The 50,925-nt window shown below is 39.0% G+C and overlaps 3 protein-coding genes across 10 annotated transcripts; 2 read left to right on the top strand and 1 right to left on the bottom strand.

Annotated features, from left to right (window-relative positions):
- On the top strand, positions 11,107–27,137 carry LOC109713557 (pentatricopeptide repeat-containing protein At1g77360, mitochondrial-like). 7 transcript variants are annotated; one of them, XR_002217116.1, is made up of 4 exons: positions 11,107–11,183; positions 11,268–12,790; positions 23,824–24,017; positions 24,522–25,010. XR_002217116.1 is itself a non-coding variant. In XM_020237670.1 (2 exons), the coding sequence occupies exon 1, from the start codon at positions 11,316–11,318 to the stop codon at positions 12,774–12,776; it is 1,461 nt and encodes a 486-aa protein (XP_020093259.1). In that variant the 5' UTR covers positions 11,116–11,315; the 3' UTR covers positions 12,777–12,790; positions 27,002–27,137. The 7 variants fall into 7 exon arrangements, 3 of the variants coding, with proteins under 3 accessions (XP_020093259.1, XP_020093257.1, XP_020093258.1); XR_002217115.1 differs by having other exon boundaries at positions 11,108–11,183; positions 11,264–12,790; XR_002217117.1 differs by having other exon boundaries at positions 11,152–11,169; positions 11,264–12,790.
- Positions 25,868–28,293, top strand: LOC109713558. The gene is made up of 3 exons (XM_020237671.1): positions 25,868–26,299; positions 27,009–27,188; positions 27,506–28,293. Exons 1-3 carry the CDS (start codon positions 26,096–26,098, stop codon positions 28,130–28,132), a joined length of 1,011 nt encoding a protein of 336 aa, XP_020093260.1. The 5' UTR covers positions 25,868–26,095; the 3' UTR covers positions 28,133–28,293.
- Positions 42,790–46,693, bottom strand: LOC109713551 (benzyl alcohol O-benzoyltransferase-like). 2 transcript variants are annotated; one of them, XM_020237659.1, is made up of 3 exons: positions 46,599–46,693; positions 45,911–46,384; positions 42,790–44,051 (listed from the first exon to the last, which is right to left on the bottom strand). In XM_020237659.1, the coding sequence occupies exons 2-3, from the start codon at positions 46,340–46,342 to the stop codon at positions 43,107–43,109; spliced, it is 1,377 nt and encodes a 458-aa protein (XP_020093248.1). In that variant the 5' UTR covers positions 46,343–46,384; positions 46,599–46,693; the 3' UTR covers positions 42,790–43,106. The 2 variants fall into 2 exon arrangements, with proteins under 2 accessions (XP_020093248.1, XP_020093249.1); XM_020237660.1 differs by having other exon boundaries at positions 45,911–46,680.

Genomic DNA, 50,925 nt, shown 5'->3' with positions numbered 1-50,925 from the left:
ACTACAGGAACAGGACTATATATACCATCCATCTATCAGAAAGCGACATCTATCCACTGAAAGGAAAAGAGAAAGCGAAGGAAAGAGAAAGGTGCGCCCCATAATCCTTTTGGTTCGGCAGGTACGATAATACTTACACAGTTGCAAACTTGCAACTCGGAAATGGATTCTTTCTTTATATCCAAACATAAATTTCTTATTCAAAAATAGTAATTTTTAAATATCTGAAATATATCGATATAATTCGATATAAATTTAAAATTGCTATCCCATCTCTATTCTTAAAATAAACNGTGTTATCGACAATATAGCAGCCGGACTATATATATATATATATATATATATATAGAGTGCGGCTAGGATGCTTATGGAAGCACGGAGGGCTCCGTGCTTTCACTTTGTTTTCGATGTTCGGACTTTCGAATCGACGATCGGCTCCATTAGACTTGATCTAGAGTATTTGAAGTATATAGAAAATAAATTTAGCGATTTTCCGATATCATTTGCCTAGTGATCGAAGTGGCTCAAAATCAACGGCTAAAAATAAAAATCTTATAAAATATGATGATATGACATTAAAATTTTAGATCAAAGTTATTGATCATGTTTTATATGGTATAAAGAATTTTCTATCAAAATTTCATGTGATTTGGATATTTCTATACCGTTAAACTTGCAACCGGCTCACTACGGCCATTAAAATTATTGATTTTGAGCCCCTTTGATCACTAGGCAAATGATATCGTAAAATCACAAAATTTATTTTGTAGATACTTCAAATACTCTAGATCAACTCTAACGGAGCCGATCGTCGATTCGAAAGTCCGAGCATCGAAAACAATTTGGAAGTACGGAGGGCTCCGTGCTTCCATAAGCATACCAGCCCACTATATATATATATATATATATATATATATATATATATATATATATATAGAGTTTGACTGGGCTACTATCGGTAGTAAATTGCTCGGTTTACTACCGATTTATTTTTCATGATCGAGCTTCCAAATCGACGATCGGTGTCGTTGAACATAATTTAGACCATTTAAATTATCTAGAAATCAAATTTCATGATTTTTTTGACATCACTAACTGAACGATCAAAGGTCACAAAATCTATAATTTTAATGGCCGATATGGTGCGTTTGCAAGTTTAACGGTATAGAAGAGTTCAAATCAACTAAATTTTTGTTAGACAATTCTTTAAACTATTTAAAATAAGATTTAGACTCTAGATCTCAAATATAAAAATTATATCATCGCTTTTTAAAGGATATTTATTTCCAGCCATTCATTTTTCTGTTCACTTGATGGACAAGAGAACAATATCGAAAATGTGTGAAATTTGATTTCTAGATAGTTTAAATAGTTTAGATCATGTTTAACGGTGCTGTTCATCAATTTGGAAGCTCTATCATCGGAAACAAATCGGTAGTAAACCAAGCCGTTTACTACTGATAGCATTCTAGCAAAACTCTCTCTCTCTCTCTCTCTCTCTCTATATATATATTTTTATGAGTATTGGNATGCTATTAATAGTACCAAGTTATTGGTGTTACTAAATTTTTGACTATTGGATTAAGAGATGTGCGGTTAGGATGATGTGGGCCCCATAAGGTTGAGTGGGTGGTTGGTTGAATAGTATGATCTAACGGGTGAAAATGATTAAAGGGGTAGATCTAACGGCGAAAAACTTGATAGCACCAAGTGCTTCGTACTATTAATAGCATAGTAGCCGGACTCTATATATATATATATATAGAGTTGGACTGGGCTACTATTAGTAGCAAAATTTCATTGTTGCTATCAATTTTTTAGCCTTTGAATCAACTTTTTTCATTATTTCTAACCATTGGATTTAAATACTATAACCCGGTGAGGACCACTTAACCCTAGGAGGACCACTCAACTCTAACCGACTAATATCATCCTGACCCTACAATTTTTGATCCAAGGGTTAAAAACTTAATAGCAAAAAGAGCGTTTTACTATTAATAGTATTCCAGTAGAAAGAGAGAGAGAGAGAGAGAACTAGGCTACAATACTATCAGTAGCACAGACCGCTCCGTTTACTACAAAGTTGTTTCCGATGATAGAGCTTCCAAATCGACGAACAGCACCATTAAACATGATCTAAACTATTGAAACTATCTAGAAACCAAATTTCACAAATTTTCGATATCATTCACCTATCAAACAAGTGAACAGAAAAATGAACGGCTGAAAATAAAAATCCTATAAAAAGCAATGATAAAAGATTTAAATTCAAGATCTAGAGTATACTAATCTTACTCTAAATAGTGAAAAGAATTGTCTAACAAAAATTTAATCGCATTTGAACTCTTCTACACCGTTAAACTCACAAACACACCACATCGGCCATTAAAATTATAAATTTTGAGATCCTTTGATCACTCAGTCAAATGATGTCAAAAAAATCATGAAATTTAATTTCTAAATAATTTAAATAGTCTAAATCATGTTCAACGAAACCGATCGTCGATTTGGAAGCCACATCATCAAAAACAAATCGGTAGTAAACCGAGCAATTCGTACTACCGATAACATAGTAGCCGAACACAAACACTACACACACACACACATATATATATATATATATATATATATATATATAATTATTTTTTTTATTAACAATATCAAAATTTGAGAAAGAGCGTCTAAATCTTTGAACAGAATATGTAATACTTATACTTATTTTTTGTGTATATATAGTATTAATCTCTCTATAATTGGAAGGGTACGCTTCAATTTACCGTCATGTGATTTAGCTTATTTTTTACATTATTATTCTATGGTTAAAAAAATTGCACTTAACTATACACTAATTTAGCACATTTTTATTATATTATTATTTGGTTTAAAAATTTACACATAAGTATTATGTGGTTAACGAAAATTTTTACTTTCTTATCTTATTGGATAGTAAAATTTTCAACAAAAAATAAATATAAAATTATAGAATAACTAAGTGTAATTTCTAAATTATCAAATGAAAAAATAAATATGTGAACCAAGTAAAGGCAATTTAATTACTAGACAAATAAATATCCAATTTTGTAACTGAGTAATCCACCACTACAGGAACAGGACTATATATACCATCCATCTATCAGAAAGCGACATCTATCCACTGAAAGGAAAAGAGAAAGCGAAGGAAAGAGAAAGGTGCGCCCCATAATCCTTTTGGTTCGGCAGGTACGATAATACTTACACAGTTGCAAACTTGCAACTCGGAAATGGATTCTTTCTTTATATCCAAACATAAATTTCTTATTCAAAAATAGTAATTTTTAAATATCTGAAATATATCGATATAATTCGATATAAATTTAAAATTGCTATCCCATCTCTATTCTTAAAATAAACGAGAATAAAATTAATTAAATTCTAATTAATTTTAATTATAATATTAGATTACTAATTAATCTAATTAATATATTTAAATTATTAATTAATATAATTAATATTAAATTATTATCCCTAAATAATTTACTAAAATGGTGGGAACAGCTGTTAATTCCCACCCCTATTTTTATTTTTAAAATAAAAAATAAAAAATAAAAAATAAAAATAAAAAATTTAAATTTTAAAAGTAATAATTTGTAATCTCAAAATTAAAGTTCAATAATTTTAAATTTTAAATTTTTTAAATTTAAAATTTGATATTTATATTTTTAAAATTTAAATTTGATGTTAAATTTAAGTATAATGAGAGGGGTAATATCATTATTTCCTATTTATAATTATTCACTATTCTTTTTATTCCATCTTATATATTCAAACACTATTTTTTTTATTCTCGAAAACAACCCAACTTTTATCCAAATATGCTGAAATAAGTAGTTCTTACTTATATTCGAACTAGACTATACTTAAGAAAACTTTTCCTATTTTATGGACATAGCTCATCTCGTCAACAATATCCAATCCTTAGCTTATTTATATAATTGGCTTCTTTATGGAATAGTTCTAAAAACTGATACTATTAATTAATTAAACACATTATTATATAGCACACTAGTAATTTTTTCTAAAATTAAGTTATGATTTAATCAAGCAGAAATATCATACATTTTTTATTTATAATTTAAAATGTAATATTTTTAAAAAAAATTATCAAGTTTTTATTATGTTATAAATGTTTTTATAAATTCCAAATATTTTGATTAAAGTATGAATTTAAAGAGATCTTTTTATATACAGTGATGTCGATGATTTTAGAACAATATAGACTTGAACGTTGTACATATCGTTTAAAAGTTAAAATATATGTATAGCTAGCTAGCTATTCTATTAGAAAAATGGTGGTTATGGTTGACAACTTGCTAAAGAGGGGAACGAAAGGTGAATAGAGTTGTGCGCTTTGCGACATCTAATTAACCAGATCGAGACGGTGGATAATATTATTTACTTGCGGATTGTGACTTTGTGAGTGTGTTAAACTCTGCGCAAACATGTTTGTTACCCTACAAAGGAGCAGTGACTGTACGTGGTTCCGCAAATAGACACGTAGCAAGGTGGGCGACGGCGCCAGAACCCTTCATATATACGATAAAGCAAATTAAGTCTCAAAATATACATAGGTTCAATGGGCTATATATGTTGGAAGCTGATGATGAATCCCTTCCCCTCCTCCCCGTACGTGAGGGGCTCTCCTGTTGAGTGTTGGCTCCTTGCCAAAGGCGCACTCCTTGTTTGGCCGATGACCCCATGCAGCACTGCAAGAAAGGACCGGCGGTCTGCAAGTGCTGCAATTTCACAAAACTATACGAAAGATTGCTAGCTGCTGCTCCACATAACATTAAGAAGCATACTTGGCAGCTAATTTAGCGAATTTCTTTAATTGTTTCCGCATTCTTTTCCTGCACTGAGCTCTAAATTAAGGATATTTTCCTATTACATTGTAGTTTTGGATGGCATTTTGCAAACTTACCAACTAGATCGAGGAAGAATTTTGGAAACTTAGCTCTGTGAGGTTAATTAATTACTTCTTTTTGTAGATTTTGATTTCAGCCGATCAATGTCACCGATCACGTGAGAAGTGTGGCATTTTGGTGCTGATTGCATGACATTACGCATGCCAAGATAAGCAACAGTTATCAAATGCACATACACTTTCAGCTATTATCATGCAGTCCATATGTCCAGGCTAAGCATCTAGAGAGAGGTTTCCCGGGCAAGGTTTTTATAAATTATCTTGAATATGCTATAATTATAAACTGAAATTGAAAAGAAAGGAAAAAAAAAAAAAAAACACTGATCGTGCCATTGAGTGCCTACTTAAAATAAGAAATGCACTTAATTCTCCAATTCTCATAGCTCATAGCACATAACATCCGATCGCTCGAATTCCCTCTCTTGCAAGAAAGAAATGGCTTAAGTTTTCAAACATCATTGCATATTGTTTGACCGTGACTGGCAGTTGGGCAGTCTAAGTTGGTCACGATGGATGGGGATCCGGCTGCTTGTGTTACAAGCTCTGCTGAGTTTTGGAACATCATGTGGGCATGCAATTGGGCAATACAGAACAACTCCATAATAATTGCTAAAAAGAAGAGAAAGAAGGGCGAAGGTAGGGGTGTAAAACAGGCTGGACGGCACGTAGGCCGAGCGGCATGTGGGCCACCCGGCCTGGCACGGCATTGGGCCAGGCTGCAGCATGGCACAGCTGCTGTAGCAGCCGTGCTGGTCCGGCCCAGCCCGAGCTTTCGGGCCATGCTAGGCCACTCCCCCTTGGGCCCGACAGTTGGCTGGCCATGCCGTGCCGTGTCATGCCGGGCCAAAGAGAGGCAGGCGGCCGGCACGGTTTGGGCCATGCTAGCCGGGCCAGCACGGCCCGGATCCCAAGGCCCAAGGGCCTTGGGTCCAAGCTCTTGGGGAGAAGGGCCAAGAGCCTTCCTCACCGAGAGTTCTCCTCCCAAGGTCCTTGGGAGGGGTGATTCTTGGTCTAATGGACCAAATATTTTTTTTTAAACAATAATAAAAATTAATATATTTTTTTTTAAAAAAATAAAAAGTTATTATTTTATAGTTATTTTTATAAATTTTAAATTTTATAATCAAAATGCTAATTTAAATAGAAATAATTTATTATTATTATTTTAAAATTTTACATATTTTAAAAAAAAAATTAAAAAATTAAAGGGTTGGTCCGGAGCACGGCCCCGCCCGGCCCAGCACGCCGGGAGCTGGTTAGCTCTGGCCCGGCACGGCCCGACCTGGATTTGACAACAGGCCGTGCCGGGCCGCCCCGTGGCCCGTTTCGGTCCGACTAATGTGGGCCGTGCCTGCCCGGCACGACCCACATTACACCCTTAGGTGATGGTATCTCATTCCATTGTCTTGAACCCTATCCTGAATTCGTGATACAGCCTTACAGGCCAGCCTTGTACATTAATAAGGCAGTCAGTTTCCCTCCACTTACCTCTGCTGCAACTAACAATCTGTTTTTCTTTGATTTTGATGTGATTAAGATGGTGAAATTTGTTCTTCTCTGATTTTAGTTTAATTAAGATGGTGGGCATCGACAAGACATCAGATAGGTGACGGGGGATGTGCAGTGGGCCAGTGGCGCATGCACATTGGCTTGCTCCTGTAGCAGTCTCAGTCCGCTCTGCTGCAGTTCTTCCTCTGAGACGTATGTTCATGCTATCCTGTTATCCGTCATATATTAGAAAAATTATGCTTGGTGAATGCTTAAGCAGAAGGATGAGATGTAGTGGACTGAGGAATAGATGCAGCCTTTCATCTGTTCAGACCAGAGTGGCCACAAATACTTAATTTTTTGTCACTATGATCTGAAAAGAATATAAATGCATATATTATTTATTGTTTTATAACTAAGTTATGCTCTAAAAATGTTTTATTGCTGCAGCCACGATGTAGGCGGATTTGATAGTTTATTCAAGCACACTTAAGCGTCCGCATAAGAGATGTAAAGCATGCAGTAAAACAACAATATCATGATTCATGTGTACTGCTCAAACCGGAAAGCGCATTTAGGGCACCTAAGGATGCTGCAACAGAACAAGAAATATTAAAGGCTCTTCCTCTGGAAAGCGAAAGGAACCACTAGGAACCAAGGATAAGGGAGATTGGGATTTGATTCTTATTTGTAGTTGCAGATTGTTTATATGTTTAGCGACTAGAACTTACAAAAAAGTTATTGAAGGTGAAGCCTACAATTGGAGTGAGCAGAAGAGGTCACGCTACTTGTGTTGCCAGAGAGAAGAAACCTTTTCATTTTCATAACTAATTAGCAGCAAGGCATTCCGTCTAATGGTGTAGCTGATTAATTGCATGGGAGCTTTTCATACGCATCGTGCTTGTTCCAGCAGAATAAGTTTGAGCTAATTAATTAATAACTATATATCCAAGCAATAATTTCTCACTAGCAATGTGTCCAAAATGAGCAGTGTGTTAACTGCTTCTCTCTTCTGAAAAAAAGAGTTGTTAGCTGAAGGATCATGTCCGTTAATGAAGTGGCAATTTGTTCAGGCACAAAAGCACCCACTAGCTGATGGTGCACTTTTTTTTTATTACAAACACATCGTATTCTTGCTCACAAGTAAGCACAGCAGAAAACAACCTAATCCGATGAAAGCTACCCTAGCTGTAAGGAGAACTGCAGCAACCATACACCGAGACACTAGAAAGCCATTTATGATCCTACAGGATTCTCAACTCAACATATTGCCAATACACATAATAGCAACAAATCTGTTCTGCCGCTCCACACTAGCAAACGTAGTCACAACTGCAGATACTATATATATATATATATATGTATATATATCCCCAGAATAAACTTCAGAGGCGAGACCCTGGAGGGCTGTTATGACCGATAGGACTGCTTGGACCGGGCTTAGTCGGTCGTGGTGTATCCAGGAGGGTCTCGTGCGGCATGGGAATGTTCTCATTTGGCGGCAGAGACCTCCAGCTGGTGGAACTACCCTCGGAGACCATCGGAGCAAGAACTTGTATTTTTCTTGCACATTTTGCATGGAAAGGAATATTGAGAAGGAAAACAATGACAAGGGCTGCACCAAGAGAGGCCTTATTAGTAACTTTTGCCATTGGTGCGAAGCAGCTGATCAAGGCGGTGGCAGAAGCTAGTTCGGACTACGGAAGAGGGAAGGGAATTAATGCTCACACTTCACATAATGAGAACTCTTCGAGCTCCTTAAATACTGGGGCGGACTAACCAAAATCCTACGCATGGCACACAGTGTATTATATTATGTAATCAGAGGTTCCACATCATAGAGTGGGGGGGTGAGGAGTGGGAAGCAAGTCTCAGAGGCTTTTCCAAATGCAGCCGTACTTGTGAAACATCAAATGTTGGATTGCTAAAACAAGATCCAGCATGCTGCACTCAGGGCCAATCAAATTTGCTGATAGTCGTGGGGAGCCGAATATATCTTTGCTGCTCTCTTTAGATTATATTAATTACTTGCAGGAGAAAAAGAAACAAAGCATTAGTGGCCTGGTGGGGTACTCTCTCTTAGTTTGGACACCTTGCGGTAATTTGTATACGGATTGATATGCTCAAGAGACATGGGGTGGGGGCCGGCCGGGCCGTCTACAGGAGATTGCGCACATTGGTTAGGCATCTTTTTCTATCCCTTTGAGAGAGAGGACTGGCAAGAAATGCTCATATTATAAGTATACAAGTTGGGGGGAATCAAAAGCTAACTAGGTTTGCGGGAACGAGCGTAATATAATCAAAATCATTTCTAGCTGGCTGAGTTAGTGGCTGCCGAGGTGGATTGGATGTTTTTAATCGAATCATAAGACTTCTCAGCTCTCGTACGAAAGATAATATCCGCGAATATGAAAGAGATCGATCGGCGTATTATAATCATTACTTTTTTCATACGTGAATTAACCGATTCTTCATTCGTTCGTTGCTTTTGTTTTTTAAGAAAAATAATAGAAGAGAAACTTAGCTTGCCATTGTTTAATCCATCAAGTATATGAACTTAGTTAGTTACATAAGACCGAGGCTCTAGCTAGGCCTTCTGGGAAAAACAGAAGAGAAGGGAGAAAAAGAAAACTGAAAGAAAACAAAACAGCAGGTAAAATTCTTCATTCATTTTAATCTACTATTGTTCTTAATCATATCTTTCATGCTGTCTCTGAGTAATAGGCTAATAGCAAATTTAATTAATTATCCGACCTCCATATACTTAACCATCACAAAGCCACCATAGTCCCCTAGCTACTTGCTAATTGAGCGTACCGATGGTGCATATTTGTCCTTCAAATTCTAATTTTTTATCAAGTATTAACAATATCAGAACCTACTGGTGGACTATCTGGTCCGTTCCTCAATGTGTATTTATCAAATTTATCATGGTCTCGGGACTCGATGATGTCCAGCCGGAGGACCTGGGTGATGATGTTCATGCTATCTGGAATAGGCGAAAGGGACGATATGGTGCACAAAACAGGAGAAACGGATTGGCTGATTTGGCTGCATGCTGGTGGACTATCTGGAAGGCCAGAAACAACTTAATCTTCCGTAACGTACAAGTAGACCCGGACTTGGTGGTGCGTAGGCTCAAACAGCCGATTGATTTTTGGAAGGGCTTTTTATGACTTTTTATGACTTTTTTTTTTTTTTTTTTTCCTATCTCGAGGCCATGGTTGTCTCACCCCTGTAGCCTAATTCATATTTTCAATGAATGAAGCAGATAGCGCGCTAGCTACCTATTCTCAAAAAAAAAAAAACAATATCAGAACCTAATTAAGATCAAACTTTATATTCTACCACTATAAAAATAGCTAGTTATATTTATATTTCTTACGAATATGCTGGTCCTTAAACTTGTGTTATTTGGTCGATCGAGTATCGTGAATTTCCATCTAAAGCGATATCACTTGCCATTTGTCGACAGAGGTGGTCTAAACTCTAAGGCATTGTTTGGTTGGGGGATAAAGTAGGAATAGACCACTTTATCCCTCTAATTCATCCAAACACTATAAGAGGAAGTGAGTTTATTTTATTCCCCTCTTAACGGGTTATTCTAGAATAACCCGTTAAGAGGGGAGATTTGTTGTTCCACCCTTTTGGTGGAATAGCAAATTTTTCTCTTTATACCTCTACTAGTTTAATAATAAAATATTATTAATTAATATATTATATATATTATTTTATTAACTAATTAGCTAAATTAAAAATTAACTAATTTAATAATAAAATATTAGCTAAATTAATAATTATTTATTAGCATGTTTATGAAATAACTAATATTTTTATTGATTAATAAATTAATATTTTTACCAACATAACTAATTAAATAATTAATTAATTAATTAATTTACTAATATATTAATTTATTAGCCTAATTTGTTAACTTATTAAATTATTTATAGTTATATAATTTATTAATTAACAGTACTCATGGTTAATTGATTAATGATTAATTAATCTGGTAATTAATGTATTAATTAACATTTATGATTATCTAATAATATTCATGATAAATTAATTTTTTAAAATTATAAATTTGATATTTTAAAATTTTAAAATTTAATTTTGATTTTTAAAATTTAAAAGTTTATATTTAAAATTTTAAAATATAAATATAAAATATAAAAATTCTAATTCTAATATAAAGAAAAGAATAATATTATTATTTTTTATTTATAACTACCCACTTTAATTCTTATTCCATCTTACCTAACCAAACGCTATTTTTCTTATTTTCAGGAATAACCCAATTTTCATCCAAACGCAAAATTGATCTAATCCCCGCTTATACCTCAATTTATACCTATCCCCGGAATACCCACTTTTTGCTTATTCTCGAACCAAACGATACCTAAAGGACTATAGCAGGGGTTGGGCTTGAGATAATAGTTATTGGGCCTTTCCTTTCGTCTGTTTGTTTAACACGGACGTAAATGGGGCGGTAAGATGTGGGCCAACATTTGGTTGACATTTGTGTTTCCCTTCTTACGAGTTTCAAGCGCGCTCTGTGATTGTCTAGATCTAACAACAGATAATGGGCCGGCCCGTTCGTGGAAAATACCCGATACCTGGTGGGTAGTGGCTTCCGTCCCATTTCGTGCGAAGAAGGTCGAATGAGTCCGATTCGTTGGATTGGAGGACCGCGCGTCATCCAGAACCGAAGCTCCGCAGCTAGGACCCAAACGTGACCTTCTTTCTCCGGCCCGGCGCTGTTTGTGTTTTCATCTTATTAGTAATAATTTCCTATTTGCTTCCCTGACATAGGTAGATTTCTGTCCTGGTTCGGCCGTAACCCTAGTGCGGTGGCGGAATCGGAATGTCCGCCGTCGAGGCTGAAGACTTCACAAACCCTCTGCATGCTGTCCCGGCACCGAAGACGGCGGCGGCTAGGGATGCGGGCCCCGGCCCGGCCCCCGCCCCCGCCCCCGCCCCCGCCCCGCTGGAGCCGCCCTCGAGCGACCCCCGCGTGGTGGCTTTCCGCGAGATCCTGAGCCGCGTGCCGGCGTCGGAGGTGGAGGCGGTGCTGTCGCGGTGCGGGTTGGCGCCTCTGCCGGAGGTGGTGGAGGCGGTGCTCCGGCAGTCGTACGCGTCGCCGGCGACGGCCGTGCGGTTCTTCCGGTGGTCGGGGCTGAAGGCGAAGCACACGGCGGGGGCGTGGAACCTGATGGTGGACGTCCTGGGCAAGAACGCGCTGTTCGAGCCCATGTGGGACGCCATCCGCTCCATGCGGCAGGAGCCCGGCGCCCTGTCCGTCGCCACCTTCGCCTCCGCCTTCTCGTCCTACTGCTCCCTCGGCCGCGTCAAGGAGGCCGTCATGACCTTCGACGTCATGGACCGCTACGGCGTCCCCCAGGACGTCGTCGCCGTCAACTCCCTCCTCAGCGCCCTGTGCCGCGCGGACGGCCGCACCGCCGACGCCGCCGCCTTCTTCGACCGCGTCAAGTCCAAGATCCCTCCCGACGCCGACACCTTCGCCATCCTCCTCGAGGGCTGGCAGAAGGAGGGCAACGCCGCCCGCGCCAAGACCACCTTCGGCGAGATGGTCGTCCGCGTCGGATGGAGCGACGCCTTCCTCTCCACCCTCGTCCGCGGCGGCCTGGCCGAGGAGGCCGTCAAGTTCCTCAAGGTCATGAAGGGCAAGGGCCGCCTCCCGGGCCTCAAGTTCTTCAGCTCCGCCCTCGACATCCTCGTCGAGCAGAACGACCACGCCCACGCCCTCGCCCTCTGGGCCATCATGGTCCTCGACGGCGGCCTTGTCCCCAACCTCGCCATGTACAACGCGATGATAGCCCTCCTCTGCGGCGCCCGCGACGTCAACTCCGCCTTCCGCCTCCTCGACGAGATGCCCTTCCACTGTGCCTTCCCCGACTCCCTCACCTACAACACCATCTTCGACTGCCTCCTCAGGAATAGGATGCCCCGCGAGGCTCACTCCTTCTTCAAGGAGATGAGGAAGAACGAGCAGCTCCCGTCTTCCCCCAACTGCATTGCAGCCATCAGGATGTTCTTCAACGAGTTTGACCCCACCGCAGCGCTCGAGCTGTGGAACTGTGTTCTCGAGGAGAACTTCTTTCCCCCCGACGACTGCGCCAACGAGCTGCTCCTAGGGCTTTGTGACTTGGGTAGGTTGGGCGAGGTGAGGAAGTACGCAGAGGATATGCTTGACCGGGAAGTCGAGCTTCGGCCCTCCACCATGGAGAAGATGAAGACCGCCTTTCACAAGGCCGGAAAGCTTGACTCCTATGATCGTCTTGCAAGGAGGATGAGGCATTATTAGGAGGAACCATCCAGGTATGCCACATTCACTCGATTTTCGATGATTGTGTCGTAAATGCCGTCTGTTTTAAGGATGTCGCAGATGCAGTGGAGGAGTTACCTTCCCCATACGGAGGATTTTGGCTTACGCAATTTTTTCTTGCATTGCTATACTTGTGATCTTTCTTGGCTGCCTTGATCTTCAATCTTGCTTGTTATCTTTCAACAGTATTAGTTGTACAGATTGTGCGTAACTCCTCGTACTACAGGACGAGTGGTTCTTGGGTGCTATTGTCCTTCTTATTTTGAAGGAACTGTCAAGAAGTGTATCCCAATTTTTGCTCCTCCTTCTCTTTTTAATCATGTCGTTCATGTCTGTCTCTTGTTGTACTTCATTCGACAATTTGGAAATGAAGTATGCAAGTGACAGCTGACAAATCTCCTTCTCTTTAGTTCTGATCCATCTCTTGATATTTGCTTGTTTTTTATGCCTTCTCTTGCATTCTTTTGAATGTCTTATTCTTTTGCAGAGAAGGGATACTTATATCCCTCCCAATGTGGCGTTCCCATTCGTCCCTTGCAGCCAAGATTGGCGCAGTTTTTCACTATAGATGTTTGCAATGTGTGTTGCAGGCAATCTTAGTGTATCTTCTTCAGGAAGGGGATTGAGATATTCATTTCATCATGTTCTTTATGTTCTTAAACGGCTCTTAAAGCACTCCATGCTGGATATGTTGTCAAACTCCCGCCTTATTCCTTCTTATAACTCTCTTGACTTCACTTCTAATATGATTTGGTCCTAGTATAGCAAGATTACAAGATCTGTTCGGGATTTCAATAGAAAAAGAACCTATTTCAAAATTCTATGTATTTCAAAATTCTATGTAATTGTAAAGGCAAAAAAAAACATTGAAAATAAGGTACATCCTTCGTTGATCTCCATGGAGAACTAGACTAACTGGACCTCCATGCTTAGGTGCAATGAAAAGGCTTTTAATCCAAATAAATCTAATGATTCTTAGCTACCGTTTGGTTCGGGGTTAAGGAAAAACTAGTTATTCCAGAGATAGGGTTAAGTTCAGGGGTAAGGTAGGGTTAGAGTATTTTTGTGTTTGGTTGGGGGTTGGAGTTAGTCCAGGATAGTGAAAAATAGTGTTTGGTTGGAGTAGGTGGGATAAGAAGAATAGTGGGTTATAATAAATAGAAAATAGTGTTTGGTTGGGATTTGGTGGGATTAGGTGGGGTTAGCTAACCCCACCCAAAATGGGCTATCCCGGGTTAGGTGGGGTTAGCTAACCCCACCCATTTTTGGGGGTGTTTGGGGATAATATGGGGGTTAAGGGGTTATTACACCCCTTAACTCCCAACCAAACAAAGGCTAAAGAACAACTTTAAGACTAGAAATTTTAGCATACTAGAGTTAAAATTACTCAATAATGGGTGATCCCTTTGTTATTTGGAGGAATTGAGAGAAGAGCTACAAGACCTCTTGGGAGGCTTTCAAATAAGGATTTAAGTGCCCGTCAACATGGGCAGCATCTACCGTGTCGTTTCGTGCGAACAAGATATTAGCACGATACAAGCCTCCATGCCGATAGTACAACTCAAAACTCTCTTTTTTTAAAAAATTAGTAAGTAATTCTCTCAATAAAATTCAAAAGATTTGATAAAAATATATAATTGAGCAATTAGAATATTTTGTTGCTAAAGAAAATAAAAATATATGTCATTATGTGTCTGCACGCATGTATTTTTTCTGACTAGCACGCATCGGTACGGTTTGACACATATCGTGTTGTATAGTGTTGGCAAATTTTCGGCATGACCCTATGCCACAAAACTTAAATCCTTGCTTTCAAATGGTGAAAATAGTGGGAAATGGCTTTCACCCAAAAAATTCCATCAAAATAAAGGCCTTATGCTTGAGCTTGATTTGTATAGGCCAACATAAAATGGCACCTAAATCGATATGGGTCAGTAACAAGTGATATTACAGTTCATGAGCTGATACGCTTGTGAGCTACTAGTACAAGACATACTATGTAGCAACCAACTGGCAAGTTATGTGTCACCTACCTAGACTCACATAAAGATCCTTATCGGTAAGAGATGTTGGTTCCTTGATAGTTATTCATTTCTCCTACACTCAAATGTGCTTGTTATTTTACTGAAAACTTTGATGTCATGTATTGATTTTCATAGACGGGTTGTTCCCTCTTATCTTGTTAACATGTTTCTTCCAATGTAATTTGGAGCAAATAGTGTAACACCCCAATAGTCCCACATCGGATAGAAAAAAATTCTGATTGGATTATATAAGGTCTTGCATGCTATAATAATCACTTGGCTTAAGCATTTTGGGCTAGTGGTTTGGGTCCAACGAGTTATTATTGCTAATAGGTCGGGTCGTTACAATTGGTATCAGAGCTGAATACTAATCGAAAGTGTGAGAGCTAAGTGCTGTGTGGGGCAAAGTGCTACACCAACAAGTTTGGTGGGAGCCACCTCTTGAACCCCTAGGAACTACCTCCAGAATCTCACATTGCTTGGTAATTATGTTCTGTATATTTGTGATCTGGGTTTGTACCTGACGAGGACTTTAGGGTCTAAAAGGGGGAAGTTTGTAACATCCCAATAGTCCCACAGTGGATGAAAAAATTATTCTCATTGAAGTATATGAGGCCTTACACGCTAGTAATAATAACTGGACTTAAGCATTTTGGGCCGATGGTTTGGGTCCAACGAGTTATTGTTGTTAACAGGTCGGATCGTTAGAAATATTTATTGTCATAGCTATCGTATTCTTTGAATCAACCCTAACTGTCACGCCCCGCGACCGTCAATTTGGTCGGTTCGTACACGTTCACAGACGCTGAACGGACAAGACCTTCCATGTCCGCCCAAGGCTCAACAATAACCACGTGTATAGCAATTTCATACATAGAAAAATTTTAGTATACACGGCTTGCACGAGGGCAAGCAACAACCACACAAGTGTTACACGACTTGCATGGGGGCAAGCAACAACCACACAAGTGAAAGTAAACTAACTACTATTACAACATCCATTGTACTTTACAAGATTTAAACAAAATGCAAAGCTTGATAATTCATTACATTCATTTATCCATTTACAGCACGTCCTAAAATGCATACATCATTTATATACATTGTCCATTCATCAAGTACAAAAGATGAATATCAAAAGGGTATATAACTAAACTCGAAGGAGGCTCACTGCCTAGGGCGCGATACCCTTGCCGCGATCCTCGACCGCCCCGCTCGCACTAGGATCTGCAAGATTAGTAGTTTGAGAACTAATGAAAGTTCCCAGTGGGTTCGGCTGTCGATCTCACCGACTCACCCACTGGGTCTACTCAGGCATATGTAGGCAATAAAAGAGAGAGATAGTAACCAAACTAACACTACTACAATGCTTGTACAAAACTGGAAATAATATACTTAGGATGTTGATGCATGCATCCTACTTTTACCATTACCCAATCAGCTTGGTCAACCATTTGTTTAACCCCAACTCACCAAACCAAATCCTTTTTGTCGGGAAGAATACCTCTACAACCTGACGGGACTGTCTGCTGGGGAGAATTCCACTACCAACCCAGTTGATGACACTCCGGAGCTCACCGCCCAAGGTGGAGCAACCTACCTCGAGCATTCAGACTACCTGTGAGTACGATCTAATTCTCACTTGGAGGATACCATGCCACAACCTTGACAAACTCTTTATTCTATATTTAGCATTTCCAATTTTAGGTGCTAACCAAATCATCTCATTACAATGCCACAATTGCCACAAGTTCATTTTCCTTGTCTATCATTCTCAATACTCGGTGCTACTAATGCCGTCTAGTCACAATGCCACTTGTTCACTAGTGTCATAGTTCAATGCTTCATACATCTATAGGGTTTCTATATTCATCATCTATTGTTCACATGTTTTTTGCTTTCAAAGCATACAAGAATGCACAATTGCCACATATGTCACATTTATCCTATAATGCATGAATTCACTATACACATACAAATATGCTCAAGAAAGTAACTAGACATAATGGGTCATTCGAAGACTTTGGATAGCACCACCCACCTTGTAGTGATGCCGGAGTGCGAGAAACCACTTCCCGCGATTTATGGATGATCGCTCCTCTCAACCCACGGCAAACGAAGTCGAAATGAGGTTTTTTCCCACTAGCTCGACGTAGACTCGTCGGAACTTCGATTCGAGTCTCCCAACGCGTCGATTTATTCTTCAATTAGGGCTACAAGAGCTCAAACCCATGTTAGATCTCATATTCAACAAAACCACATTTTTACTCTAGGGTTCATACAAGCTACCCCATATAGTCTAAGTTTCTAGGATTTCTTAGCATAATCAAGCTCTAGAAATCCTAGAGACTACAAAACCTAATCATTTGGGGTATAAAACCAAACCCTAACCAAGAAATTGCAAGAAACCTACCTTAGGTTCTTGCTCCAAGAATTTCTCCTTACTCTTGGGCTTCTTTTTCTCCAAGATCCTCAAGTTCAAGCTTCAAATCCCCTTCAAATCCACTATGGAGAGGCCTTCCTAGAGAGAGAAAGAGAAGAAGAGATGAAATGGAGGAGAAACGATGGAGTCCTCATGCATGAGAACACAGGTGGAGGGTTGGGGTTTATATAGGAGCCCTACAATTGCACTTAAACCCCTCACCTATCCCAATTTACACCATAACAAAACAGTCCTTTTTAGCCTGGGTACCGGTACCAGCCTCCCAAACCCTAGAGCTACGCAACTCGGTCTGCCCCGGAGTACCGATTCACCCTTCTAGTACCGATACCCGACCAATCTGGTACCGGTACTAGACCACAGTACCGGTACACAGTCTCCTATAGTCCGGATCCCGAGAGCTTATCCAACACGCACTGGCTGGTACCGGTACCGCATTGCTCTAGTACCGATACCAAGTGCCAATTCTACACTTTGACAGTAGAATTGCTCCGGGAGTTTGTTTTCGGGCCCAGTTTGCGCCGAAAACACTTAAATACCACTGTAACTCACTTCTAATCATCCCCACGCCTCTGAAACAGCTCGGGGACGACGCCTATCATGCTCAAGCCTCACTTTGATCAATTCAATCAAAGTTAGCATAGTAACTCGGAGGTTTGGTATGTTACACTAACAAACCCTCAAGTGGTGTGGATATGAGCTATATCAAATGGGCATTCAAAGAGTTGCTAAAACATTAGTTTATTAGAGTACCATGAATAGACCTTGCAAATCCTCGGTTGTGTTTGTGCTAGATCAAGATTTGAGCTCAAGAGTTGTTTGTTCGACACAACCTGTCTTATATATGGAATGAGAGTTGAGTCACCTAAAAAAGTCAGAGGCTGTAACTTGACTTAAAGATTGTTGGGCCTAAATTTCAAAGACCCGGTTTTGCCGGTGAAGCCTAACCTCACATGCAAAAAGATGGGCCCTTGGGAAGGCCAAGCAGGCTTGATCAAGTCTTTTTTGCTTAGCTCTAATCGTCAAACATGGAGGCAAATAAATTTATTACGTGGCTATTAGAGGATGTGGTTCTACTGCGGCAAATACTTATGCTCGAGTTATGCATTTATATTGTCACATCATCTATAGTTTGTTGTGTAGAATGTATAGTGTACTAGATTCACAACACATGTAGGGGTGAAAAATGGATAGGATATAATCCGAAAATATTGCATGCATATCCGATATTATTCGTATCTGAATAGAAAAATATTCGAATCGGATATGGATGCGGATATGGTTTTAGAGAGTCAAAATTATCTGTATATCCAAAAATGATGGATGTGGATACATATTTCCAAATTTTTTAATAGTATTATATTATACAAGAATAAATTAAATTACAATATTAATGTCCAATATCCCATTCTCCTGAGCCCAATATCCTAATATCCCAATTTCTTATTTTTCTGTTTCAATATTGTGCTTTCAAGTTTCCAAGCATGTAAAAAAAAAGTTCTAGATTGTTTTTATTGCTAATGTATGTGGGGAGATAAAAATGGCTTAATTGCGTTTTTTAGGGAGATAAAGGCAGCTTAATTGCTACTTGTGGGGAGATAAGGAGGAGTTGGATTACTTTTTGTGGAAAGATAATATATGTTTGTGGGAAAATAAGATAATTTTTTGCGCTATTCATGTATTTTATTATGAGTTTCATACAAAAATTGCATGTGTTTGTTAAATCTTAAATTTTATTCAATCAAATATAAGTATATAAACATTTGAACATGAATATGAAACTTTAGTTGCACAGGTGTTAATTCTAGTTCATATTTATATGTCCATATTAGTGTTTATTATTAGTCGAATAAAATCCGAATATATATTCAATACTTATCCAAATCTGAAGATATATCCAACCGTGTCCGAACCCATTTTTAACAGATATGGTAATGAAAATTTAGCATCCGACACATCCATATCCGAATTCGTATCCAAAGAAAAAATATGGATGCATATATGATTTTATCAAATATCTGTCCACACCCGATCCATTATCACTAATAACCTTATGTGCATACAAGGGGAAATTTTTTGTTGTGACAGTAGTCTCAAGGACTTATTGTTTTGCCAATTACATTAATGGCTATGAGGCAATATCTGTTCCTCAATAGTTGTGATATGCATCCAGCTTTGAATCAATGCATTAATAAACTATGTAATGTTACATATCTTCTGCTAATGGTGCTATTGGTTTAAACTCATTTTAACTGTGTAACTATGCATTGTTCTCTGCAATATATATTAAACTTCTATTGACTTCCAGTGCAATTATTTTTTCTCATATCTTCACTATATGGTGCTTGTTGATTTTGCCCTTCTAAAAGGAACATCCGCTCTCAAAATTTTGTCTTCATCTCCAAAAACTACAAGAAATGTTTTAAAAAAGTTGACATATCACATTGTTTCATATCTCAACACATATCTAATTTGCAACTTAAAAAATATATAAAAAACTTATAAAAAATATTTCTTATTTTGCTAATACTATGAAAACTCATAGTTTATTGAGAAATTTATTCAATTTATATTATTCTATTGCATTACTTAACTTTATCTATAAATTTATTTTTACAAAGTTTTATAGCTGAATTCAACAATTATCTCAAATAGTTGGACCTATTGGATATAATAACAGTGTAGGGAGGTAATTGATGCAATTTTTTATGTAGGAGAAAAATTGAGGCAAGAGCTAAAGTGAATAGGGGCTTTTTATAATGTAGTGTTTTTTTTTTTTTTACTTTTCATGCCATTTGACTTGAATTTTGCTAATGGTTTGGAACTTTGGATATTTTTAAAATTACAAAGTATTTTTGGGAAAACTGGCATTACTAAGTTTGTTAATTTTCCTAGTGTAATTTATTTAAGGAGTCTGTATCGTGGTCTCACTAGCTTTGTAGTCTTAGGATATCTCATTTTCTGTGATAGATCATTGTAATTGTTGGTATTATAGGAATAGCGACAACTGCAAGTCATCATTGACTCATTCCTTACCTTTTGTACAGACTGTTAGTCACTCTTGCTAATTGAATGGTCTAGTGAAGTGTCCTAATTGCGGGGTTGCAAGCAGTTTGGTGCTTGCGACGTTACAAAACATCCATAGAACTTTTTTTTTCTGTAGGTGAGCCTATGGAAGGTGTTGATCCATTGGGATTGTGATAAGTGAGTGTGATTTTTTTTTTTTTTTTGAGAAAAAAGTAGCACGCTACCCGCTTTATTCATTTACCAAATGAATTTAGCTATAGGGTTGAGGCAATGCGGCCTTAAAAAACATTAAAGGCAACCAAAACAAAAAAAAAAAAGACAAACAAAAATAAAAACAAAACCAAAAAATCAAAGGAAAAATGATTAGGGGTCATAAGATTGGTTTCTAAAATTCGTTATTTTTTTTCTGCCGGATCATCCACCAGCAGGCTGTGACCCTAGTTAGATCTCTCGCTGCTGCCTCTTGGCGGCAGTTCCCTGATAGAGCTCCTAGACACCCTTGACCTCCATCCCAGACCTAGGAATGTGCCTAGCTTCTAGGATGTTGAACGTCAAAAATCTTGACTACGCATGCGACAAGTAGATGATCAACAGTCTCTACTTTGTTGCCGCACATCACACACTGTTGATTCCCGGACCGTACTCTTTTGAGTAGGTTGTCTACAGTAGGTAGGCATTTCTTAAGGGCTAACCAAATAAATATTCTAACTCTAGATGGTATTTTCAACTCTTAAACTTTCAGCAAAAGAAAATCCCGAACACCCCATCTCGAATCAGCTTATACACCGACTTAACAGTGAAACACCTTCTCGCATTCAATCTCCATCGGATTTCATTAGGCCTGTCAGAGACAAAGAAACTTGAAAGGAACTCCTTGAATGCTCTGATCCCTCGACATCCCGACCCCAACTCCTCGTAGTATCTTTCTGCATCTCCAACCTTGTAGGGAGAGACACTCCTTGATTAAAGGTCCCTTAATGACTACTCTTTCATAAATGTCAGGAGAAAGCGTTTTCAAAGAAGCGTCTCAACACCACTTATCAGAAATAGACTGCGCGTCACCGAGATCAAAGCATGTGCCAAAAATTTCCTTGGTAGAAAACACACTCTTCCACCATTGTGTGGCGGGCTTAAACGTCCTTAGCTCAAAGGTTTCCTCCTCTTATAATATAAAGTTTTAATAAGAGTGCTCCATGGTAAATCCTGTTCCGTGAAAAAAATGCCACCACCATTTCGTAAGTAGTGCATCGTTTATCAAGGTGAGATCCTTCACCTCGAGCCCTCTTTCCTTCTTTTCCCTGCATACACAATTCTATACTACCATACGTGCACCACTCTTGACACTCACTCCCCCTATCCGGAAGAACTTTCGCCTTAGTGCCTCAATCCTTTAAATAACCCATTTCGGAGCCTTGAAAATTGAGAAAAAATGCGGAGGCAAATTAGTAAGTGTGATAATTTTGACACAAGGGTCAAATTAAATAATGGGACAAGTAGTATTAGACATTCTATTATCATATGCCAAGCTGATTATTTGGGTGTTGCCTTTTGTGCTACTTGAAATGACACTTGAGATGAGCGGTGACATATTCTTTTCTACTTCTAACTCCGTGATGAGAATGCTCAGGATGCTAAGATTAGCTTCTACAATGATGAAATCTCTGCTATCAGTGGCGTGTACAGGCAAAGGTGAATTGAACAAATTTTGATGTGCAGATCAATCAGAACAAAGTGCTTGCTTCATTAGATCAGCCTAACAACAAACAACTTAAGCAATTGACTCATCTTTTTGGATTGTTTGTTGCGATCAAAGTTCAAAAAGCATCAGCTTGCTAGACAAGTTTTCATGATCCTTAAATGGTTGGCGTATGAAGGACAATTGGTTGATTGTTTAGTTTTGGGATAATTTTATAGATGTCTCTGAAGCAACCAATTACTCTAAGGGACTATTTGGTTGCACGCAGTTACTATTGCATTGCAGTTTTGACTTCATGGCAATCCAAATACAGTGTTTGGATTGGTGTAGTTTAGTCCACTTATTGCAATTGGAATTGAATGAGGATGTCCAACTACTACATTAGGAAACTACATCTTAATTGGCTATAGTTCAAACTTCATATATGGTGAAGAATCAAATCATCCATTTTAAGAAAAAAATTAATATATCTTCATACTTTTGAACAACCGAAACACTCGCATGAACACAAAACCAGACAAAATATGTAGTTGTAACTATTGAATTTTAAACTTCATCGTCTTTAATTACATTGCATTTGCAATTACATCCACCAAAGGATTGCATGTGCCACCTGTGCTGTGCCGTGCCGAGGCCGTGCCATATATGTATGTGTGTGCGTGCGTGTGACGGGGCGTACTGACACCCTATCGATAAAATATTTGTGCGAGGGGGGTGTACTGACATTGTATCGAGAAAATGTTTTTTTTTTAGTTTTTGATGGTCTTTTTTGAAAATTTCTTTTGTGTGTGTGTGTGTGTGTGATGGGGGCGTACTAACACTGTATCGACAAAATAATTTTGTTTAGTTTTTAATGGTCTTTTTTGAATTTTTCTTGAGGTGAAAAGTTTTACAATGGTCTTTTCATACTTGAAATATTTAGCTCTTCTAAATCTACTAACATTTGTTATGATTAGTAAGTTCAATTGGATATGGAGTGAAAAAGAAGTACAAAAAAGATCTCCTCTTTTAAGTTTTTTATCATTTTAGATGTAATGAATTTGCCTACAGTAGTGTTTTTCTATAAATTTTTCTCCAATTATGACTTTAGTTTTGTTTCATCCATATACTTTCATAATTTGTACAAAATAAATATTTTTTATTATTAATATCTTTATGACCCTATTCTTACTAAATTTTACGAGATAACATTTGAGCCATTTTTATAGCTATAAAAGATATTAAAACAATCTAGACAGCTGATATTTTATAAGAATTTAATAAAAAAAGATGCATGCCAACGTGCTAATGGAGTGCCACTGGAGTGCAACTGGCACATGGAGATGTGCCGACATTGGCATGCCCCATGCCACTGTTTCGTGCCTTGTCATGTCAGTGTCATGATAATCCTTGCATACAACCAAATGGCCCCTTAACTGCAAGAAAACGGTATTTAATATTTTATGTTAACTACTCCCTTTCACATCTGGGCTAAAGATTCTTTAATAGGTCCGTTCAGTCGATTTCAATTAATGAGAGGAAGACCTTTGGCTTTGATATCATGGTAAACTACCACGTCTGAAAGGATCTGATGTCACTACGCCCCTTGGAAGTTCAAAATATCACTGTTGTTCTTGTAAGCACTAAAAATATTCAAAAGGTTACTCTGTTTGTCATGAACATTGAAAGGTGATGAACATGGAGGGTGCTTTGTTTATTTGTTGAAGTTTGGCAAAAGAATTCCAAATTGTACTATGGAGCTAACCTCCCTACATTTAGCTTATGAACTATATGATGCCTGAATATCTTCACAAGTGTATACAAAGCACTTAATGAGGCAGGGTATTCCCTTTTTGTCAGCTGAGACAACAGTATATTTGGAGATATCTGACAGAGATATAGGGGAATGGAGATGTGGGAGAAGAAATGAGGCACATTCTGCAGCTACAAGAAAGAACAAAGAAGGAAATGAGATACACTCTGCGAGTACAGGGAAGAACAAAGAAGGAAATGAGATACACTCGGCGAGTACAGGGAAGAACACAGAAGAGAAGGTCAGTTGCATGAGTACAATTAAAGTATAAGTCTAGTTGATAAATCTTATGATATCCAACATAATGTACTGTCGTAGCAATGCAATAAGCATATATAAAGTACATCTATCAAAGTTCAAGAGTTCATGGTAAATTCTCAATATTAAGTTTTGACTGGTGAAATAAGTTCAGTACTGCTGGCTTCCACAAGGTGTTGTATGGAAATTTTTTTCATCATCAGCATTCATGTTTGAAGGAATGTCAAACTGTTTTCTATCTTCTCTTGCTATCTAGTATTCTCATCTTAGGAAAATCACCATAACTTTGATCAATCAGAACCATATAAAATTGGATTGCCATAGTTTGGGCATGGTACAATTAATTTCTAACTGACAGGCCGAGTTCATCCTATGCAACAAGCTGGTGTTTAGTAAATCGATCTACACATGTATTTGATGCTTCATTTCTATTGCTTTTATATATATATATCGGGAGTCGCTGATGTTCTAGTATCCTCATATCCAGGTGCTGAATTAGTTTAGGTTTATGAAGTATATTCCTGCATACCATGTAAACAACCAGTCGTGTGGAACGACCGAGTTACTTGGTTAAGCATATCCTTTGGGTAATACAGAGCCACCGCTGTGCAACGTAGGTTGGTAGCACGCGAGTTTGGAAAATGTTGTTTATTATGATATGAGATGGGGTCTGATGCAATTAAGGTGATCAGCTGTCTGCTATTATGGTTAAGGTTCATTTGCACGAGTATTATGATTGCAACAATACATGGTAGCTGTCATACATGCAGGAATTGGAGAAACAGCAGTTCAAATTCACATGGACCAAAATGCAGTGAAATTTTTTTCCTGATATTCTGATGTATTTAACTTGAGCGGTAATGATCTTTTTCATGATTTGCTAAGATTGATTCGTGGTTTTCTGGCTGTTATGAGATCTAGCAAATGAATACACAAATTGCTCAGCAATAGATGCAACTTCGCACCTGTAGGGAAATTAGATGAATCTTTGCTTTTTCTGGGATGATTAATCTGCAAGATGGCGAGAGTTTACAGTTTGATACTTTGGTTCTGCTGCGTGCATGCTTTTGCGTAGTTCTTTCGTTTTTGGTGTGATTGTGCTAGATCTGTAAGACTAACAAAGTTTTGCAATTGTTTACATACGTTGCCTTCGGTGAATGTGCTAGTAGCAATCCTTGACGGAAGGTTGTAGTTCTAAATTTCTCATTGAAGCATTTGCAATCTTCCTGGGCGTGTTAAAAAATGTTAGCCGTGGATCATTTTCGTGTTTGGAGTTTGAACCTTTCGCGCTTCGTAATTTCTTAAGAGGTTTGTAAAATTGTGAAAGGGCTGATTTGTCTAGGGGTGATGTTGTCCGCATTCTCCGCCGCCCAGCAATTTTCGGCCTACTGGCGGCACACTCGTGCTATTTATTTGACTAAAATACTAGTTTGAAAGAAGTGTAAAAGGGGAAGCAAGCGAAAGAGGCTTTTTATACAATTTATTTATATTATAATAATAGTTTAGTGGCGCACGGAAATTGATGATTTCAATATTTGTCGCATCAGGGCAATGATTCATATATATATATATATATATATATATATTATAAACGAGTGAAAATTGATTGGAATAAAGAAAAGTGATTTTAGTGAGCTCCAGCGATTCGGCTGGGGCTGAAAAGAGAAGCGAGGGCCGCACTTGAGAGGCTGCTGGGGAACTAATAAGTAATAGGAATAGTACCCGGCCGCACGTGTCCCCGACACATCGCTATCCCGCTGGCGACGTGTCCCGCTCACCTCTGCCTCCCTCGCGTCACTCTTATATCTATCTATCTTTGTTTCCTTGTGTCCTCCCGCGCGGTCCGTCCCGCCTCAGTCCTGAGCAGAAGAGAAGAAGCGGCGTGGGGGCTCTGCGTCTGCGGTAGCTGCTCCTCAACCCCGGAAGGGAATCTTAATTCCTACAAGCCCCGTCTTCCCCGTGGTTGGTTGCTTGCTCTCTAGTCTTTTACTTTTTGTTTGTGGTCGATCGGGCCCCGCCTTGCTTGGAAATGCTCGAAATTGGACGACGTCCGACGCATCCATGTGTAGCTGGCCCCTCTCCTCGCTGCAAATCTTCTTCCTGCTGGGCGTCAGGGCTGCGTGCCGAGCCGCGCTGGCCTGGTGGCAGCTGCTGAAGCTCGTCGTCAGCTTCCACGCCGGCCTCTTCCTGCAGTTTATGCTCTGGGCGGTCGCTTTCCTCACCTTTCCCGTCCGGCTTCTCACTTGTTTGCAAAGGGAGCGCAAGGCAGGTGCTATCTATCTATCTATTATTATGATTATTATTATTATTATTATTATTATACACAGTAAGTATATATATATATATATATATATATATATATATATATATATATATATATATCTTCTCTCTTTAGGCTGTCGGACTTAATTTGCTACGTGACTAACTGACGATACGAGTTTAGCTTTCCTGGATAAGATAAGATATGCGCAGAGGAGGATGTGCTCCTCCGTCCCATGGGAAAAAAAAAAAAGAGGATAATACTAACTGACCGACCGTCCCTAGCCTAGCTAGAATTGGTTAAGAGGAAGGGAAAGTTGGCTGCTAAGTGATAATATTTAGATGCTCAATTCAATTCTCGGCTTTTCCAAGATTTTTTTTCCTCCCTTCTTTCATTTAAGAAAGAAGTAAACTATCTGCTGGATTTCATGTTTTTAACGGCAGAAAGGGGGAGCATCCGATCTTTGTAAATGATTCATGTTGTCGCTGCATGCATTCATTCATTCATTCATAATCTCTTATCAAGAGGTCTGGTCGCATCTTAATTAACCCAGTAATTAATCTTCTGCGTGAGCATCTATCTATCTATCCATTTGTACATTATTATTTTCCATTATTTTGAGCCGGATTCAGTTCCTTATCTGCCGATTGGCATTTTATGTCATTTCTCTATTTTGATTCCTTGCGGTCGATACTGATAATGGACAGCTTGCAGTTAGAGCGGCTCCTCCATGAGATGCAAATTCAGATGGATGCACTTGTTTGGGAGAGTAAGGAGCTTGAAGACAGATTAGAGATCGCATACAAAGACCGAAACGTTATGGAGGCGATATGTGAAGAGATCGAAGAGGATTATGAGAAAGCTCTTGCTAGAATCGATCTATTAGAAAACGAGGTAAGATGAGTAATCCTTCAAATTGATGAACCTAGCTAATTCCTAACGACGCTACCTTCTATACTGTTATACAGTCGTTTAAATTGCCTAGCATGAGCTCGACGGTGCTGTCTTGTACTTTGCTACAGGATGCCTTAAGACTTAGAGGCAGCACGGCCAATCTTTACATTAGTACCATGCATGTTACATAGTTCTCAAAAAATAAAATAAAATAAAATAAAATTTCCGTGTCCCCCCAAGTGTTCACGGCAACATCCCGAATGTGGTTTTAAACCAACCTTACTGAGACTAATTTACTTTCTTCTCTCCTCTCATAGATGCAGGATCTTAAAGAAGAGAATAGGCGACTGGCTGAAGGCCGGGGTAAATCCCTCTGGGATGACAAAGCTCATGACAGCGAGGATAAGAATGTACTCGACGCCCTTCCTCCTCGAATTAATTATGATCAGGACCCCTCTTCATGGTCTGCCCCTAACAAGAGCGGTATAATTGTTGGAGATCCATGGGACGCTAGCGTAAAAGATAAATCTCCAATGCATGGCCCCTCGGTAGCGGCTGCCCATCAATTTTCTTCAGCTCCGCCAGCAGTTTCGAGGAACCTAACTGTGGATGAGATGTTCTTGCAGAGAGGGAGGGTTATAGCGCTCTATCGCAGTGTGTTCAGCGCGATCTTATCAGTTATTGTCGGCATGATTGTGTGGGAAGCTGAGAGCCCCTGCCCGCAGCTGATAGCTGCTCTGTTCTTTGTGGTGGGCATGTCACTGTGCAGCGTGGTTCAGTTCTTCTTGACCATAAAGAACAAGCCAGCTTCCGATGCCGTAGCTTTGCTATGCATAAACTGGTTCATACTCGGCACGCTGACGGCTCCTACCTTGCCTAGCATTGCTGCCTTGTTCGTTCCGCTAGCCGACAGGCTTGCTAAGCGGGCGCTTATCTGGTTATGAAAGTAGTTAAGTGTGTTTATTCAGCTGTTCTGTTGCAGGAAATATATGTTTCTTTCTTTGTACTTTGTACAAATGTAAAAAGAAACGTTATTTGAGCATACAACTTTTTGTTTGTTGAGTGTCGGCACAAGTAAATTTCAGTTGTGTCTCACGTTTTTCTAGTCTAACAGTGTTTGTTCTTGCTAATTGATCTTGGATCTACAGTGCTCTGGATGGGTTTATTCAATTGCGAGTTAGTCTCATGGGCGCAAACCAGCGCAGCTGGTTAGATTTCCGCTCACCCAATCAGATAGCATCTTAGCATCAGTCCCTTCCTTATCTGCTGTTACCTTCTCTTATATTATCTATTTAAATATCAAAATTTAAATTTAAAATGACATGTAAAAAATTATTGATATTATATATATATAAAACAACTAAATTTTATTGAGAATTTTATTAATAGTACGTATAAACGTGCTGGAGTTTACATTGTGGAAAATTGCCAACTTTGTAAACAAAAAAAAAAAAGTTTTTTTTTTTTCTTCTCNTAAATCAACAAAATATATATATATTATAGTTATTAAAAAATGTACAGTAAAATTTAAATTTAAAACTATAAATTTATCTATTATATTCTACTTGGAAAGTTCTATCATATCATAACTTAAATTTCGATGATTGTTATCGATCATAATTATATATTTTTACTATTTTTTTATATATATTTAATTTTTTTTGTATATTTTTTTAATTCTAACTAATCAAAATTTAAGTTTATGTTTTAAACCAGAAATACCACAATTTAATTCATATTTAATTTAAAATTTAATTTTGACCTACTTTCCTTAAAAGTTTTTAATTATTAATTCAAATTTAATATCCCGACAAAATATTTAATTCATGATTTAAACATATATTATAGATATTGTCCCTATCTCTCTCTACATATATATATATTAGTTGAGTGTATGTACAAATTCACGTAACAATTATTTTAATAGTTATCTCAAATTAACATAAATTTTTGGATCATATTTATAGAAAAGTTTACGATCAAAAGTTCACAACAAAATTTTAAAAATATCTCTCATATTTTAACTCAGATTTGGATAATTCTTTATTTTTTATAAAAAATTCGATTTTAAATAATGAATTAAATTTAATTTTGGATATCATATTTGAATAACAAATAACAAATTTTAATTAAAAAGGAGTAAATTACCTTTTAAAATTTGAATTAAATGTGATTTAAAGTTTTGATACTTTTTGTTTAAAACACATACTTAAATTTGGATTCATTAGAATTCGAAAAAAAAAACAAAACAAAAATATTCAACATATAATTAAATTTTAATTCTGAATTTAAGATGAAATAAAAGTTTAAAATCAAATAAGATTAATAAATAAATATACATTTGAAATTATATTTAAATTTGATTATTGGTTGCAATCAATAAAAATTTAATATAACAACTAAATATTAGTAGATAATATTGAAATAATATAAAAATGTTCACTTAAAATGAAAAGATATAAAATAGTTCTAAAATTATTCCTTAGAGAAAGAAGAATTATTTTATTTCATTACTTATTTTGCATAAAAAAATTAAAATAATTTTTCGGCAAAAAATAGATTTGCCAACAAACTCAAATTCAAAATAGAAAAGTATTTAAAACTTATGAACTTTGAATAAAAGTATTTTATGTGTGTGTGTGTGTGTATGCTCACCGCCCAAAAGTGTAACCTCAAAGTTTTTATCGGAAAACTCCACCCAAAAATTTGTTTTGCAGCAAAACAGATAATACTAGGGAGGAGGTGAGCGCACTGGCGGTGACCGGACTCTCAGAGGCACGGGTTAATACTACCAAAAAAAAATATAGCCCGGCCCAATGTCGGACAACCTCTGGATGTGATACGGGCCGAATCCAATGATTAGTGGACTAAAACATGGGCTTTTAGTGGCACCAAGTACTAAATTGATAGGTCTCATTTTTGGATCAGTCAACTTTTTGTTTTGACTTGAATTCCAAAATAAGAAAGAAAGCCCAGCCCAATGACGGACCAAATCTGAATGTGATACGGGCCGAATGCATTGACTGCTGGACTAGATACCTAGGCTTGTTCCCAGGCCCCAGTACCTAATTGATAGGTCTCTTTCTGGATTAGTTTGTTTATTAAGTTGCAACTTTCTGTTTTATATTAAATTGCAAAATAAGAAAATATTTTAAAATTATGAATTTTGAATAAAATATTTTAAGAATGAATCATAAAATTTGTTATATATATATATATATATAGAGAGAGAGAGAGAGAGAGAGAGAGAGAGAGAGAGAGAGTCTGGCTGCTATGCTATCGATAGCACCAAACACTTGGTGCTATCAAGTTTTCTGCAGTTAGATTAACCCCTTTGATTATTTTTACACATTGGATTATAGTATTCATCCAATCACCCACTCAACCTTAGAGACTCCACATCATTCTAATCGCACATTTCCCAATCTGAGGGCTAAAAAACTAATAGCACAAATAACTTGGTGCTATTGATAGTATTCCAGCCTAGTTCTCTCTCTCTCTCTCTCTCTCTCTCTATATATATATATATATATATATAGAGAGAGAGAGAGAGAGAATATATATATATATAGAGAGAGAGAGAGAGAGAATATATATATATATAGAGAGAGAGAGAGAGAGAGAGAGTTGAGCTAGAATACCATCTACAGCAAACGGCCGCCGTTGCCAACTATTTATTTTTTATGATGGAGGCCCCAAATCGATGATAGGTACTATTCAACATAATCTATACCACTTGAAGTTTTTATAAATTAAATTTAATATATTTTCAATATTATTCTCTTATGCATCGAATGGACACAAAAATAAACGGTTAAAAATGAATATTTTTTTAAAAATAATGATAAGACTCTTGTAATCAAGATCAAGAGTATAGATCGTGTTTTAAATAGTTTAAAAGGTTCTCTAACAAAAATTCAATTGATTTAGATATTTTTACGCTGTTAAACAAAAAAATGTTTAATATCGATCATTAAAATTACAAATTTTGAAATCCTTTGATAATTAGGCCAATGATACTGAAAAGATTTGAAATTTAATTTCTAAACAATGCATGTGGTATAAATTATTTTCAATGATGCCAACCATCGATTTAGAGGCTCCATCATAAAAAATAAAATGGGTGCTCGATAGTATTCTAACATAACTATCTCTCTCTCTCTCCATATATACATATATAATTTTCAAATCATATACTAATAATAGAAATGGAAACATTATAAGATAAATAGCTGATTCAAATTCATAACTATTTGTCAAATATTTAAAAATTTTAAAATTAAAATGAATATTTTGGATTTGGTGCATTTATCTAACGTACAGCGGCCCTCGATCCCAGCATTACGCCCACCGCCCAGTAAGCATAACTTGGAAGGAAGTTTTCTGACGAAAAGTCGTGGGAAAAACATTTTTTGAGACAAAAGCAGATGACACAGCAACGGGCTTTGAAATACACATCAAAATGTAACCCGGCCTAATGTGAGAGCAAATCTCGATGCCATACGGGCCAAATCAATTGACTACTGGACTCAACACTTGGGCTGTTACCCGGCCCAACTACCTAATTTATAGGTCATTTCTTGTACTTTTTGTTTTGGCTTAAATTTACTTTCCTCAATTCTTTTTACAACAAAATTTTAAAATTTAAAAATGTTAAATTCAACTATCATATTTTGTAAGAAAATATCTATCACATCCGATCTCAAATTTAAATATTTGCTGCCAGCAATAATTATATAATCAATTCTTTTATCCATACGTTGAATATTTTCATATGTTTTGTGAATTTTGACGAATCCGAAAATTAGGTATGTGATTGAACTAAGAATATTAAAATTTTAATTCACCTTTAATTCTAATTTAAAATTTAATTGATCCATATTAATTAAAATTTTTAATTATTCATTTATGTTTGATATCCAAAATTTAATTTAATTTTAAATTGTGTAATTAAATTTCAACTATGAATTTAATATAAAATAAAATTATAAAAATAAATAAGAATAAAATTTAAATATATATTTTAAATTAAATTTAAATTTGATTATCGATTGCAATCAATAAATTATTAATATAACACTTAATTAATGGTTAATATTGAGATAATCTAGAAATATTCAATTATAAAGAAAACATATGAAATGATATGGAAATATTTAAGAAAAAAGAGAAAGGTTATCTATTTGAGAAAAAAAGAGATTTAAATCTTGTTTCGTGATGTTATTTATTTTGCGTAAGAAAAAAGAGAAATTAAAATTTATTTTCTGTCAAAAAAAGGTTCATTTATCAAAAAAATTACCAAAAAAAAAATAAATTAAAAAAGTCAAAATTTGTCTGTCATTTTTTGTTAAAAAATATCTATCATAACTAACTCAAATTTAAATAATTGCCATCAGCAATAATTATATAATCAGTTTATATATAGAGAGAGAGAGAAAGAGAGATAGTGCGCAAGGCTGTTGCGTTATTAGTTATTAGGAGCACAATAATCTTTATATTCCTAAGTTTGTAATCATTCATTAATTTGATGGACAGTTAATGTGAGGGAGAGAAATGAAATTGAGAAGAAATTTAAAGAGAAGAAAAATTGAGATGAAACTTCAAAATCATCTCGGTGCACCTAAGCCATTGATGATGAAACTTCAAAATCGACGATCGGTTCCGTTAAACTTGATTCACAATATTTGAAGTAATTAGAAAATATTTTTTGTGAATTTTTGATACCTAATGATCAAAAGGATTTAAAATTAATAGTTTTTAATAGTTGATGTATGTCGTTTACAAGTTTAATGGTGTATAAATATTCAAATCAGATAAAATTTTGATAAAAAATTTTTTATACTGTTTACAACAAAATCAATATCTCTGATAAAAAATTTTAATGTTACATTATAAGATTTGTGAGATTTTTATTTTCAAGTATTGATTTTGAATTCTTTCGATCACTAGGTAAATGATGTAAAAAAATCGCAAAATTTATTTTCTATATAGTTGAAATACGATAGAGCAAGTCTAATGGCGTCGGTCACCGATTCAAAATTTGCCATATGTCTAATTTTTATACTTTGTCGAAAATTGAGTAAGAGTACGTATGATTGTCAATATTGAAATCGGTTTTGATTCTTAATAGTTTTGGCAAATACCATAATAGTTTCTCGACTATATATTTTCAGATTCGGAACCGTTGTATTTCATGGCCCCATCTATTTCAGCCGTTATCACAAAAAAAAAAGAAAGAAAAAAATATTTAATTTGGTCGTTACAGCAAAAGTGTTTGCTTGATTGAAATTTAATTTGTTTCTTCGATCGATACAAGGAGTTTATTTATAGGGGGTTGCAATAGTAGATGGATGGACTACTACATGGTACATACACACAGTGAACCACTTAATTGGCGTATCCAAGTACCTACTAATTAATCTGTTGGAAATAATAAGCAGCGGAAACTTACAAACCAGATAGCCAACGTATTCGGGAACCCGAATCGGATCGGATTATTTGTTTTACAAGCCTTCTTGGATCGTCCTTGTCTCGATGCTTCTGGATCTCCCACGTTTCTCGCCTTCTCCCACGCGTACGCCTTACGCCACGGATCGGTTGCGGATCTGATGCGACGGATGTTAATCGAAGAGGGCTACCAGAGTCCTCTTCTATGTCCACACTCCAAAACCCCGAGAACGTAGGTGGAAATTCCAGAGAGGAAGAAGAGAGAGAATAATGGAATATTGAATTAATTCGAATATCAATCGTCTCAGATGGGAGAAACAAGGGGACGTATATATAGAATAACGGAACCCCTAAATATCCTGAATCTCACAAAGAGATTAGGATAAGAATTAGGATATGATAGATATCCTCTAGTAGATATGTTTCTTAACTGATAAGAAACATATAATTTATTATTATCCTAAACCTATTAGGATAAGTCGTAACCCACATCCTAAGTGGATCGGGTTAAATTAAAACCCGCCAATATGGACATACCACATGGCTACAATCTCCCACTTGGCCACATTGGCCAATTCTCTCTCACTCATTCATCTCTTCATACGGGTAATGGAGCGTGCGACCTGACGAAAGAAACACATGCAGGAGTGCTATATTAAGTCACCACCCAACTAACATAGCACATCACTGACTTAATTCGTCTATGCCCTAGACGTTCCAACACACACCGAATCAAGCGTCACAAAGTCCCTCTCCTGTAATGGCAGGGCTCGACCCCACCATAATTTCTCGTACTCATGATTATCTCAAGTAACACAACCGAGATAACCGCCCGGGCAATGAGTCACAAGACTTACGTGGTGTGTTATCGAAACATCTTCCTCAGCCCCTCACGTTAATCCATATTGGTCCAAGCACTTTACTAGACGTGCTCCGCGAGATCGTATTTTCTCATGACCCTGAGATACACGCTAAGTTAGTTACTTTTGACCTCCACTTCATAACGTAGTTCTAAGTCGAGGGCACAAAAGGGTTAGTGCTCACACAGTGACATGGAGGGAAGAGCTTATGTCACTCTACTAACTGGTCGACAAGCACATACAGTATGATATGTATGCTATGGCGGAGCTCCCACTCAATGGGACATGTCACGCTCTGAAAGAACGCCATACGAACCTTGGTCTAGGTACCACTAAGGTATCTAACCACCACAACTCAAGTCATCTCTCTAACCTGAGCACTTAGGTTCGGCTACTATACAGGCTCGATATGAAATTTCACCAAAAAATCATATCTGACTCTTGAGAGTCTCATCTTAAACTAATTAAGGCGACTTTTAAATTACATTAACACTTTATTCATAACGTATATGAACAAAGCAATCATATTACAACTACTCAAGTTCAATATGATTATTTAGTCTCATCCTGCTCACCACCTAGGTGCCAGGGCGATCATCCGTGTGAGTGGGCTGATCTGAGCCCGGTGACTTAACGAATATGTGCCTACTAGTATCAATTACGCAATCACATTAACAGAAAAAACACATTTCATTAATAAAGCGTAAAATACAAAATAATGTCCATAAATCAAAACCTACGAAGACCCAAACTCCCAACGTGGGTCTGGAACACATCCCTAGCTATCGGCTTGGTCAACGGATCAGCCACCATCCTAGTGGTGGAAATATGTTTAAGAACGACCTCGCCTAGCTTAATTATATCTCGAATGTAGTGAAAACAGATATCAATATGCTTTGTCCTGCCATGATACTTGGAGTCATTCACATACTCCATGGCAGCTATGCTGCCAGAGAATATCTCAACAGGTTCATCGACTCGAATCACAAAGTCGAGTCGCTGGAGAAATCTCCTTAGCCAAACAGCCTCCTAAAACGGCTGCTGATCAAGCAACATACTTCGCTTCCATAGTAGACAAGGCAACGCAGCCTTGCTTCTTACTATGCTAGAAAATTGCGCCACTTCCAAACACATAGCCTGAGGTGGACCTGCACTCATCGCCATAACTAGTATCGCTATATTCTTTCAATCAAGTCCCCATCTTGAAAGTATAGGATGAGATCACTAGTTTCTTTTAAATATTGAAGGATTCTCTTCACCGCTTGCCAATGAATGGGTCCTGGGTTGCTATGGTAACAACTTACCAAACCAACAGCGAAGCAAATGTCAGGTCGAGTACACATCATAGCGTACATCAAACTGCCAATTGCACTCGCATAAGGAACCCTACTCATTTCCTCCTTTTCTTTATCCGTTTTAGGGCACTGATCAAGACTCAGAGTTTGATTCTTCTCCACTGGAGTGTCAACGGGTTTACAATGATGCATAATAAAACGCTCTAGAACCTTTTTAATATAAGATTCTTGAGACAAACCAAGAAGCCTTCTAGAGCGATCACGGATGACCTTTACTCCGAGCACATAGCTCGCATCACCCATGTCTTTCATTTCAAAATTGAGAGACAACCACTCCATAGTGGTATTGATTAACTCCATGTCATTTCCAGTCAATAGTATATCGTCGACGTATAGAGAGAGAAACAAAATCTCATTCTTTGTTTTCTTGATATATATACAGTGGTCCTCCTCTATCATGGACATACCAATAGAGGTGATGGCTTCATGAAACCTGAAATACCACTATCTCGACGACTGCTTGAGACTATAAATGGATCTTTTAAGACGACGAACTTTGTCTTCTTGACCTTTGAGTACAAAACCCTCAGGTTGATCCATATAGATCTCCTCTGCTAATTCTCCATTGAGAAAAGCTGTCTTGACATCCATTTGGAGCATTTCCAAATCTAGGTGTGCCACTAAGACTAGAATCAAACGAATAGAGGGAAATCGAACAACGGGAGCAAACGTCTCGTTGTAATCTACCCCTTGCCTCTGAGTGTATCCCTTAGCCACGAGCCGAGCCTTGTATTTATCGATTGATCCATCCGCCTTGCGCTTAATTTTTAAAAACCATTTATTTCCAATAGACTTGCGCCCAGGCGAAAGGTCAACCAATTCCCATACTTGGTTCTTGCTCATGGAATCCATCTCATCTTTCATAGCAGCCATCCACTCACTGCAAGCTGACGTCTGCAGAGCTTCTTTATAAGAAGAAGGTTCATCGTCATTGAGCGGAGTACTCATGAAAATATCCCCTTCGATCAGAATGTCGACGGGGAATATGTCCACGTTCACTTCTACGCAATGGATGGTCCGAACTGCCGACTTCCAAGGGCATGCTCTCATTCAACGAAGCACTCCCACTAGCCGGAGGATCGCTACCACTTCCTTCAGCGACTTTGGGAAGTGACCGATCACCATCAATAGCAGATGGGGTATCGTCGTCCTGTAACTCATACAATCCGACGTCTCTTCGCATTTCACCAATGCTTGGAAAATTTCTTTCTAGGAATTCTACATCACGAGACTCAATCTCGGTCATACCACCATCTGGGTGTTCACCATACATCACATAACCCTTCGAATTTTCAGGGTATCTGATGAACACATGCTTGCTTGCTTTGGGGCCGAGTTTTCCGAATTTATGTGAGGGGCTGTGAACATATCCAGCTGAACCCCAAGGGCGTAAGTAGTGTAAACTTGGCTTTCTACCGCTCCATAACTCATATGGGGTAGTAGGCACTGATTTGCTAGGGACTCGATTAAGGATGTAGGCTGCAGTCAAAAGCGTATCTCCCCAAAAATTTATAGGAAGTTGCGCTTGCGCCATCATCGACCTAACCATGTCTAATAGAGTACGGTTCCTTCGCTCTGCAACACCATTTAGTTGCGGAGTACCAGGAATAGTGAGCTGTCTACTAATGCCCTTTTCCTCACAATAAGTCTTGAATTGATCAGACAAGTACTCACGACCTCGGTCAGTGCGAAGCGCCTTTACACTTCTTTCTATTTGATTCTCAGCCTCCGCAACGAAGCGCTTGAAGCAATCTAAAGCTTCAGATCGGCGAGAAAGTAAATAGACATATCCATAACGGGAAGAATTATCAATGAATGTGAGAAAATAGCACGCACCATGCCGGGCCCTCACATTCATTGGCCTACAAATGTCAGAGTGGATTAGCTCTAAAATATGAGAGGCACGAGTAGCCTTACCAAAAGGCTTTTTACATGCCTTTCCAGCCAGACAAGGCTCACACACAGATAGATCAACTTTGGCGAGAGACCCCAAAAGGCCTTCTCGAGCCAGTCTATTCATTCTGTCTTGACCTATATGGCCTAATCCGGCATGCCATTTAACGGATTCATCGCAGAGATTAGAAGAAAAGAAGTAGAAGTAGTAAATGCAAACGAATCATCCTCCAAATCTAATTTAAAGAAACCATCAACTAATGTACCATATCCAAATAAAGTACTATGAAAGAAAATATCTAGGCGATCTCTGTCAAAAATGGCTCAACAAAGCTTTCCAACTCCACCATAGGGAATTTGATTTCGACTTTTCTGCGCTCAATTATTGTAACGCTTCTTACGCTTTGGGTGCGATTCCACTGCGTTTCTCGGAGCGTGCAACAAGAGCGATAGAACGATTCGCTTCCAAGCGCTCTGCCTCGAGATCGTGATGGCGCGAGATGTCATTAAACATTTTAATGTTCTCGCTATGCGTCATCAGAGGCTTCATCTGGGACCATTCAGTATCAGGCAGTGAACGAATCACTGCTAGAACTTGTTGCTCATCAGTGAGCTCGTTTCCAGCAGTCTTAAGGTCCCGAATCATGGCGCTCATCACACGAAGGTGCTCAGCCATTGAATGCTTCGGGTCTTTAATATACTGTAGAAACTTGAGATTTAAGGCACGTAGCCTCATAGATGAAGTTTGACCAAAAGTAATCTTCAGATTGTCCCACATGTCCTTGGCAGTTTCAAAGATCTCAAACTGTCCAATGAGGTCGTCTTGCATGGCACTCAACATAGTGTACCGAGCAGTTCGATCCTCCTTGATCCATTTGTTATAGATCTCCTTTTCATGCTCAGAAGCTGTGCCTTCGGCAGGCAAGACTCTTTTGACAGATAGAGTTTCAAGAACCCCTTGTTCATTAAGCAGGTATTGCATTTTCCTGTGCCAAATATCATAATTCTTTACATCTAGCTTATCACCCCTGGTGAGATCAGCTATGATGTTCTTGGAAGTTATTTCACTACATTCAAAAATAGGTTTGGACATTAGGCACATATTTCCAAAAAATTAACAAGATTGAAACTTTTATCCTCGACACAACGGGATCGAAAACTTCGCTATGCTCGTAATCATCACCCAGTATCGATTCAAAATATTACAATCTTATTAATTTTTCTACTAATTTTGAAACTTATTCAAAATTAAAACTGATCCATTTTGAAAGAACACATCCTTAAAAAAAATTTATACATGAAGAACAAATCACATGATGTCATCACACAGATAAAAAAAATAAGTACTTATGCCAAAATTTAATTTGAAAAACGTCGACGCTGCGCAAAACACATTCCTTTACATGGCCTTAATTATTACATCACCTTTTTCAGAATTAAAACCTACTACATCACTACAAGATGTACATCAGAAAATAAATATTCTACAGGAATGCTGCACACGTCGAACCCGTCTTTCCAAAATTAAATTTTGTTAAAAAATCACCGAATAACATAAGTACTTATATGCCAATAAAATATCATGCTACATAAGCAAAAAAAACACCCACATAGGATAAACAACACATGCATATTCTAAAAAAATGGCATAATAAGTATCCAAAAAAAATTACGCAGGAAATATATATATCAAATATCATGCAGGAAAAAGATATATATTATTATTTTATTTAAAGGGCAAAACTTACTTTATCATCACAGTCGGGCCGAGCCCTTTCGGCGCGTAGCAGGAAGGGCCGAGGCCAGAAGCCCTCCCGAATCGCGCAAGAGCTTCGTCCCTGCACTCAGCAGGTGCGGCCAGCGCCAGCAGCGGGCCGGCCTGAGTGCTGCGGGCCAGCACAGTGCGTGGGTGCGCGCCTGCGCCCGCATCGGGCCGGGCCCAGCACCGAGCCGGGCCCGTCCGGGTGCGCCCGCTCCAGCAGCGGGCCGGACCCGTGCGGAGCGAGCGTGCGCGCCCCGCTCCCGTAGCGGGCCGGGCCCGTGCGCAGGGGGCGGGCGCGCCCCGCACCCGCAGCGGACCGGGTCCGCGTGGAACGGGCGGGCGCGCCCCGCTCGCCCAGCGGGCCGGGCCCGCGCGCATGGGGCTGGCGCGCCCTGCACCCGCAGCAGGCCGGGCCCGCGCGGAGCGGGCGGGCGTGCCCCGCTCCCGCAGCGGGCCGGGCCCGCACTGTGCTGGCGGTCGCGCCTACACCGGCAGCAGGCCGGGCCCGCGCGGCTGTGCGGGTGGGGGCCCGCGTTCGTAGCAGGCCGCACCTGCGCAGGTCGCGTGGGAGAGCGCCTCGTCCGCAGCGGGCCGAGCCCGCGCGATGCGCGCGGTGCGCACCACGCCCGCAGCGGGCCGAGCCGGCGCGATGCGCGCGGTGCGCGCTTTCGCCCGCGGTAGGTCGCGTCAAGCCCGCTCGCAGTAAAAAAATGCACGAAAAAACAACATATGTTAAAAAAAGTTCACATGTCCTATGATGATCAGAAAAAATAAAACTAATTTAATTTTTCTTTTTCTTTTTTCCGATTTCACAAAGAAACCAAAAAATTGCAGAACGAATCTACATCAAGGATTGATCAACGAAAAACATGCGATCTAAAACACACGCATCACAAGCATGATCATAAGGCGAAAACAATCATGCAGGCTCTGATACCAATTGTTGGAAATAATAAGCAGCGGAAACTTACAAACCGGATAGCCAACGTATCCGGGAGCCCGAATCGGATCGGATTACTTGTTTTACAAGCCTTCTTGGATCGTCCTTGTCTCGATGCTTCTGGATCTCCCACGTTTTTCGCCTTCTCCCACGCGTACGCCTTACGCCACGGATTGGTTGCGGATCTGATGCGACGGATGTTAATCGAAGAGGGCTACCAGAGTCCTCTTCTATGTCCACACTCCAAAACCCCGAGAACGTAGGTGGAAATCCCAGAGAGGAAGAAGAGAGAGAATAATGGAATATTGAATTAATTCGAATATCAATTGTCTCAGATGGGAGAAACAAGGGGACGTATATATAGAATAACGGAACCCCTAAATATCCTGAATCTTACAAAGAGATTAGGATAAGAACTAGGATATGATAGATATCCTCTAGTAAATATGTTTCTTAACTGATAAGAAACATATAATTTATTATTATCCTAAACCTATTAGGATAAGTCGTAACCCACATCCTAAGTGGATCGGGTTAAATTAAAACCCGCCAATATGGACATACCACATGGCTACATAATCAATTTCCAATTAACCATGAATCACGTGAACGAAAGCACGCGCACCAACACGGTGTCGGGTGTTGTGCTGCACACCCTAACCTGGCACATGTTTTGCTCTTTTTCTCTTTTTTCGTTTTCTCGACTGTAATAAGTCCAGTCATATACGGTATTCACATTTTTCACATCTCCACGAACATTGCATACTAGCGATGGCGACGCGCATGGAATTAGTGCTGCTTGACCCTGCGTGCGGGGTCGTCCCCGTGGAAAAATTCTAGAATGCAACGGGTATATTAGTGACGTGGCGTAACAAACCAATCAAATTAATCCTTTTAAGAATATATGTCCCATCATGATTGTAAAAAAGTATTTTTATTGTACTTTTGTTTGAAAAGAAGGAATGTGATTGGCTTGTTATTGATGACGTGGTGTAAGTGTGACAGTATAGAATTCCTCGTCCCTGTGGCCCCTGCACGGACCGTTGGTTCACACTGTTGACCCGACGAATGTGCTGTCCTGTCATGCACTCCGCTCAATCGATCACACTAATTAAAGTCCTACTGCTCTTGTTAATTTCTATATGCCATGTCATAGTTAGTTTCCTAATTGCAGGTGTTAAGATTGTACACAGGATCCGAATTACAATCTTTCTTTTTTCTTTCTTTTTTTTGTTATAGAGCTAGCAAGCATTTCTCTTCCTAATTAAAATGAGGAAATATTTTGTTTGAGACAATTACCTGAATGGAGTTGTAATCTTTTATTTTTTAAAGAGCTTGTTAGTTATATATATATATATATATATATATAAAAGTTTAAGTCGCTATAACGATAATATTTTAATATTCTAATATTTTATACTCTGCATGTTGCAGGCACGTATGTTTAAAATATTTTGATATGTTAAAAATGTTACGTTTGAACTAATGGCGGGGAGTTGTTTTTATAAATTAAATTGTAGACGATTCAAGCAAAAACTTCAGTTGCTAGAGTACTATAGTTTAGTAATACAAATTGTCCATTTTCGTAACCATGGGTTGATTGCAATTTGTCATCCGAGGTTTAAAAAAATTTAAATCACCATCTACTCAACATATGATGTCCAATTTATATAGTTATTGTTACGGAAATGTTCAATTTTGGGACGAGAACAAAGCGCAAAGTTTGCGCTGGACGCTAACTCTCAATTAAACGAAGCTAAGCGCCCTCTCCTCACGTCCACAGGCCGGTCCCATCTACTGTTGCAATAGCGGATGCCATACAACTGTCGGTCATGACGGGTCAGGCCCAGCCTATGACCGTTCCCTAATTGAATCTCAAACGAAAAATAAGAGAGAGAGAGAGAGAGAGAGAGAGAGAGACTCATCAGAGAATTACAACCACGAGGGTTTTTTTTTTTTTTTTGGAAAAACTTCAAAAAAATTCCATGTAGTTTCGTAGTTTCTTACTTTGTCCTCCTGTGGTTTAAAATATATTAAATTACTCCCTTGTGGTTTCATTTTTATCTTTTCTGTAATTTTTCCGTTAATATTTCATTAAATTATATACAAAAAACTTCAGATAGCCATCTAGATTTATCAAATATTTATTTTAGTACCCTTTAATTTTAACTTTATCACTTATTTAAGAAAAAAAAAATAATGAAATTAATAAGAAAAAGAGTAAAAAGAAATCACAAGGGGACAAATTGATACATTTTAAACCACATGGAGGCAAAATGAAAAACTATGAAATCATAGGGGGAGTTTTTGAAGTTTTCCCTTTTTTTTTTCTCACAGACAGATCTAAAAAAGAGAGAGAACACAAATTATTCAACTTTTCATTATCTCACACGTGGCACACAGTACAAAGACGCAGATTATTCTGCCCAAATATACAGAAAGCACGAACAAAGAGATGGATCGATTCTTTCTTCCCTCCCTAACTAGTAATTACTAACAAGTATATATATTGCGACGTGATCACCATTGGTGGTCATCATCTGAGAGATAATATATATTGCGACCGGCTTATTCAATTAATTTGATTTGATTAATCGGAGGTTGGTAGCTAGGCAGCTGCTTGCGTGTTCCTTAATTCATGAGATGGTCAATCAATGTAGATCAGAGCGCGGACATGATGGGGAGTGCGGAGGAGGGCTGTTGGGCGGGGGTAGTGGGTTGCGCGAGCAAGGTGTGGAGCTCGGCGACGAACTTGTCCATGGCGGGGCCGGGCAGGCAGACGGGGACGACGACGCCGCGCTCCCCCTGGGCGTTGGTGAAGGGAATGTAGAAGCTGGCGACGCCCGGGATGGCTCCCACCCCGCCCTTGGCCGGGCCGCCGTACACGGGCTTCCCCCACCCAAAGTCCACGTCCCCGAAGCCGGCGCGCTTGACGTCGGACACGAGGTAGGCCCGCACGACGGCGAAGTGCGGGCGGCCGCGCAGCACCATGAGGTCGGCCACCGAGCGCAGGTACTCGACGTCGCTCATCTCCGCCTTGGCCCCCTTCACCAGCTCCACCGCGTACCCCAGCGGCTCCGCGCAGAGCCTGCCCGCGCTCGACACCGCCACGGGGAAGGCGAAGGCGTTGCCGTAGTAGCCGCTGGGCACCACGCCCTCGGCCTTGCCGCGGGCGTTCACGATGCAGATAATGCGCACCTCCTCCTCCGGCGCGGGGGCCAGGGCCGCCGTCCGGCACCTCCACAGGCACGCCGTCAGGATCTCGAAGGCGGAGGAGCTCTTGCGGAGCTGCGGGGGGACGTGGCTCCTCAGGGCCGCCATCTCCCGGGCCCCGAAGAAGAAGGACCGGTGGGCCATGTCGCCCAGCGGCACCAGGGTGCCCTTCGTGTCGGCCACCTCGTCGTACTCGCGGTGCCGGAAGCTGGGCCGCGGGGGGTCGCGCGCCTCCAGCAGGTGCCGCTCCCACACGGGCCGGACGCTGGGCGCGGGGAGGCCGCGGGCCAGCTCGGCCACGGCGTCCATGAACTGGATCAGCCCGGGGGCGTCGCACATCGTGTGGTTCAGCCGGAGGCCCAAGATGAATCCGCCGCACACCAGCCGGGTCACCTGCATGTATATAGCATATACCCACACCACACCGCTCTACTTAATTAATCATATGTATATTACTCTACATCTTAATTTGTAGCTGGCTAGCAGTTTTAAAAAATAACAATAACTAACTGGCTAGCAGTTAGTTAGCTCAGTTCGCCAAAAACAATATATATATATATATATACACGTCAGTTAGTTTCCTTCGCAAAACAACACATGTACGTATTACCTACCTGCAATAATTAACGAAAGTACGGAATGCGAAGGCAAAAGCTAGCTACAAACAGCTCAAGTACGTGTTCTTCGAACGTACCCGATTACTTACTCTCTATCATTTGGCACTAAAGTACTCCCTCCTCCTCCTCCTCCTCCTCCTCCTCCTCCTTCCTTCTTCTTTTTTTTTTTTTTTTGTTTTTTTTTTTTTGACTATATATAAACTGCAGGTGGCCAGGCACTACTCTAAAATACAAAGTATATATAGAGAGGGAATACTATAGATGCTAAATCCGAAAGAGACGTTAAACTAATTAGTCTTACTCTACGCCTTTCTTCGTTACCCCTTTTTCAAAAGCAACTTGTGCCATTATTAATTGTCTCTTTGACTTGCTCCACTACTGCACCAGTGGCCAATTATTATTATTGTTTTTTATGAAACAGATAGCGAGCTATCTACTTTATTCATTAAGTAAAATAAACTAGACATACAAAGTGAAAGTAGTTTCGGTCTTCGAAAATAGATAAAAAAATAGTAAGAAGAAGCGAAAAAAAAAAGAAAAGAGAGGAGGGAGAAAGTAGAAAAAAGAAAAAAAAGTAAGGTGCAGGAATCTAAAGACCGATCATAGTAGCTTGTTTCAAGACTTCGTTAATAGATTAACCAGTGGCCAATTATTGGAAGGGAGTTTCAGGGAGTCACATGACAGTCGGCGTATAGTCACATGATAGTCGGCATATATATAGTTGTTCCACTGGACTAATACTAAAGCACTTTCCTGATTTTAAGATTAATTAAATCTCTGCTACACCACAAGAGTGGTATATATATTTGAAGTGTCCGAATATGATTTTATACCTTTTCAATTATTATACACGTAAATTTTTAGAAAATGTATTAATTTTAGAAATAAACTGTATATTGACAGTTTGAAATGATATGATGTAAAGTCACCAAAAAGAAAGATATCGTCAGTTTCTGCCAGAAGTACAAACAGAACAGTAATTTGCTTGAGTACTATAGATGTACCTGATCTATAACCAATAATAGTGATTTTAATTAATTAGTGTCTGGATCGATCTCTTGCATAAAGAGCTTAATTGCTCAATTTTACTTATATATCCCTGCCAATTAATTAAATATCATGATCGATGCTAGCTTCTATATGTATACGCTACTCGTAGGGGATCAATCATCATCTATTTTCTGCTAGCTGTATCGGTGTATTTACAGCACTGCCACATGTATGCCCTATTAAAATTAATTTAGTAAAAAAAAATAATAATAAGTAAATTAATAAATCTCGGCGGAACATCGTACTATATACACGTGAACTTTTTTGGGGGTACGTACGTAATCGAAGTTTTTCGTTAATTAAAAGCCCAAGTTCTCGAAGAGTATATATGAAAATTCGATCTCTTTTGCTCCTCTCAATAGAAGATTCTGTTCTGTTCTCCGGGAGTTTGTCGATTTGTATATAACGAGTTTAATTTTTAAGGAACAAATACGAAAATGGGAATTTAATTATATATTATTATTAACGGGATATTAATTAATACGTCTTAAAATGCCCATTAATTAATAGTAGTGTAGTAATCTCGAAGAGTATATATGAGTTAATTTGGAGGCATATATATAATATATAATATATAATATGTACCTGGATGAGCAGCAAGGGGCAGTGAAGCACCCCACTGGAGCCGGGGACGTCGAAGAGGAGGTCGTCCAGGCCGGGAAACGGCGGCTGCAGGGCGTGGCCGAAGTGGTGGAGGGGGACGTCGGCATGGGCCTCGATGAAGAGCACTCCCTCCCCGGTGCACTCCACGTAGAGCTTGCGGCCGGGTCCTTCCCTGAGGCGGCCGGCCAAGGGGTAGTAGAAGACGAGGGCCTTGGCCAGGGCGTGGCGGACGACCTCGGCGGGGTCGCGGCCGGCCATGGAGGGGTTGCTGCGGTAGAATTGGATGACCGGGATGTGGAAGCGCAGGCCTTCCTGGTCGTCGATGTCGGAGAGCCGCTTGAACTCGTGGGGAGTCGGCTCGGCCGGACCCACCAGCACGGCCTCGCTGCGCCGGACGCTGAACATCGGTGCCATTGCGTTGCGTTGCGTTGCGTTGCGCGCGCGCTATATATATACCTACGTACGTACGCACGCACGCACGCAGAATTAATTTAATTGCAAATTATTGTTATTATTATTATTATTATTATTATTGTTATTATGGAGGAAATAAATTAAGAATTAATTAATTTGAGGAGGCAAAAGCAACATATATAGAGAGCGAGAGATCTATGAGGAAGAGAGAGAGAGAGAGAGAGAGAGAGAGAGAGGGAGAGGGAGACACACGCACGGGGAGAGTAGCGGCTGTATTAATTGGGTGTGTTGTACGGGAGCTGCAGTAGCGGCAGTAGCGTTGCTCGGAGAAATGGAGGGAGATATCTAGCGCTCCATTTATAGCGGAGATCCCACGGGCCATGGGACAGCCTGGGCGCTGGGTGGGGGGCTATATGCGTGGGGCCATTTGTTTTTTATTATTAATTAATTAACAAAAGGCCCCAACAAATCCGGCAGTCTCCGTACAACCAACAAATAACAACATAAATTCTACGCTGAATTGCTGTGAAGGCCCGCGGAGAACTTCTTAGAAGAGGGTGCATCTCCGACCCAGCTCGAGCTCGGTCTATTCCAAGCTCATTACGTACGTACGGTTGACTCCGCAGGTAGTCAATACGTTCTTATATAGTAGGTGCAAGTGAATTGGCCGGGGAATTTCCATGTGGAAATGACACGAGAATTGCTCTCATCTTTACCAGCAAAATACGTGCCAGATAGAATCGCCATGTACATTTACACATTGTTGTTTAACAGTTAACGTCGAATAGTTGATCTTAAAAATACAATCAAGATAAATATTCGTTCTCCATCCACCGACCGTATATACATGTACACATATGCGAACAACTTTGCCGCCCTTTTTTCGTGTATGAAAATGCAAATTGGAATGACTTAATTTCTACATCTATATTTATGTAAGGCGCATTATTGAAAACAACTTGGTAGCACGGAGCGCTCCGTACTACCGATAGCATAGTAACCGGACTCATATATATATATATATATATATATATATATATTGGGCTGGATTATTATTAATAGCATTTGAGTACTTTTACTATCGAATTTTTAATCATTGGATAAAAAATTCTAAGGTTAATTAGGATGCTACTGATCACTTGGGATTTAGTGGTGGTTGGTTGATTAGTATGATTTAAAAGGTGAAATTGATTAAAGTATAGATATAACAGTTATGAGTATAACCCCCTTTGTACTCATAAATTTTCGACCATTGGCTGAAGAGATGTGCGGTTAGGATAATAGTGGTTTCCGATTAGCTTAATGGTGGTCCCCTAGGGTTGAGTGGATAGTTGGTTGAATAGTATGACCTAACAGGTGGACATGATCAAAGAAATAGATCTAACAGCCAAAAACTTATGAGTACAAAATAGACTATACTCATAAGAGTATAGTAGCGGGACTATATATATATATATATATATATATATGAATTGTATTTGTGTGTAGGTACGTAATATGCATGATACGTATATATGTATGTATGAAAAGAGCTATGGCGCTTTTATTATAATTTATAAACAGCTAATATGTTGGATATTGATATGCCACTTACATATTAATTTTTACATCTAGCAATTAAAGAGTTTTTGTTTAAAAAAAAAAAAAAACCCAAAGCATTTTCCATAATACGTACGGCACAACAATTTACACGATAAACTTTAAGAAAAGTCTGGTGAAAACAAGATGTGTACTAATTCAATGCGAGATTTTCAGATGTAAATTAATGCTCTAGACTTTTCGATCAATGACTCTCTTAATTACCTGTACGAGATCACATTTTAAATATAGCTAATGCTTACAATGAATCCGTGTTTTACCTTTGTTTCCCTCTGATTACCTCTATTAATTAGGTTATGTTTATTTTTTCGTTTTCTGTCGCACGGATTTGCTTTTGGCATTTTCTGTTTTTCTGTTTTCTGTTTCGTTGACGCGGTTAGGAGGCCCTAGTTGCTTTCATCATGCATGCCTAATTCATTTTACTTAATGAATGAAGCAGATAGCTGGCTACCTATTTCTCAAAAAAAATATATATATATAGCTAATGCTTACAATGATTATGATATGGAAATATATTTATCAAGCTGCAGTTTCACTGTTGCCTTTTTCTTTTTTTTTTTTTGGCATACCTGCACATTTTCACGTTTTTTAATCAGATTGTGTGCTCTGATCGAAAGTCTTATATGACAAAGCCCGCAGGCATATTCAGATAGTACACTTTAAAGTCTTTTATAGTTTCAAGAAAAAATTGCCAGATTATTTCGCCAAATAATGATTTGTTTTTTTTAGAAATAGACAGCATGTTATTTATTTATTTTATTTTTTAAAAAAATAAATTAAACTGATAATATAAATCAATTAGGATTGGAACTCGGAATCTCGGGTACCAACCACCAACCCTTTTGCCATTTGCACTAGAAACGATCGATTCAAATAATGAAATATTCAGTCGGATTTCCTAAGATTTTATCATAAATAGTACAAGTACCATTAATTTTAATGTAGATATACTTAATTAAAGAAAATAATTTTTCAAAAAGACTAATTAAAGTAACCTGATCCGACTAGATGTTTTTTTTTTTTGAAAAAGGTAACGCGCTACCTGCTTCATTCATTAAGTGGAATGAACTAGGCGTACATTTTGGAAGCAGTTAGGGCCTCCGAAGCAACGACAGAAGAGTAAAGGAAAACAGAAAGGAGAAAAACATTGAAGAGGAAAAAGGAAGAAAAAATAGGGGGAAAAAATGCATCATCAGCCGAGCTCAATCCATGATTTCGCCAGTAGATTGATGCGTTCTAGTCGGATGATGTTCGAGGTCTTCGAGCTGAAAATGAAGTTGTTTCTTTCCGTCCAAATTACCCACCAAATTGCCGTCAATGTTGTCAGAGCACTTGATCTTTTTACATTGTCGGTGATAGCTGTTATATTAATCCAAAGGTCGTGAACGTCGGACGAGTCTCCAGCTGGTACAGCAGTCCATAGGAGAAGGAAGCGAGCGAAGACACAGTTGATGAAAAGATGGTCACAGCTCTCCATTGAACACGCGCAGAGGACACAATGATCGTCAATCAACATTCCACGTGTGAGAAGTCTATCGGCCGTGGGGAGTCTCTTACGTAGAAGTACTCAGATGAAGACTTTGATTTTGATCAGAATTTTAATTCTCCAAATGTGTTGGTTCAGCAAATCGTACTGTCCTGCATTATCAATGAACCTGTATAGGGATTTAACCGTGAATAGTTGGTTGGAGGTCCACCACTATTTGGGCCGGTTCGGGCTTGGGCTAGGGCTGCAGTGGAAAAGTAAGTCCTTAAACTGGTTGAGTTGTCTTAGGTTGTCGAGGGATTGAGACGCCACAAACCCCCTGCAGAAGAAGCGCCATCTCCATCCATTTGAGTTCCAGTATTGGGAGACACTGACATTCTTGTTCCTTATATTGGCAAAGATATATGGAAATGCGGTGCGTAGTGGGGTTTCTCCGATCCAGATATCAAACCACATTCTGATGTTGTTCCCATCCCTTAGTTCCTAGGAGACTCCACATTTGAAAACTTCTCGGCAACGAAGCACACTTTTCCACAACTGTAAGTGAGGGACGAAGGCTTTGCCCTCGTGCAATGGCCTGCGTCTGGTGTAATAAAGAGATCTAATCAGCTTGTACCAGAGAAGATGCGGCTCGTTAAAAAAACGCCACCACCATTTGGTTAGAAGAGTCATATTCATGAACTCCAAGTCTTTAATCCCCAGCCCGCCTTCTTCCTTACTTTTGCATACGGTTTTTCAGTTCACGTGACACGCTCCTCCAGTGATTTTATGGGAGCCTTTCCAGAAAAAAGCTCTCCTTAGTGCTTCAATACGATGGAGTACCCATTGAGGCGCTTTGAAAATGGAGAGGTAGAAGAGCGGTAGGTTGGTGAGTACCGAGTTGACGAGAGTTAGTCTTCCCCCATAGGACAAGAGTTTGGCTTTCCAACCATCGATTCTCGTTTCAATTCGATTGATAATTATCGCCCAGTCTTCCTTGCGAAGGTGTTTATTGTATAGAGGAAGGCCTAAGTAGCGGAACGGAAGATTTCCGACTCTACAACCAATAATGTTAGCCAATCTGTCCCCTTTGCGAGGGTTGGTACCTAGGTAGTATAGCTCCGACTTGTCTTTGTTGATCCTGAGCCCACAGGCCCATTCAAAAATTTTCCAGATAAACTGCAAGTTTTGCATGATGTATTTTCTTGGTTCATAGAAGAAGATTGTGTCGTCAGCGAATTGGATGAGCGTCGTCTGGCAGTTTGTGGAAGGGCTGATACCGTGAATCAGGTTGTTGGTCCTAGCGTTTTCAGTCAGCCTCGCCAGACAGTTAACCACCAGTAAGAAAAGGTAAGGGGAAAGGGGGTCCCCCTGTCGGAGACCCTTTCTTACTTTTATCCACGAGGTAGGGGAGTCGTTCACTAAGATGGCAACTTTAGCGTTATAAAAATATTGTTCGATCCAAGTTCACCATTGGTCGCTAAACCCAAACCACCGTAGAATACTTTGGAGAAATGTC

Source organism: Ananas comosus, linkage group 8 (genome assembly GCF_001540865.1).
Source record: "Ananas comosus cultivar F153 linkage group 8, ASM154086v1, whole genome shotgun sequence".
NCBI classification, from domain to species: Eukaryota; Viridiplantae; Streptophyta; class Magnoliopsida; order Poales; family Bromeliaceae; genus Ananas; species Ananas comosus.
This window is presented reverse-complemented; position numbering and strand designations above follow the sequence as displayed.

Bases quoted from the DNA above. Each gene is read 5' to 3' on its own strand.
- LOC109713558 (XM_020237671.1), top strand. From the start codon at position 26,096: ATGTGTAGCTGGCCCCTCTCCTCGCTGCAAATCTTCTTCCTGCTGGGC. The intron at 26,300-27,008 runs GCAGGTGCTATC...GACAGCTTGCAG, and splicing joins GTTTGCAAAGGGAGCGCAAG to TTAGAGCGGCTCCTCCATGA. The intron at 27,189-27,505 runs GTAAGATGAGTA...CTCCTCTCATAG, and splicing joins TCGATCTATTAGAAAACGAG to ATGCAGGATCTTAAAGAAGA.
- LOC109713557 (XM_020237670.1), top strand. From the start codon at position 11,316: ATGTCCGCCGTCGAGGCTGAAGACTTCACAAACCCTCTGCATGCTGTC.
- LOC109713551 (XM_020237659.1), bottom strand. From the start codon at position 46,342: ATGGCACCGATGTTCAGCGTCCGGCGCAGCGAGGCCGTGCTGGTGGGT. The intron at 44,052-45,910 runs GTACATATTATA...ATATACATGCAG, and splicing joins GCCCCTTGCTGCTCATCCAG to GTGACCCGGCTGGTGTGCGG.